The following is a 72,089-nucleotide window of genomic DNA, read 5'->3' on the forward strand; positions in this document are numbered from 1 at the left end:
GTTCAAAACAATTGGTTCTTCTACTTGAATGTTTGATTCCGTATTAGTAACTATGTTTTACAATCGTTGTAAAAGTGTGACTAATAAGAAGTAGAAGATATATGAGAGAAGAAAAGGTGCTTAACATTCGGAACGTGAATAAAAAATAGATCTCTGCGAAAGCAGATAGTACTTACTTCCTCATATGAACTACCAAAGAAATTGGAAAAACCAAAGATTGTCTTTACATTCCAATTTTAAGGAATTTAATTCCGTCACTATAGTAGAGATGGATGAATGTTTTGTTTGACAAAACATTGTTCTTTATTAATCAATGATTGGATCATGGTAATCTAATTGATTGTCTCTATAGTAGAGATAATATGGTGGTGTTAACTGTTTAGAATAAAATGATGCTTAAAACCCAAAAGGTTGCAAGGTTGTCACTAATCCCAACTAAAATTGTGATACCTCTAAATCATAAATTACGAGTTGGTCATAGATGGATGCTTTGGATCGTTAGATCCGGATCCAATACCTTCTTGTTAAAATTGTATGGAGGTGAAATGTTCGAATCTTTATTCTTTTGGAAAGAAGAAAGAATCACAAAGTTGTTGAGGTTAATTCACTTAGATGTTAGTGGCACTTGTCCACAACATAATACTACTCATGTTATATGACATTCACCGAATACATATGCAAACTATTAACACTTGAATACATATGCAAACTATTAACACTTTAAAGTAGGCATGCATTCAAAAACAATTCATAAAACCCATGACTTTCAAAGCCTAGTATATGGTGAACCAATAAACTCTTTAACAACATTAAAGAGAAGTAAAGATTTAGAGTTTCTTTACCCTTGAAGCTCATCCTTGTTTACACAAGGGATTCACCCAAGTGGAGGGCCTTCAAGTCACCTCCTAGCTCCTTGGATATTGCTTGTGATTTCCTTCTCCTTTTGTGCTCCTTTGGACTTTGTGGATGTAAGGAAAGGATCTCCAAAACACCAAAAGTTTGGTGTCTCTAAGTCTCCACACCAAGGGTTAAGTGTGAAGATGAAATGGATGACTTAGGGAAGAAGAGATTGCTAGATTAATCTCTCTAAGTGGCCGGCCTCTTTGTAGAGAGAAAGAGAGAAAATGTTTCACCTCTTTGCCTCAAAGAAAACCCTAATTAGAAAATAGCTATAAAGTTGCTTTTATAACACTTTTCTTTGGTGAGTGGCAAACTTGCAATTAAGCAAACTTTCACCATCTCCTCACCATGGCCGGCCTATATGTTGTGATTGGGCTTATTGCCCATTTGGTTTTAGTTGTCATACAACTTAAACATAATGGGCCTTATGGACCAAAACACTTTTGGGCCCCGAAACCCAAAACCAACTTAAAAGCCCAATACGAACCTTTCGTAGAATTAATTAACTAATTAATTAATCTTGACCATTCTTCAATTAAACCATTTAATTGCATATCCATTTCATTTAATTTCTTCACTATCGCCCTTACTCGGTGTACGATCCATTAGGTTCCAATTAGCGAGGTAGTGGGCGATTGTTACTCTTAACGATCGATTGTGAATTGAAACCACATTTCAATTCTCCCTTTATGATTAGTGTTTGCTAGTCATTAGGGCTTCCACAAACCATGAGTGACACCTAGCAGTATGTCATGGTTACCCAAGCTAAGTAGAATTGGTTGGAGAACCTATCCAGTTACAACTACAATGCAATAAAATCCTTCTCTAATACAATACTCTTAATCACATTGTTTGAGTGATAGTTTGTTTCATGTCTACTATCCAATGTGATACTTATCTATATGATTCCCTTGAATATAATTTGGAACAAACTTCCTAAGTCATATTCATATGCTTTGGCCAAAGACTTTAGAATCATATCTTAGAGTATACTCCTTCCACCATGGAAGGTTAGAGATCCCTTGTTGTGCATTCATATGCCTACACGACTAGATAGCTTGACCCCAACAATGCCGTGGACACTCCGATGGAATGCTGTTGACATGATCAAAGATCAAGGACCTAACCATTAGACATCTATGATGCCTCAGGTCAAAGGACTACTTTGCATATTGCAACTTTCGAGTTCTTACATGACATGTATGTTCGAACTCTCTTCTGATCGTTGTTCAGTGTACTCGATTACTCTTTCGAGCACCTATGTGTTTGTCTTAGTGTCCAACACCAAATGACTTGAGACTAGTCATACTCACACTTGAGTCAACATAACACATACTAACCTTAGCGGATTGTCAATACCCAATTGGCAATCCTATGGCTAGGAATGTTTTAGGAATGAACATAAGAGAATGGTCTCGATAATCTAACTCACTTAGATCACTTGTCTCTTAGATCAAATACATCCCTTGGATTCCCTTATTACTTAAACACATGATACAATAAATAGTGATTAACAATAAGCTTTGCCCTTCATTAAACATATAAAAGTTTAATACATTAAGTATTCCAAAAAGCTATTACATCAAATGAGTGGCTTTGTGGGCATACTTCCAACATTTGGCACCATAAATTGGTTTTGCTTCACACTGTCTTGATCAAGAGTGTGTGAAGCTTTTGAGAATTGTGGTTGAACTCCTTTGATGAAGCTTTTGTTGGCACCATAAATTGGTTTTGCTTCACACTGTCTTAATCAAGAGTGTGGGAAGCTTTTGAGAATTGTGGTTGCTCTCCATTGATGAAGCTCTTGTTCGCACCATAAATTGATTTTGCTTCACACTATCATGATCAAGAGTGTGTAAAGCTTTCGAGAATTGTGGTTGAACTCCTTTGATGAAGCTCTTGTTGGCACCATAAATTGGTTTTGCTTCACACTATCTTGATTAAGAGTGTGTGAAGCTTTTGAGAATTGTGGTTGCCCTCCATTGATGAAGCTCTTGTTGGTACCATAAATTGGTTTTGCTTCACACTGTCATGATCAAGAGTGTGTGAAGCTTTTGAGAATTGTGGTTGAACTCCTTTGATGAAGCTCTTGTTGGGACCATAAATTGGTTTTGCTTCACACTGTCTTGATCAAGAGTGTGTGAAGCTTTTGAGAATTATGGTTGCCCTTCATTGATGAAGCTCTTGTTGGCACCATAAATTGGTTTTGCTTCACACTGTCTTGATCAAGGGTGTGTGAATCTTTCTACGAGTTGTAGTGTTTGCATTGTTACAGAGGCGAAATGTTTGAAGCAGATGCAAGAGAGCTGAATAACTTGATCTTCATATGCCATGCACTGAAGTTGTTGTTGGATTGCAATAAGACTTTGTTGGTGACTATAACTCTTGTTGGGCATAAAAGCTCCCCTAGTTGAGTTGTCAAGCTTGAGGGTTTTTTATTATTTGTGAATGCTAGGAGTTCATATGTACAAGTTGTACCAATCATCTTCTGGTACATGGAATGAATGGTGAGTTGCTTTCATCACTTGGTTGGTGGTACGAAGGTGAGTTCCTTCATCACCTTTCATCACATTTCATCATCTGGTTGGTGGCACGAGGATGAGTTCCTTCTTCCCCTAGTTGGTTGCATGAATGGCAAGTTGCCAAATGATATTAGTGTAAGGGTTGTACATTTCCTCACCTGGTTGGTGGCATGAAGGAGAGTATGGGTTGTACATTTCATCACCTGGTTTGTGGCATGATATGAGTTCCTTCTTCACGTGGTTGGTGGCATGAGTGGCAAGTTGCTAAATGATATTAGAGTACGGGTTATACATTTCATCACCTGGTTGGTGGCATAAAGGAGAGTACGGGTTGTACATTTCATCACTTGGTTGGTGACATGAATGGCAAGTTGCCAAATGATATTGGAGTACGGGTTATACATTTCATCACCTGGTTGGTGGCATGAAGGAGAGTACGGGTTGTACGTTTCATCACCTGGTTGGTGGCATGAAGATGAGTTCCTTCTTCACCTGGTTGGTGGCATGAGTAGCAAGTTGCCAAATGATATTAGAGTACGAGTTGTACATTTCATCACCTGGTTGGTGGCATGAAGATGAGTTCCTTCTTCACATTTCATCACCTGGTTGGTGAGAAAAAGGGCAAGGTGTCTAGGCACATTGTAGCAAGTGTCGAATGACAAAGTATGTTGAACCCTTTCAAAGCATAGTTGGCTTATGTATGAATGTGTTGGAATGTATGATTGAACGAATATATTGTGAAGCTGTTCGTTTATTTGTATAGTCTTCTTGACATATACTTAGACTTTGTTTCATGTTGGAAGCATTCATTTTGAAGCTTTGAACCCGAGTGTTTCATTGTTAGGAATGTAAGAGGATTAGGACCGAGTTGTCTAAATCACCTCTTTATTCAATTCATGCCAAATAGTCTTCGTTACATAGGATGTCGAACGGCTGAAGCTTAATACTTGTACAATGTGAGTTTACTTGTAATAGTACTTCAAGTGATCAGTGTTCCATGGATGGCCAAGGGTCTTGCTATCGGAGCTTCTAAGCTTGTAGGAGCCAGGGCGACTGATGCCAACAACTTCAAATGGTCCATCCCAGTTTGGACTAAGTGTTCCTTCACTCGGGACTCTGTCGTAGAGTAATCTTTTCTTCAATACCCAGTCCCCCACATTGAAAGAACGAGGTTTGACCCTTGAGTCATAGTAGTTGGAGATGCGTTGCTTGTAGGCGACATTCTTCAAGTGAGCCTGGTTTCTGTGTTCCTCGACTAGATCTAAGTTGAGGGTAAGTTGTTTGTCATTTTCTCTTTGCACATAGTTCTGGACTCGAAACATTGCTTGATCAAGCTCAACTGGGACAACTACCTTTGTACCAAAGGTAAGTGAGAATGGGGTTTCTCCTGTTGATGTCTGATACGAAGTGCGGTATAACCAAAGAACTTGGGGTACAAATTTTGGCCAACAACTTTTAGCCTTGTCCAAGCTGGTTTTCAAAGTTCGCTTGATTATTTTGTTGATAGCTTCAACTTGTCCATTAGACTGCGGATGAGCTGGGGAGGCAAAACATAAGTTGATGTTGAACTTAGAGCAGAACATCCTAAACTTATTGTTGTCGAATTGTTGCCCGTTGTCAGTGACTATCACATTGGGAATGTTGAATCTGCAAAGGATGTTCTTCCATACGAAGTCTTCTATTTTTGCCTCAGTAATGGTTACCAAAGGTTGTACTTCGGCCCACTTTGTGAAGTAGTCAACTGCAACGATTGCATAGCGAACTTTGCCCTTCCCTGCAGGCATTGGGCCGATCAAATCAAGTCCCCATTGGGCGAAGGGCCAAGGGTTGATCATAGGAGTGAACGGCTTGGGAGGGGAGTGAGGAATAGTTGCGTAGCGTTGACACTTATCACATCAGCGGGATATTCTGATGGCATCTTGGTGGAGTGTTGGCCAGTAATATCCTTGGTGAAAAGCCTTGTGTGCTAGGGATTGAGATCCAGCATTATCTCCGCATACTTCTTCATGTATTTCTCAAATGACAGTTTCCACCTCTTCGGGCGTAAGGCATCTTAGGTATGGTAGGTTAAAACCCTGCTTGTAGAGTTGGTCATTAATGATCAAGTAACGGGTAGCCTTGTATCGAATTTGCTTAGCTTAGACTTTGTCATTTGGAAGGGTGCCATGAGTAAGGAATCTATAAATCGGGGTAATCCAACTATCCCCCTATTGTAAGTTGCACACTTTCACAGCCATGGTGCTTGGTGCTGCCAACAATTCGACCTGAATTTTTTTCCCAATCTTGTCTTCCACTGCTGAGGCGAGGCGAGCCAAAGCATCTGCATAACTATTTGCCGCTCGAGGAATTTGGGTGATCTGGTAGTGGAAGTGCTTGAGCAACAATTGTGTTTGTGCCAGATATGCTGCCATAGAGCTATCCTTAGCGTCAAAGTTGTTGGTGACCTGGTTAACCACCAATTAGGAGTCACTGAAGATATCAATTCATTTAACCCTAAGGTGTTTGGCCAAATGTAAGCCTGCTAGGAGGGCTTCATATTCAGCCTCATTGTTTGACGCCTTGAATTTGAAACGAAGAGCATACTCCATTGCCACTTAGTCAAGGGTTGTAAGGACTAATCCTGCTTCACAACCCTGTTGGTTGGACGAGCCATCAACATATAGGCTCCATGTTGGGGCTGTTGGTTCTGTTTTCTGAGCTTCCGAGGGTAATGAAACCACTTCTTTAGGAGTATAAACAATGTCAATAGGATATGTGAAGTCGGCGATGAAGTCTGCCACTGCTTGGCCTTTCTCAGCTGGCTTTGGTTGGTAGGAGATGTCAAACTCACCCAATGCTATCGCCCATTTGATCATTCGCCCAGAAGTGTCAGGACTTTGGAGTATTTGTCGAAGAGGATGATTGGTAAGCACGATGATAGAGTGTGCTTAGAAGTAAGGGCGAAGTTTTCGAGCAGCCATGACCAATTCTAGAGCCAATTTCTTAATGTTGGAGTATCGTGTCTCCCATCTTGTAAGGCATTGCTAGCGTAGTATACATGCTGTTCGACATTACCATCATTTCGAATGAGAACGGAACTTACTACTGAAGCCGATACCGACATATAGATAATAAGAGTGTCACCAACCTCAGGTTTGGAGAGTAGATAGGCTTTACTCATGTAGTCTTTGAGGTTCTTGAATGCCTCATCACATTCATCAGTCCATGTAATGTACTTCTTACTTCCCTTAAGTGCTTTGAAGAAAAGAGCACATCTGTCTATGGCCTTAGAGATGAACCTAGTTAAGGCTGCCACCTTGCCAATAAGGATTTGGATGTCTTTTGAAGTTACCGGTTCCTTCATATCGAGGATTGCTTTGATCTTCTCAAGATTAGCCTCAATGCCTCGTTGGCTTATCATGAAGCCTAAGAAATTGCCAGAGCCTATGCCGAAGGCACATTTGTTGGGGTTCAACCTCATTCGATATCTCTTCAAAATGGTGAAAGTTTCAGATAGGTTATTGATGTGTTGGTCAGCCTGTTTGCTCTTGACTAGCATATCATCAACGTAAACTTCCACGCTCTTCCCAATCTGTTCGGCGAACATTGAATTAACCAGTCTCTAATAAGTCACTCCTGCAATCTTTATGCCGAAGAGCATGACTTTATAGCAATATAGTCCCCTGTCAGTAGTGAAGGTTGTGTGTTCTTGGTCCGGAGGGTTCATGAGAATTTGATTGTATCCTGAGTAAGCATCAATGAAGCTCAAGAGTTCACACCCTGCTGTAGAGTCTATAAGTCTGTCTATGAGAGAAAGAGGAAAGCTATCCTTCAGGCATCCTTTGTTTAGGTCGGTGTAATCGACACACATTCTCCACAAGACCTTTTGGAGCAGGAGACTTGGTCGGATTCTTCTTAACAAGGACAACATTTGCTACCTACGATGGATAATTGACTTCGCGGACGAAGCCTATGCTTTTGAGTTTTTCAACTTCTACCTTCATTACCTCGTACCGTTCAACATCATAGGATCTTCACTTCTGTCTCATTGGCTTGGTCTTGGGGTCAATACTTAAGCGATGACAGATAATATCGGGAGAGATGCTTGGCATGTCCTCGTATGACCAGGCGAAGACCTCAGTGTTCTCTTGCAAAAACGAGATCAATACCAACTGAATGAGTGGTGACAAGGTGGTGCCAATCTTCACCCTGTGATCCAGATAATCTTTTGAAATAGAGACCTTCTCCAACTCTTTAGCGGGTTGTGCTTGTCGGGTGAAAGAGTCATCTCAAGGATCGTCGGGTTGACTGTTGCCACCGTGAAGATCAAAGCTGGCTTCGTCTAGGCTGGTCTTTATGACTTGGTCATGTATAGGAAGGGCTTCCTTGGGCACATGCAGGTGTTGTTGCTTGACCGAAGTGTTGTAACATAATCGTGCACTAAGTTGATCTCCTATGATGTAACCATTGCCATAAGGGGTCGGAATTTTCATCAACAACATATGTGTGGATACCATGGCTTTGAGATCATTGATGCTTGTGCATCCTAAGATGACATTGTACGCCATTGCGCAATCAACCACCAGGAAGTTAGTGGTAATGGTAGCTGTGTAAGGGCTTGTACCAATGGTGAAAGGTAAGTGTATGCTACCTAAAGGTTGCACGATATCACCGGAGAAGCTTATCAGAAGGGAAATCGAGCGATCGAGTAAGTGTTCAGCTACATTAAGTGCCCTGAAAGCTTCGGTAAACATGATATTGACCGAAGCCCCCGTGTCGACCAGAATTCGTCGTACTTCAAAGTTGGCTATGTGAGCTTCCACGATCAGTGGGTCGTTGTGAGGGTAGATGATACCTCTTTCTTCCTCAAGGTAGAAACATATTGGTGGATCCCAGTTAGGCTTTTGATGCTTGCCTCCCCTGATGTCTTCCACGTGAAACACTTGGTGGCCAGACCTTAAAGCTCGTTCACTATTTTTCATGGCCCTGTTGGAAGATTTAGATATGGGTGTGCCACCATTTATGGAATATATCACATTCACCTGGCGTTGGTTACGGTTACCCTTTAGAGGGTGAAGGAGGAATTGATCAATTTTTCCTTCACGTGCCAAAGCTTCAATATGATCACGAAAGGTGATACACTTCTCGCCGTCATGGCCGTTATACTCATGGTAGCAGCAAAACATGCCCGTGTTCTTCGTGGACTTGTAATCCGGGTGCCTCGGCTTTGGCTTCGGTATCAAGTGTGCTATGCTGGGGTAAATGGCCACGCATGTGGCATTCAAAGTGTTGGAAATGTGCCCTAAAACCAATCATATGATGATACTTTACGGACATTTCACATGTTAAACTAATATAGTTTAATATAAAGGGTAAACATTATTGTTTGAAGCCGTCTCATATAAATGTTATACGCTTAAACGATAAGTCCAAGGAATATGTAATTAGGAGAATGCGATCTAAAGAAGTTAGATTCATGAGACCATTCTCTTTCGTATACATATCCTAAACGTTCCTAATCATAGGATTGCCAATTGGGCATTGACAATCCGTTAAGATTAGTACGTGATATGTCTTTTCTTAGGGAGCGTGACTGGTCTTAAGTCATTGGTGTAACTGACACCAAGACAAGCATGTAGGTGCTCAATAGAGAATGAGTCCACTGAACACAATCAACAAGGAGTTCTCATACTCACGTCACATGAGAACTCATGGTTGGGATACTGCAAAGTTGTCCTTTGACTTGAAGCATCATAGTTGTCTTGTGGTTAGGTCCTTAATCTTTGACTTTGTCAAAGTCCCTCCGTCAGAGGGTGTCCACGGCATAGTTGGGGTTAAGCCACTTAGCCATAGAGGCAAGTGAATGCGTAACAAGGGATCTCTAACCTTTAAACCGTTTGAGGGAGAATACTTTATGATATGATTAAGAATCTCTGGCCAGAGTATGAATGAGATTTAGGAAATCGTTCCAAATCACATTCAAGGTAATCATATAAGTGAGAGAATCACATTGGATAGTAGACATGAATAAACTATCAAACCAAACAATGTGGTCAAGAGTATTGTATTAGAGAAAGACCGTATTGCATTGTAATCCTAAACTGAATAGGTTCTCCACCTCTTCTGATTAGCTTGGGTAACCATGACATACTGCTAGGTGTCACTCATGGTTTGTGGAAGCCCTAAACGTGTATAATCACTAAAGGGAGATTTGAAAGTAAGTTTCAATTCACAATCGATTTAAAAGAGTTTTAATCGCTCACTGCCTCGCTAAAAGGAACCTAATGGATCGTACACCGTGTAAGGTAGAGATTGAAGAAACAACAGAGATGAGTAAGGATAATTAAATGGTTTAATTATTATGGCAATGATTAATTAATATGTTAATTAATCAAACGAATAAAGTTCGTTAAAGACCTCAAGTTAGTTTTGGGCCTCAAGGCCCAATGGGCTTTGAACGTCAAGCCCATTGACTTAAGTTGTATGACAACTTGATGACTAATAATTCACAAAAGCCCAAACAGCCCAATAAAACCCTATGGCCGGCCATATTGATAAAGGAGTGGGTTTTGGACTTATTACAAGTTTGCCACTCCAATTAAGGTAGGTATAGATGTGACTTTATAGCCTTTTCTTCATTAGGGTTTCTTTTGGAGAAAAGATGAGAACACAAGCTCCCTTTTCTCTCTAAGAGGCCGGTCACCCTAGAGGATTTTAGCTAGCAATCTTACTTCCTCTAGGTCACTGATCTCTTCTTCAAGTCCTTCCTTGGTGTGGAGAGTTAGAGGTTCTCAACTTTGGGAACTTGGAGAATCCTTTCAACCATCTTCATCCAAGAAATCCATGGAGCTAAGAAGCAAGGAATGAAGGCCCTCTCCTTGGGTGATTAGCCTTTGCTTATGCAAAGAGGAATCAACAAAGGTATAAAATTTCTCAACTCACTTTATTCTTGAGTTGAGTCTTGGTTCACATAACTACTAGGCTTTGAATTTCATGGGTAATGTTTTGTTTTGAGTGCATTCAAGCATGATTTCGCCTTTAATTGTTAATTGCATGACACACCCCGTCCCGAAGGAGGGCGTGCTGGCCGTCACGTGAGAGTGACGTAACCATTTACATAGTTCAGAAGCTTTAAAAAAAAATTTCCAATTACTAAGATGACACACCCGAGGGTGAGTCCTACTTTTGTGAATTCTGTCAGAACACCGTTGGATTCCTCGTGGCCACCAAAGCTCTGCTAACTTGAACCTGGAGGGGCGCAAAACAAAATTGAGTGGGTCAGTAAAACAAAGTTTTTCGAAAACTTTTCATTTAAAATATTTCTAACCCCTCACCGTAAAACCTGTATACTTTCCCAGAAAATAGCATATATATAAACATATATATAAGCAAAAATCTCAAATCTCAAACCTTTAACACTTTTCAGAAAAATATATATATATAACCATATGAAATCTCAAAACTTGAATCCCAAATCTTTAACATTTTTCAAGAAAAACATGACATGCCATAAATCAAAATATAAATCAGGTGAAATAAGGAATCAATCGGAGACCCTGCAGTTGGTCCTATACGATTAATTCAATAGCTCAATATCTCACTAAGCCGGAGTCACCACAGTGACCTATACGGCCCTACTCTGCACATCACTCGGAACTACATAAGGTAGTCTGTACGATGACAGGTGTGTAAAAATACGCTCTAGTGCTTCTCTCATCATATCATCAGCGCGCATAACTAAGGTCACCCACTAGTCGGAATCACGCCTAGTGATCTGTACGATTAGCATGTCGGAACCCTCACATGGTCTGTACGACATCCACCTACTTGGATCCAAGGCGAGCGTGCGGTGTGGTGAAGTATAAATGTGCCAAGCTAGATTGCTATGGGGAATCAGTTAATTTTTGTCGACCTGGATGACCAGAGGTTACTTTTGGGGGTAAGTAAAGTGGAGTGAGTTATGCCATTATTCATGTTGAGAGAGCAAAGAAGATTGTTATCAAAAGGCTGCCAAGATATTTAGTTCATATGGTGCTAAATGATGTTGATCCTAATAGTATGGAAGATGTAAAGATGGTTAGACATTTTCCTGGTGTATTCCCAGATGACTTACCTAGATTGCCGCCAGGCAGAGATGTGGGTTCCATTATTGAATTGTTTTTAGGTACAAATCCTATGTTAGAAATTGGTTCAGGTTGAGTTAAAAGTTCCATTCAACTTATTATATCACATTGGAAAAGCTCCGGTTTATTTGTGAGGAAGAAAGTGGACATTAAGGCTAGGCATTGATATTAGGTAATTGAATCGGGTAACGATTGAGAGCTGTTATCCATTGTTGTGTATTGATGATTATTTGATCAGCTTTGAGGCGCCTGGGTACTTTCTGAGATTGACTTGAGGTCTGAATGATATTAGTTGAAGATTAACAGTGGGGATGTCCATAAGACTGAATCCAGGACTCGTTATGGTCATTTCAAGTTGGGATGCCATACGGAGTGACGAATGCACCTGCTACTTTTATGAGCTTACTGAAGGAAGTATTCCAGTGATATCTAGATCGGTTTGTTGTTGTTGCCATTGACGAGATTGATAAGATTAGAGCAGTGCATGCTAGATATTTAAAGTTGGTGTTGCAAAGATTGAAGGAACGTTGATGTATGTTAAGTTTAGCAAATGCTAATGTTGGATAAATTAATTATATCTACTTAAGGTATTCAAGTGGATTCTTAAAAGAGTAGCAACGATTGAGAATTTGGAACAATTGCGAACCGTGACTGAGGTTCAAAGTTTTCTCGGATTAGCAGGATATTGTCGATAGTTCGTCCAAGATTTTAATTATTGCTTCGCCCTTGGCGAGATTGATGAGAAAAGAGGTTAAGTTTGAGTGGGATGAAAAATTGTGAGTAAAGCTTCAGCAAGTAAAGTATTCCCTCACTCATGCATCTGTTTTCGCACTCCCAAACGATAGTGGTAATTACGTGGTCTATAGTAATACTTCTTTGAATGTTCTTGAATGCGCGTTGATGCAGCATGGTAGGATGATTGCCTATGCTTCATGGCCATTGGGATCTCATAAGATGAATTACCCTACGTGTGATTTGGAATTGGCGGCTATCATTCTTACTTTGAAGTTATGGAGACATTATATTATTGGTGAGAAATGCAAGATTTTAATGAATCATAAGAGTCTCCAATATATGTTTACGCGGAGAGATATTAATCTTAGGCAACAAAGGTGGATTGAGTTGCTTAGTGATTATGATTGTGCGACTAGGGTGGTCGAGCTAATATTGTGGCTGATGCATTTAGTAGGAAGACCCCAGTGAGAATTAATGCTTGGTACGCTTGCTATGTTCATCTTCTTGTGGATTTGAAATCTACTGGAGTAAAGTTGGGTATCGAAAAATCGAGAAGAAGCCTTATTTGCTAATTTCCAAGTTGGACCCATTTGGTAGATCGTACTCGAGACTCAAGCGTTTGACGAAGAAATTCAAGAATTTATTTAAAGCAAGGAATAACGGGAAAAAGAAAGACCTTAGAGTTAGAGAATCAGATGGCAAGCTTATGCAAGGGAACAAGGTGTTTATGCCTAATGGTGTGGAATTAAAGAAAGCAATTTTGACGATGTACATTATTCCACTTCTACAATGCATCCCGAAAGTACTAAGATTTATCATACCATTCGTTCATGTACTGTTGACGGGTATGAAAAGAGGAATGGCGAAGTATGTTAGTAGGCGTATCATCAGTCATCAGGTTAAAGCAGAAAGAAATAAGTCTTTTGGAATAATGTAGTCATTTCCCATTCCACGGCGGAAATAGGAGAATATTACTATGGATTTCATGGACAAGCTTCCTCGTATACCAAATAGTTAGGTTGGAGTTTGAATAATAATTGATTGACTTGTGACGTCAGCGCATGTTACTTCAGTATGAGAACATCAACCTTTCCAGATAAGCGCAACAGTTATTTATTTGTTTTATGGAAAAAGGAGATTGGGATCTGTTAAACTTCTTGGGTATGTTGGTTCCTTCAGTTTGTTCCCTAGAGTAACGCCATAAGGCCGTGGAAAGCTATGTCTTGTGTTTCAAAATTGTTAGAATTGGGGACGGATGATATTCAAGACTCTGAGTTTGGTGAAAATTTATGGAGGAATCTTTCAGTGGAAGAAACTACTTGAAAGTCAGATAATCGAATGAGAGAGTTGTGTTTCGGGCTGTTTTATGGATATTGCTGGATTGTAAAGATTGTGTAAATTTCGAGGACGAAATTTCTTTAAGGTGGGTAGATTGTGACAGCCCGTCCCTAATTTTTAAGAATTTTTAAAGTTTTAATAAAGGATTTTACAAAAATGCCCTTTGAGGCACGCACATCATTCGAGGTTAATCGTTGTGTCGTGCCATCTAAGATTTGTTTTCTTGACATATGCTCATAGTACTCGTCGTTACGGACGCGTGGGCGCAGACGGTTCGTGATTTGGAGTTATATCGAAGAAGTTATTAACGTTCGAAATTTGGGATTTTAAGGAATTATAATTTTAGTGAAGTATAGAAATTCTTTTATGAAAATGGACGGCCCGGATTTATTGATGAATGAAATGGATGGCTGGGATGAGGGAAAGGTTTTTGGTGTGTGTATGTGTATGAGAAGAAGAAACAGAAAACAGAAAAGAAGAAGAGACTGGGCAGAAATGCCCAATCGGAGAAGAAGAAGGTGAGAGCAAACCAGAAGAAGGGAGAGGAAGAAGCTGACCAATCAGGGGACGGAAAGGAGGGAAAGGAGGGAGAGTGGTGCGCGGGGGAACAGGAGGAATGGGTCACCCTTGACCCGCGCGACCCAAGCTTCCAAATCGGCGGGTTTTCGCCATTTCCGTCCAAATTTCCAACGAATTGAGTCAAGGTACCACTCCTAATCATCATCTAGGCCTTCCCTCTTTACGTTTCACCCCAAGAATCATTGAATTTCGTTGTGATTTCGCGAAGAACACCCCTACGGGTGCCGCGACCCTTTTGTTTAAATTCTCCAAATTTTGAAATGTTTTCTTTCAATTACTAACACCATTAGCATTCCTTTAGGACCTAAAGCAAAGCCCAAGAGGTAATTGAGGCGTTGGAACAAGTTTGAAGGTCGAATTGGAAACACCCAATTCTAGGGTTCTTCACGGTTTTGGTGAAATTGAAGCACTTCCAGGCCAAATTGGCCTTGGCCACAGGTATGAAAGTTGTTCTACTCATTGAGATCTTCAAATCTGCAAATTTTGGTAATTTTTTGAAATAGTTGAATTTTCCGGCGAGCCGGGGGCGGCCAACCGCCACCCGCGGCGGCCCACGCGGCGGCGCGTGGCCAATGGCCCGCCAATGTCATTATTAGCATGTGTTCGAGGTTCTAGGTTCAGTTTTGATAATTGATGGACGTAAATTGAATAATTGAACCTAAGTTGGTTACGATTCGTGGTTAAGTGAAAATGTGAATTGACGATCCGACCGTTGGATCGTCATCAAACTTTGATACGTTGTAATACGTAATATTTGAGGATTATAGGAACTTACGGATTGGGAATCCGATTTACGGATATTCCGGAATTGGAATTGTAAGTTCATAAAATAGAATGTTAACCGTCACTTAGTTTTGGAAATTGACGGAGATCCGACCGTTGGATGGTAATGAAATTTTAGGATGTTGTCCTAGAGGTATATTGTGGACCTCTGGAAGTTACGGATTTGAAATCTGAGTTGCAGATCATCCAGATCGAATTACGTAGTGACGTGTCTTATATAAGTTATGTATTCTATCGGCAGGATTTCTGAGGTTGGGTTTGATTATTGTTCTAGGCGCTAATCTTCATGACGCCTTGATGTGTGGTGCTAGGGAGTTGTTGAGCGAACTCCAGGTGAGTGGGCAGTTTTGTTTTCGTATTACCTATATACTACTGTTTTTCCCAGAAAATGTTTTATATGAAAATATGTTTTGAACATGCCATGCATAGAATTATTTGAAAATCATGGATTGGTTTATGAATTATATGATTGATATATGATGCATACATATTGCATGGTGCTGTGGAGGCAAAGGTAAGTCAGGTGAGTTCATTTATGCATTGAATTGGTTGATGTTGATATAATTTGAGCTCATAACCTGCACCCTAGGTGTTAGTGCTTATTTTATTCACCACACCGCACGCTCGCCTTGGATCCAAGTAGGTGGATGTCGTACAGACCATGTGAGGGTTCCGACATGCTAGTCGTATAGATCACTAGGCGTGATTCCGACTAGTGGGTGATCTTAGTTATGCGCGCTGATGATTGATGAGAGAAGCACTAGAGCGTATTTTTACACCTTTCATCGTACAGACTACCTTACGTAGTTCCGAGTGATGTGCAGAGTAGGGCCGTATAGGTCACTGTGGTGACTCCGGCTTAGTGAGATATTGAGCTATTGAATTAATCGTATAGGACCAACTGCAGGGTCTCCGATTGATTCCTTATTTCACCTGATTTATATTTTGATTTATGGCATGGCATGTTTTTCTTGAAAAATGTTAAAGATTTGGGATTCAAGTTTTGAGATTTCATATGGTTATATATATATATTTTTCTGAAAAGTGTTAAAGGTTTGAGATTTGAGATTTTTGCTTATATATATGTTTATATATATGCTATTTTCTGGGAAAGTATACAGGTTTTACGGTGAGGGGTTAGAAATGTTTTAAATGAAAAGTTTTCGAAAAACTTTGTTTTACTGACCCACTCAATTTTGTTTTGCGCCCCTCCAGGTTCAAGTTAGCAGAGCTTTGGTGGCCACGAGGAATCCAACGGTGTTCTGACAGAATTCACAAAAGTAGGACTCACCCTCGGGTGTGTCATCTTAGTAATTGGAAATTTTTTTTAAAGCTTCTGAACTATGTAAATGGTTACGTCACTCTCACGTGACGGCCAGCACGCCCTCCTTCGGGACGGGGTGTGTCATTGCATGTCATAGATGTTGCTCAAACGAACATGTTTTTCACAAAATTTCCTTCAAGTGGTATCAAGAGCCTAGGTCTAGTAATTGGTGAAGGGAAATAAAGAGATTTATGTGGGATTTCTAGTGACTAGCATGCATATACAATTCAAAATTTATATACATTAGCAACGGAAGCATGTTATCACATAATATCAAAGCTATAGTCATGCAAATCAACTTCAAGAAGCATAGGTCCATATTTGATGCATCTAAGAAATTAACGAAGAACAAAGTGAAGGTTGAAGGAAAAATTTTGTCCTAGCTAAGAACATGTGAGAATATTTGAATACATATGCAAACTATTAACACATTAAAGTAGGCATGCATTCAAAACAATTCATAAAACCCATGACTTTCAAAGCCTAGTGAATGGTGAACCAACAAACTCTTTAACAACATTAAAGAGAATAAAGGATTTAGAGATTCTTTACCCTTGAAGCTCATCCTTGATTACACAAGGGATTCACCCAAGTGCAGGGCCTTCAAGTCACCTCCTTGCTCCTTGGATCTTCCTTGTGATTTTCTTCCTTTTAGTGCTCCTTTGCTTCTTTGAGGATTTGAGGATATGTTCTCCAAAACACCAAAAGCTTGATGTCTCTAAGTCTCTTCACCAAGGATGTGATGTGAAGATGAAATGGATGACTTAGGGAAGAAGAGATTGCTAGCTATTCCTTCCCTAGGTGGCCGGCCTCTTTAGAGAAAATGAGAGAAAATTGTTTCACCTCATTTCACCAAGAAAAACCCTAAATGAAAATAAAGCTATAAAGTTGAATTTATACTTCATCACATGTGAGTGGCAAACTTGTAATTAATCCAAGTTTGACACTTCTCACCCTAATGGCCGGCCATATCAAATTGATTGGGCTAATTGCCCATTTTGTTTTAGTTGTCATACAACTTAAACATAATGGGCCTTGTGGACCAAAACGCTTTTGGGCCCCGAAACCCAAAACCAACATATAAGCCCAATACGAACATTTCGTATAATTAATTAACTAATTAATTAACCTTGACCATTCTTCAATTAAACCATTTAATTGCTTATCCATTTCATTTAATTTCTTCACCAACATCCTTACTCGATGTACGATCCATTAGGTTCCATTTAGCGAGGTAGTGGGCGATTGTTACTCTTAACGATCGATTGTGAATTGAAACCACATTTCAATTCTCCCTTAAAATTAGTGTTTGCTAATCTTTAGGGCTTCCACAAACCATGAGTGACACCTAGCAGCATATCATGGTTACCCAAGCTAAGTAGAAGTGGTTGGAGAACCTATCCAATTACAACTACAATGCAATACGGTCATTCTCTAATACAATACTCTTAATCACATTGTTTCAGGTGATAGTTTGTTTCATGTCTACTATCCAATGTGATACTTATCTATATGATTCAATTGAATATGATTTGGGACAAACTTCCTAAGTCATATTCATATGCTTTGGCCAAAGACTCTTGAATCATATCTTAGAGTATTCTCCTTCCACCATGGAAGGTTAGAGATTCCTTGTTGTGCATTCATATGCCTACATGACTAGGTAGCTTAACCACAACAATGTCGTGGACACTCCAATGGAATGCCTTTGACATGATCAAAGATCAAGGACCTAACCATTAGACATCTATGATGCCTCAGGTCAAATGACTACTTTGCATATTGCAACTTTCGAGTTCTTACATGACATGTATGTTCGAACTCTCTTTTGATCATTGTTCAGTGTACTCGATCACTCTTTCGAGCACCTATGTGTTTGCTTTAGTGTCCAACACTAAATGACATGAGACTAGTCATACTCACGCTTAAGTCGACATAACACATACTAACCTTAGCGGATTGTCAATGCCCAATTGGCAATCCTATGGCTAGGAACGTTTTAGGAATGAACATAAGAGAAAGGTCTCGATAATCTAACTTACTTAAATCACTTATCTCTTAGATCAAATACATTCCTTGGATTCCCTTATTGCTTAAACACATGATACAATAAATAGTGATTAACAATAAGCTTTGCCCTTCATTAAACATATAAAAGTTTAATACAATAAGTATTCCAAAAGCTATTACATCAAATGAGTGGCTTTGTAGGCATACTTCCAACAATCTCCCACTTGCACTTAAAGCCACCTTCCCATATATCTAATACCCATCTTTTCCATATGACGGTCAAGTTGGATTTGAGACATTGGCTTTGTCAGTGGATCTGCTACGTTATCTGCTGAGGCAACTTTAAGGATGTTGACTTTCCCCTCGGCAGCATATCTTCTAATGATATTAAAGCGCCTGTCAAAATGCTTGTTCTTTTGATGAGCCCTGGGTTCCTTGGCTTGAGCTATTGCCCCACTATTATCACAGTACAAAGTTACTGGTGATGTAATGGTTGGAACCACTCCAAGTTCAGTTATGAACTTCTTCATTCAGAACGCTTCTTTGCCGGCTTCAGCTGCAGCGACATATTCAGCCTCTGTCGTGGAATCAGCAATTACACTTTGTTTCTTGCTCTTCCAACTGACAGCCTCACCATTTACAGTGAATACATATCCGGAGTTGGAACTTCTATCATCGACGTCAGATTGGAAATCTACGTCTGTATAGGTTTCCACTCGCAACTCTGTCACTCCTCCATAAACGAGGAACATGTCCTTAGTTCTTCTTAAGTACTTAAGGACCGTCTTGACAGCTGCCCAGTGTTCTGATCCTGGGTTAGATTGATATCGACTAGTAATGCTCACAGCATATGCGATATCCGGCCTTGTGCATATCATGGCATACATGAGACTTCCTATGGCGGAAGCATAAGGAACAGTACTCATTTGCCGTATCTCTTCAGGAGTCTTAGGTTCCATGGACTTAGAAAGGTGAATTCCATGTCTCACAGGAAGAAAACCTTTCTTAGATTGTTCCATCTGGAACCTACTTAGCACCTTATCAATGTACATAGATTGGGATAATCCAATTAATTTTCTGGATCTATCACGATAGAGCTTTATCCCAAGTACATAAGATGCATCTCCTAAATCTTTCATGTGGAAGGTTTTGGACAACCACACTTTTACAGAAGAAAGTACTGCAGTGTCATTCCCGAATAGTAATATGTCATCTACATATAACACTAGGAATACCACTGCATCCCTAACGACTTTTTGATAAACACAATTGTCGTCTTCGTTTTGAGTAAAACCAAACATTTTGATTTCAGTATCGAAACGAATGTTCCAGCTCCTGGAGGCTTGCTTAAGTCCATAAATGGACCTCTGAAGCTTGCATACCTTAGTCTTTTCAGACTTGGACACGAAACCTTCGGGTTGAGTCATATAAAGCTCCTCCTCTAGGTAGCCATTCAGAAAGGTCGTCTTCACGTCCATTTGCCAGATCTCATAATCATGGTACGCAGCTATAGCAAGCAAAATCCGAATGGACTTAATCATAGCTACAGGATAAAAGGTTTCTTCATAGTCAATCCCTTCTATTTGCCTGTAACCCTTGGCTACTAGTCTAGCCTTATAAGTCTCCACGTTCCCATCAATGCCTATCTTCCTCTTGAAGACCCATTTGTTTCCAACAGGTACTATACCTTCTGGAGGGTCTACAAGAGTCTAGACCTGATTTTGATACATGGAATCCATCTCGGATTTCATGGCCTCTTGCCATCTCTTTGAATCAATGTCGGACATTGCTTCAGTGTAGTCTCTAGGATCTTCCTTTGTGTCGTTGTCACCTAGAAGGTGCAATTCCCCAAAGTCATTATCTAAGCCATACCTCTTAGGTGGCTTGCTAACCCTTTTAGATCTACATGGAGCTAGGGGTTCAGGAACAGGGTTGTCAACTTGTCGAGTGCTTGTTTGTGGTTCATCATTAATCTCATTAATTTCCTTCAATTATATCTTTCTTTTGCTAGTTCCATTAGGAACGAATTCATCCTCCATGAATATAGCAGTTCTGGCGACAAAGACTTTCTGGTCGTCAGGGTGATAGAATTCGTATCCATAGGTTTGAGGATACCCCACAAAATAGCATTTAACAGATCTTGCTTCAAGCTTTCCAGCATCTTGTTTCTTAACGTATGCTGGACAACCCCAAATCTTAACGTGTTTAAGACTTGGCTTCTTCACATACCATATCTCATATGGTGTTTGTGGAACAGATTTAGAAGGCACTGCATTCAGCAAATAAGCTGCTATGTGTAGTGCATATCCCCAGAATGATATTGGTAGATCAACGGAACTCATCATAGAACGAACCATGTTCATCAAGGTTCGGTTTCTCCTCTCAGAAACTCCGTTATGTTGAGGAGTTCCTAGTGGAGTCCACTGTGATACTATTCCACACTCTTTGCGATAATCTAGGAACTCGTTACTTAGATACTCTCCCCCTCGATCTGATCTTAGGATCTTTATCTGTTTCCCAGTTTGCTTCTCAACTTCATTCTTGAATTCTTTGAACCTTTCAAAGGATTCTGACTTGTACTTCATAAGATACACATAGCCAAACCGAGAGTGATCCTCGGTGAATGTGATATAGTAGGAAAAGCCTCCTCTCGACGTAGTAGATATAGGTCCACATACGTCAGTGTGGATTAACCCAAGAATTTCAGTGGCACGCTCTCCTTTCCCAGTGAATGGAGATTTGGTCATCTTCCCAAGTAGACAAGGTTCACAAGTGCCCATGAGGTCATTACCTAATGGACTAAGATATCCGTCTTTCGACATCTTGCGAATCTTATCTTGGTTTACATGTCCAAGTTTAAGATGCCAAAATCTAACTTGGTTAACTTCTTCTCTAGCCCTTTTGGGTTTTGAGGTATTCCCGCTTTCAATACAGTGCATTCCATTGTTTGTCTCTAGGTGAAAAAGTCCCTCTATCATATTACCATGAGAGATAATACGACCGTTCAAGTATAAAGTGCAACTCATTTTGTCAAACAATACTGAGTGCCCATCTCGTAAAAGCTTAGAGATAGAAATCAAATTCTTTATACATGAAGGAAAATATAAACAATTTTTAAGTTCCAAGACTTCCCCAGAGGGCAGTTTAAGCATGTAGGTGCCTATTGCTTTAGCAGAGATCTTAGTTCCGTTCCCAACTCGCAGAATCATCTCCCCATTGCGCAATGTCCTGCTCCCTGTTAGTTCCTGCAACGAATTGCAGATATGTTGACTAGCGCCTGAATCAAATATCCAAGAATTGGAGCTCATTGTAAAAGCACTCTCTATGACAGAAATAGTCCCTTCAAAAGTTCTTGTCATAAGGCTCGCAATGCGCACCCTGTATTTCTTCTTCCAACGTTCATCCTTTCCACAATGAAAGCATGTTCCTTTGGATTTTCTTGCCTTCTTCTTATGCAACCTTTTCCTTGTGATTGCATTCTCACTCCCACTGTCCTTTTTGAAACCTTGTTCAAACTTACAGCACATGTCAATCATCTCGGTAAAAGTATGATTGAATCTATTCACTTTATATTTTACAATAAAATTAGTGAAATCATCCGAGAGAGATGCAAGGAAAAAGTCTTGGGCCATTTTCCCATCGATGGAAGTTCCTAAAGTTTCAAGATCTTGAAAGATCCTTTCCATCTTTTGTCCATGTTTATGAACCTATGCCCCCTTTGCCATTTTGGCATTCAATAGACTACAAACATTTGAGAATCATACATTACTAGTCTCAATGTCATGCATCTTATGCAAACTTTCAACCATGGCACATGAAGTGTCCATGTGCTCATGTTGCTTCATAAGCTCCTTACTAAGTGAAGTGAGGATTAAGCATTTGGCTTGTAAGTCATCCTCATAGTGTCTATCATAATTTTGACACTCCTCCTTTGAAGCTAGTTTCGTAGAAGGTACATGAGGAGAGGATTGCTTAAGCACATACAATATGTCTATCACCTTTGAGACATTCTCAATATGGCGATACCAAGCAAGGAAACGTTGGCCCCTAAGGCCCCTTTTGTCAAGTATAATGGTGGGTGTAATTTTAGGCATGTCGTTAACTACATAACATAACAGAAATCGTATTAGATTGTTGATTTTAAAACTACTTGATTGGGTCTTAAATCAAATAGTACCACCCACTATTTTTGGCAAATTCCACATCCCTCAATGGAATTCGAGAGTTGTGATGAACTCTTAGCGGGGTATGGGAGGCTCATCATTACCAAGCCCACATCAGAATTATATCATTTTGGCTAGCAACAATAATGATGAGAGGATAACTCTTAGCCATTTACAACTTTTGTAATTACCCATTTGTTTTGGCCTCTAGAGAATGATTGCCTCAGAATTATATCATTTTGGCACCATTGCACTTAGTTAAGTCATTCCCACCATGCTAGTTGATGTAGGGGTTCAAGCACAACCTCAGAATTATATCATGTTGGTCATACTCGTTGTCTACACTCACTTCATCATATATGTTTATGGACTCCTCCTGGATGTAAGTACATACTTTGAACTTCCCCATTATAGGGTAAAGCCGGTGTATGAGTCACAAATGATTGGAGCCCACCACGGTGGAAGGCCTACGAAGAGATGTTCAAAACATCTCTCGCTTATCAACTTAATATTCGTTTTGTTGAGGGAGTGGTATTGGGCTACATCAAAATCATTTTAATCTTATTAAAAGAACTTGGGCCTATCACAACTATTGGTCCAAGTTAATATGAATTAGTAGCATATAATACTCCCACTGTTTCGTTGAAACAAGCGAGACTATATGGAACTACTAACGAACGCATTACATCCTCATATGGACTATATAGTCATATTAGGTTTTAGGATGATTATGAACCGTTTGATTTGATCCAACACGAGCCTTGTGTTGGACCTTGGGTTTAAGGTAGATAGTTGTTGATTTTAGTTACGCGTTTAATCTAATTAAACCGTTATTTCCTATTGGGCGTTGGACCCAACTATTCCAATTTGCATACATTTAAACAAAAAGGAATACTTGAAATAAAGAGAAGGGCTTATGCCCTTTTACAACACATTTGATGGACTTATGTCCATTTACAACAAATTGAACTAATCAAATTACATTCAAATCTAAACTACTAAACCCAAACATTCATAATGTAAAGCGGCCAATCACATAGCTCAATTATCGAGGCCTTTGGTTCATAATCACCCTTTTCTTAATCAATCATATTAACTAAGAAAGCAACTTAAACAATTGGTCTTCGGATTCATAGAATTGATTTACATGGAACTAATTGAAATGAAAATCCAATTCTCATTAAAGAGACAAAACCATTTTGTTCTCATCTTATTTGGGCCAAAAACAATGACCTCAACAATTGGGCCATTATTTAATAAACAAAAACTTTTGGGGTCACTTTGTAAAAACACAAGAGTCCACAACTTCATGTAATTACAACTAGAACCCAAAATTTTAATAATGTAAAAACATCATTAAAGGAGCAAAATAATTTGTCCTTTAGAGTTTTTGGGCCTTAACGTAAAAACGTAAACTTTTGGGCAAAAACACAAAAGTATCAAAACTTTATGTAATTGCACAAAAGGCCCAAAATCACCCCCACTTGGGGTTGGCCGGTTTTTAGAGTGAAAAGGAGTGTGAAAGGGATTTTGTGCAAGTGGTGCATGCATGTGCAATATGCAAGTTGAATAGGTGGGTGAGAATAAAGGTGAATGGGATGGGTTGTAAGAAAAATGTTTTGTGAAACATTAATAGCATTTATCATCCTCACTAATAATCCATCACCCATAAAAAATAAACCAAAACTTTATGAAAAACACCAAACACTTTGAATCAAAATTCCAAACATTTTTGTTCTTGGTAAGAAACTCAAGAACATTGAAGAACACACATGAAAACTCATAAGAGCTCCATGAATGTTTTCACTCATTAAAACTCAAATTTTCACAACAAAAAAGAGGGTTAATATCCTAGGGTACTTAGGGGTTCCAAAAGTCACTTTAAAACCATTTTAACAAGACAAACATGAACCCAAAAATCCACCATTTGGATTTGGCCGAATTTCCCAACATACATAGCACCAAATTTTAGTTCCAATATTCATGCTTAAATGAAATACATCTACAACATTTGAGATGCTAAATTTTCAAGCAAAATTTATATTCAAAAGAAAGAACAAAGCTTGTAACATTTACAACATTTAAATCACAAATTATGAAAATCACAAAACCCAAAAGGATTCACCATAAACTAGACCTAGGCTCTGATACCACTTGAAGGAAAAATTTTGTCCTAGCTAAGAACATGTGAGAATATTTGAATACATATGCAAACTATTAACACATTAAAGTAGGCATGCATTCAAAACAATTCATAAAACCCATGACTTTCAAAGCCTAGTGAATGGTGAACCAACAAACTCTTTAACAACATTAAAGAGAATAAAGGATTTATAGATTCTTTACCCTTGAAGCTCATCCTTGATTACACAAGGGATTCACCCAAGTGGAGGGCCTTCAAGTCACCTCCTTGCTCCTTGGATCTTCCTTGTGATTTTCTTCCTTTTAGTGCTCCTTTGCTTCTTCGAGGATTTGAGGATATGTTCTCCAAAACACCAAAAGCTTGATTCTCTAAGTCTCTTCACCAAGGATGTGATGTGAAGATGAAATGGATGACTTAGGGAAGAAGATATTGCTAGCTATTCCTTCCCTAGGTGGCCGGCCTCTTTAGAGAAAATGAGAGAAAATTGTTTCACCTCATTTCACCAAGAAAAACCCTAAATGAAAATAAAGCTATAAAGTTGAATTTATACTTCATCACATGTGAGTGACAAACTTGTAATTAATCCAAGTTTGACACTTCTCACCCTAATGGCCGGCCATATCAAATTGATTGGGCTAATTGCCCATTTTGTTTTAGTTGTCATACAACTTAAACATAATGGGCCTTGTGGACCAAAACGCTTTTGGGCCCCGAAACCCAAAACCAACATATAAGCCCAATACGAACATTTCGTATAATTAATTAACCTTGACCATTCTTCAATTAAACCATTTAATTGCTTATCCATTTCATTTAATTTCTTCACCAACATCCTTACTCGGTGTACGATCCATTAGGTTCCATTTAGCGAGGTAGTGGGTGATTGTTACTCTTAACGATCGATTGTGAATTGAAACCACATTTCAATTCTCCCTTAAAATTACTGGTTGCTAATCTTTAGGGCTTCCACAAACCATGAGTGACACCTAGCAGCATATCATGGTTACCCAAGCTAAGTAGAAGTGGTTGGAGAACCTATCCAGTTAGAACTACAATGCAATACGGTCCTTCTCTAATACAATACTCTTCATCACATTGTTTCAGGTGGTAGTTTGTTTCATGTCTACTATCCAATGTGATACTTATCTATATGATTCAATTGAATATGATTTGGGACAAACTTCCTAAGTCATATTCATATGCTTTGGCCAAAGACTCTTGAATCATATCTTAGAGTATTCTCCTTCCACCATGGTAGGTTAGAGATTCCTTGTTGTGCATTCATATGCCTACATGACTAGGTAGCTTGACCACAACAATGCCGTGGACACTCCAATGGAATGCCTCTCTCTCCAATTTTCTCCAAAAGAAACCCTTAATGAATTTTGGCTATAAAGTTCTTTATATAGTCACTTCTTTAAGTGACCTAAAGAACCAAAAACCCTAATTCATATCAAATAGCCAGCCACAAAAGGGATTTGGGCTTTTGGGCCCTTGTGAATCTTTATTCATTAAATTGTCATACAACTTAAGTCAATGGGCTTGACGTTCGAAGCCCATTGGGCCTTAAGGTCCAAAACTATCCCAAGGTCTTTAACGAACTTGTTCGTTTGATTAATTAACATATTAATTAATCCTTGCCATAAACAATTAAACCATTTAATTATTCTTACTCATCTCCATTGTTTCTTCAATCTCCACCTTACACGGTGTACATTCCATTAGGTTCCTTTTAGCGAGGCAGTGGGCGATTAAAACCATTTCAAATCGATTGTGAATTGAAACATACTTTCAATTCTCCCTTTAGTGATTATACACGTTTAGGGCTTCCACAAACCATGAGTGACACCTAGCAGCATATCATGGTTACCCAAGCTAATCAGAAGAGGTGGAGAACCTATTCAGTTTAGGATTACAAATGCAATACGGTCTTTCTCTAATACAATACTCTTGACCACATTGTTTGGTTTGATAGTTTATTCATGCCTACTATCCAATGTGATTCGTGTGCTTATATGATTACCTTGAATGTGATTTGGAACGACTTCCTAAATCTCATTCATACTCTGGTCAAAGATTTTTAATCATATCATAGAGTATTCTCCCCCAAACGGTTTGAAGGTTAGAGATCCTTTGTTGCGCATTCACTTGCCTCCATGGCTAAGTGGCTTAACCCCGACGATGCCGTGGACACCCTCCTGATGGAGTGATTTTGACATAATCAAAGATCAAGGACTTAACCACAAGACAACTATGATGCCTCAGGTCAAATGACTAATTTGCATTATCCCAACCATGAGTTCTCATGTGACATGAGTATGAGAACTCCTCGTTGATCGTGTTCAGTGGACTCATTCATTATTGAGCACCTACATGCTTGTCTTGATGTCACACACACCAATGACTCGAGACTAGTCACTCTCCCTGAGAGAAGACACAGCACGTACTGATCTTAACGGACTGTCAATGCCCAATTGGCAATCCTATGATCAGGAACGTTTAGGATGTGTCTACGAAAGAATGGTCTCATGAATCTAACTTCCTTAGATCGCATTCTCCCAATCACATATTCCTTGGACTTATCATTTAAGCGTATAACATTTATATGAGATGGCTCAAACAATAATCTTTGCCTTTGATATTAAACTAGATTAGTTTAACATGTGAAATGTCCGTAAAGTATCATCATATGATTGGTTTTAGGGCACATTTCCAACAATCTCCCACTTGCACTAGAGCCAATCAGCTTGGTCATCAGTGATGATACCTCTTCTGTAGTCATTTCATAAATGGCTGAGTAGTAGGCCTAGACAATGGATATCTATATGTTATCCATAGAAGCAACCTTGAGAATAATGACGTCACCATTATACATGATTCTTAATCATGTGGTTTAGTCTCTTATTTGAGTTCGGATCTTGATGAGACCTTGATTCCCTGGTTTGAGCTATCGCCCCATTAGTGTCGTAGTGTCGGTACACTAGAGACACTTTCTGGTTGGAACCGAATAGAGAGTTCATAAATGAACTTTCCCATCCAAACAACAATGTTGTAAGCTTCTATATGGCAATATATTTTGCATTCATAATGGAACATACTAAAGTCATTACTTTTAATGTTTCCATCCAAATATCTCTTTAGTCATAATCAAGAGATATCTGATTATCGCTTCATTCATAATGAAGAAACATCCAATGATGGATTAGATACTTAAGGATTCACTTAACAGTTGTCGTGGTTCTGATCCTGGGCTTGCACTGATATCGTCTTGTACCTATCTAGGTACAACTCATATCAATGTTTTCATACAATATGAAATACATAAATCACCTTTCTGCGTATGCATAAAGGATTCTATTTACGCATTATTTCTTTGGGAGTCAAAGGGTACGTTCCCTTTGAGAAGGGCAACTTGCTAGTCTCACTAGAGTCGTCCTTCTAATTGAAGTTTATCATCATATGAGAAACTTCCTAGCATCTCTTGTCTATTATTAGGGCTTGATATAATCCAATTATATCCTAAAATCTATCAATATAAATTTCCATCCCATGTATATAGATTATGTCTCCCATATACATTCTATCTTCATATAATGTTTTAAAGTCATAACTTTAACGAAGAAGTATTCTTTTCATTTCCAAAATCAATATATCATATATTTGTATATATATATATATTGAAATTTAGGAACATGATTAACTCCCACTAATCTTTTGTAAACCTAGTAAAGAAAAGATTCATTTACATCTTTATGAGAAATCAAACGTTTTGATCTTTCTCTCATAAGACGTTTACAGCTCCCACTAGCTTGCTAAGATCCATGATGGTTGGATCTCTACAACTTACATGTCTTGTGATTCATAGTTTTAGACATATATTATCAAGACTATCTTAATAATGGTTTCGGAAACCTATATTATGTCCAAACATTGAATCACCATTTGGTTGTAGCTAGCAATCTTCGAATTAATTGAAAACAAGACTACGTCAAAGATGGTTTCTTCGAAGTCAACCATTCTCTTTGATTGTAGTCACCTTAAGCTACCAATTAGCTATTTAAGGTTTCATTATTTCGGGTCAAATGGTACTTTACCATTTCCTTGAGTATATATCGTATATACACTCAATGTAGTCATTAGGATTTTCATTCTTATTTCTTTCGAATTTAGAGGTGTAACTCTATGACATAGTCATAAAGTTCAAACCATTCAACTGAGACGGTTTATAAATCCTTCTCGACTACCTTGGAGCTTGTGGTATAGGAACTAGGTTGTTATATTTGTTTATCACTAACTTGTTTCTTAAAGAACCATTCTTTGAGTTCTATCCCTCGTTCATTTGCTCTATCTTGGGCAAATCCTAGTGTAGGATTACAATGAACTACCCAACAAACAACATTTGTTAGTTGGTTTATAGAAGTGATATCCAAATGTTAATTTAAGGATACCCACAAGATAATTCTCAAACAAATATTGCTTATTAGCACACAACCCCAAATCTTAACATGATTAAGATTTGTTTTTCTTTCCAACTACATCTTATGGAGTCATGAAAATTTTGGAAGATCTTCTAATTGACAATCATATTGTCTTAGAAGCATATATCCTATATATGGGTAATTGATAACAATGAACGAACTAAATCTTATTCAAGTTCGTTCTTCTCCTAATGGAGAAATCCATTATCTTTTGATGCTTCTTTCCTTGATATTTTTCAAGGAAACTGTTCTAAAGTGTTATCTTTCCTTGGATCAAATCTAAGGAGGCAAATACTTTAGATGTCTTACTCATCAACTTACATTTCTTGAATTCTTTGAAACCTTTTGCAAAGTATTCGGACTTGTGTTTATTCAAAATAAACTATAGTCCAACCGAGAGTGATCTTCGGTGAATGTCATACAACATGAGTAGTATTATGTTGTGGACAAGTGCCACTAACATCTAAGTGAATTAACCTCAACAACTTTGTGATTCTTTCTTCTTTCCAAAAGAATAAAGATTCGAACATTTTGCCTCTATACAATTTTAATAAGAAGGTATTGGATCTGGATCTAACGATCCAAAGCATCCATCTATGACCAACTCGTATTTTATGTTTTTGAGGTATCACAACTCAGTTGGGATTAGTCACTACCTTGCAACCTTTTGGGTTTTAAGCATCGTTATATTCTAAACAGTTAACACTACCATATCATCTCTACTATAGAGACAATCAATTAGATTACTATAATCCAATCATTGACTAATAAAGAACAATGTTTTGTCAAACAAAACATTCATCCATCTCTACTATAGTGACAGAATTAAGTTCCTTAAAATTGGAATGTAAAGACAATCTTTGGTTTTTCCAATTTCTTTGGTAGTTCATATGAGGAAGTAAGTACTATCTGCTTTCACAGAGATCTTTATTTTATTCACGTTCCGAATGTGAAGCACCTTTTTCTTCTCTCATATATCTTCTACTTCTTCTTAGTTACACTTTTACAACAATTGTAAAACATAGTTACTAATACGGAATCAAGCATTCAAGTAGAAGAACCAACTGTTTTGAACTATTCAAGAACAATTTACAACACCTTCGAAAGGTGTGTTCCTGACACTTGCAAGACTTTTCTTGCAAATACCCCTTCCAATGTCCATCCTTTCATAAAGAAAGTTTGTTCTCTTGGAGTTATTTCGCTTTCTTCATTTGACTTCTCCTTTGACTACAATAGTCATGGTCCCTAAACTCCCACTATCTCTCTTGAAACTTATTTCAATTGTGTTATACACATCAAACATTTTGGAGAGTATGTGTTTATTGTTCACTACATAGTTTACACTAAACTTAGTGAACCATTAGGATAGGGACATAAAGGTGAAGGCTTAGCCTAGTTTCCGTCTCGTTAAGTGGTTTATCACTTCAACACTCAATGATTCAAAATCATCATAAGTCCATGTTGATGGACTATTTTTGTCAAACAACCATTATGTTCTAAACATAATAACAAACTTTCAAGAGTTGTTCAAGGAAACTCTCATTTCTTCATACAACAATTTGTAAGTGAAGAATCATGGCACATAAAGTGTCCAAGCCCTTGTGCTTACTTCTAAAGTTCCTTGTTCATGTAACAAAGAAACAAGCACTAATGTTTGCATTTAACTAAGAGTTGTTCAAAGCAACTCTTATTTCTTCATACAACAAATTGTAATTGACGAATTATGACATTAAAAGTGTTGTCCTCTTTATGATAGACTTTTTCTAACATATTCTTCTAATGATACATTATCAATAGGAAGATTGTGAGGATGAGACTACTTAGTTAAATTTACAAGCCATTAAAGACAATCTATGGTTTTGTAGTACTAAGTCCGGAAACTAAAGCTTTCGGCTTTTATTTATCAAGTGTTGGATAGCGTTTGCAAATATATTGGTAAATAAATACATAACGAATATAAATCGATTCATTTTAAGCCATTTGATCCGGGTCTTTAAATCAAATAGCACCACCCACTATTTTTGGCAAATTCCATATCCCTCATTGGAATTCAAGAGTTTTGGAGGAAACTCTTAGTAGGGTATGGGAGACTCACTACTACCAAGCCCACCTCACAATGATATGATATTGGCTAGCATTAATAATAATGAGAGAGTACGCTTACTCATTTGCATCTCTTGCAAGTACCCATCTTATTTGGCCTCTAGAGAATGTAACCTCACAATAATATGATATTGGCTCCATTGCACTTAGTTAAGTCATTCCCACCATGCAAGTTCGGGTAGGGGTTCAAGAACAACCTCACAATGATATGATATTGATCATTCTCGTTGCCTACCTTTCACAACATCAAGTATGCATATAGACTCCTCCTGAGTGTAAGCACGCACTTTGTACTCCCCCATGATAGGGTGAAGCCGGTGTACGAGTCACAAACGATTGGAGCCTATCACGGTGGAAGGCCACGAAAGAGTGTTCAAAGCACTTTCACGCTTCTCAACTTAATAATGGTTTGGTTGAGGGTTTTTAGGTCTCATCACATATAAATATTCATTTTAATCTTTATTAAAACAATTTTGATCCTATTACAACTATTGGCCCATTTGATTGAATTTAGTTGTATATAATACTCCCACTATGCTTATAAAACGGTTTTTAAAGCAAGAGTATATGATACTACTAACATAAACTTTGCATTCATTTGATGGACTATATAGTTGCCTTAGGGCCTTAGGATGACTATGAACCTTTGATTCGATCCAACACGAGCCTAGTGTTGAATCTCGGTCTAGGGATGGTGATTGATTTTAGTTACGCGTTTAATCACATTAAGGTGTGTTGTCTTAGGGGCGTTGGACCCTCTACTCCATTTTCATGCATATCAAATAATACAAGAAAGGAGTACTTCAAAGTAAAGATGAGCTTATGCTCTTTACAACATTTGAATAAAACAAATTACTTTAAAGTAAAGAAGAGCTTATGCTCTTTTACAACATTTGATCAAATCAAATTACAACCAAAATCTAATCTACACATTCCCATGGTTCAAACAAATTTGAAACGGCCTTTCACATAGCTCAATTATCGTAGGCTTAGGTTCATAATCACCCTTTAATTAATTAACACTTTAACTAATTAATTGAATGTAACATTTTCATTTGGTTTTTGTATCCATAAAATTTATTTAAATGGAGCTAAATGGAATGAAAATCCAATTCTCATTTAAAGAGACAAAACAATTTTGTTCTCAACTTAATTTGGGCCAAAATGCAATAACCTCAACTTTTGGGCTATATTGCAAAAACTTAAACTTTTGGGGTCACTTTGTAAAAACACAAAACTCCACTACTTCATGTAATCACAACTAGAACCCAAAAATTTCAACAAATTGAAAAACATCATTAAAGGAACAAAACAATTTGTCCTTTAGCGTTTTTGGACCTAAACGTAAAAACGTAAACTTTTGGGCCAAAGTGCAAATACACAAAAGTATCAAAACTTTATGTAATTGCATAAAAGCCCCAAAAGTACCCTATTTTAATAGGGTGGCCGGTTTTAGATAGAAGGGAGTGATGTGTGTGTTGATTTGTAGTTTTAGACATAAAGCATGCAAGTGGTGCATGACATAAATGTCATGCAAGTGGTGTGTGTGAAAGGGAATTAATCCTTACACACCCACCAATATTTCTTACACCTTTCTAAATAAATATCTAATACATTTAAACATATGAAAAACATAAAACATAAACTTTATGAAATAAATCAAAACTTTGAATCAAAACACCAAACTTTTTGTTATTGGCAAAAATGTCAAGAACAATGAAGAACACTCATGAAAAACTCAAAAAATTTCCATGAACATTTTTCACCCAAAAACATCCCAAAACCATTCAAACTTAAGGGAAATAACATATAACCAAACTAGGGTACATAGGGGTTCCAAAAGTCACTTGAAAACACTTTTAACAAGTCAAACAAGAACCCAAAAATCCACCCTTTGGATTTGGCCGAAAATTCCCAAAAAACATGGCACCAAATTTTAGCTCCAATATTCATGCTCATATGAACTACATCTACAACATTTGAAATGGCAAATTTTCTAACAAAATTTACATTCAAAGAAGCAAGAATAAAGCTTGTAACATATTACAACTTTTGAATCAAAGACTATGAACTACAAAATCCAAAAAGATTCACCAACTACTAGACCTAGGCTCTGATACCACTTGAAGGAAATTTTGTGAAAAACATGTTCATTTAAGCAACATCTATAGCATGCAATTAACAATTAAAAGGCGGAATCATGCTTGTATGCACTTAAAAACAAAACATTAATCATGAAATTCAAAGCCTAGTAGATTGGTGAACCTTGACTCAACTTAAAACAACATTTGTTAGTTGAGAAATTATACCTTTGTAGATTCCTCTTTGCATAAGCAAAGGCTAATCACCCAAAGAGAGGGCCTTCATTCCTTGCATCTTAGATCTATGGATTTGGATGGATGAAATGGTTCTCCAAGTTCCCAAAATTGAGAACCTCTAAGTCTCTTCACCAAGGTTAGATTGGAGAAGAAATGAGTGACCTTGGAGTAGTAGGATTGCTAGCTAAACCCTCCAAGGAGGCCGGCCACTTTAGAGAGAAAGGAGAGCTTATGTTCTCATCCTTTCCCCAAAAGAAAACCCTAAATGAATTTTGGCTATAAAGTCATATTTATACCTTAATTCATTGGAGTGGCAAACTTGTAAATAAGCCCAAAACTCACTCCATCTCTAAATGGCCGGCCTTAGGGTATTATTGGGCTAATTGGGCCTTTGTGAATCATTATTCATTAAGTTGTCATACTGTTGGAAATGTGCCCTAAAGCCAATCATATGATGATACTTTACGGACATTTCACATGTTAAACTAATCTAAGTTTAATATCAAGGGCAAAGATTATTGTTTGAGCCGTCTCATATAAATGTTATATGCTTAAACGATAAAGTCCAAGGAATATGTGATTGGGAGAATACGATCTAAAGAAGTTAGATTCATGAGACCATTCTTTCGTAGACACATCCTAAATGTTCCTGATCATAGGATTGCCAATTGGGCATTGACAGTCCGTTAAGATCAGTACGTACTGTGTCTTCTCTCAGGGAGAGTGACTAGTCTCGAGTCATTGGTGTGTGTGACATCAAGTCAAGTACGTAGGTGCTCAATAGAGAATGAGTTCACTGAACACGATCAACGAAGAGTTCTCATATTCATGTCACATGAGAACTCATGGTTGGGATAATGCAAAGTAGTCCTTTGACCTGAGGCATCACAGTTGTCTTGTGGTTAAGTACTTGATCTTTGATTATGTCAAAGTCACCCCATCGGGGTGTCCACGGCATCATTGGGGTTAAGCCACTTAGTCATGTAGACAAGTGAATGTGCAACAAGGGATCTCTAACTTTCAAACCGTTGGGGGAGAATACTCTATGATATGATTTAGAATCTCTGGCCAGAGTATGAATGAGATTTAGAAAAGTCGTTCTAAATCACATTCAAGGTAATCATATAAGCACACGAATCACATTGGATAGTAGACATGAATAAATAAACTATCAAACCAAACAATGTGGTCAAGAGTATTGTATTAGAGAAAGACCGTATTGCATTTGTAATCCCAAACTGAATAGGTTCTTCACCTCTTCTGATTAGCTTGGGTAACCATGATATGCTGCTAGGTGTCACTCATGGTTTGTGGAAGCCCTAAACGTGTGTAATCACTAAAGGGAGAATTGAAAGTAAGTTTCAATTCACAATCGATTTGAAAGAGTTCTAATCGCCCACTGCCTCGCTAAAAGGAACCTAATGGATCGTACACCATGTAATGTGGAGATTGAAGAAACAATGGAGATGAGTAAGAATGATTAAATTGTTTAATTATTTATTTATGGCAAGGATTAATTAATATGTTAATTAGTCAAACGAATAAAGTTCGTTAAAAGACCACGGGTTAGTTTTGGGCCTCAAGGCCCAATGGGCTTCGAACGTCAAGTCCATTGACTTAAGTTGTATGACAAATTAATTCACAAAGGCCCAAAAGCCCAAACAAAACCCCATGGCCGGCCATTTAGAGGAAGGGTAGTGAACTTGCTTTAATTACAAGTTTGCCACTCAAATGAATAAAGGTATAAATATGACTTTATAGCCAAAATTCATTTAGGGTTTTCTTTTGGAGAAAAATGGTGAGAACTTGTCTCTCCTTTTCTCTCTAAAGAGGCCGGCCCCTTGGAGGGTGTATCTAGCCATACTAACTACTCCAAGGTCACTCATTTCTTCTCCAATCTAACCTTAGTGAAGATACTTAGAGGTTCTCAATTTTGGGAACTTGGAGAAACCTTTTCATCCATCCAAATCCATAGATTTTAGATGCAAGGAATGAAGGCCCTCTCTTTGGGTGATTAGCCTTTGCTTATGCAAAGAGGAATCTACAAAGGTATGATTTCAACTCACTTTGTTTTGAGTTGAGTTTTGGTTCACCAATCTACTAGGCTTTGAATTTTATGGGTAATGTTTTGTTTTTGAGTGCATGCAAGCATGATTCCGCCTTTAATTGTTAATTGCATGCTATATGATGTTGCTCAAATGAACATGTTTTCACAAAATCTTCCTTCACATACAACTTAAGTCAATGGGCTTGACGTTCGAAGCCCATTGGGCCTTAAGGTCCAAAACTATCCCGAGGTCTTTAACGAACTTATTCGTTTGATTAATTAACATATTAATTAATCCTTGCCATAAATAATTAAACCATTTAATTATTCTTACTCATCTCCATTGTTTCTTCAATCTCCACCTTACACGGTGTACGATCCATTAGGTTCCTTTTAGCGAGGCAGTGGGCGATTAAAACCATTTCAAATCGATTGTGAATTGAAACTTACTTTCAATTCTCCCTTTAGTGATTATACACGTTTAGGGCTTCCACAAACCATGAGTGACACCTAGTAGCATATCATGGTTACCCAAGCTAATCAGAAAAGGTGGAGAACCTATTCAGTTTAGGATTACAAATGCAATACGGTCTTTCTCTAATACAATACTCTTGACCACATTGTTTGGTTTGATAGTTTATTCATGTCTACTATCCAATGTGATTCGTGTGCTTATATGATTACCTTGAATGTGATTTGGAACAACTTCCTAAATCTCATTCATACTCTAGCCAAAGATTCTTAATCATATCATAGAGTATTCTCCCCCAAACGGTTTGAAGGTTAGTTGCCTCCATGGCTAAGTGGCTTAACCCCGACGATGCCGTGGACACCCTCCTGATGGAGTGACTTTGACATAATCAAAGATCAAGGACTTAACCACAAGGCAACTATGATGCCTCAGGTCAAATGACTACTTTGCATTATCCCAACCATGAGTTCTCAAGTCACATGAGTATGAGAACTCCTCGTTGATCGTGTTCAGTGGACTCATTCATTATTGAGCACCTACATGCTTGTCTTGATGTCACACACACCAATGACTCGAGACTAGTCACTCTCCCTGAGAGAAGACACAGCACGTACTGATCTTAACGGACTGCCAATGCCCAATTGGCAATCCTATGATCAGGAACGTTTAGGATGTGTCTACGAAAGAATGGTCTCATGAATCTAACTTCTTTAGATCGCATTCTCCCAATCACATATTCCTTGGACTTATCGTTTAAGCGTATAACATTTATATGAGACGGCTCAAACAATAATCTTTGCCTTTGATATTAAACTAGATTAGTTTAACATGTGAAATGTCCGTAAAGTATCATCATATGATTGGTTTTAGGGCACATTTCCAACAAAAGAAGTATCTCACATCACCTCCCTTACTATCCAAGCCGGAAGCAATTTCAGAAGTAGCAGTGAGCTTTGCCCTTATACGAGATAAGCTAAGGGCCCAACTACCAGTATTCTACACTTCTAAAGCTCTTCTTGATGCAAAAACCAAATATCTAAAGATCAAGAAATTGAATTTGGCCCTAGTTGTGACGGCTCGGAAGCTCAGACCATATTTTCAAGCTCATATAGTCATTGTCATGACTCAGTATCCTCTATGATCAATCCTACACGGTCCAAACGCTTCTCAATGAGTAATGAAATAGACATTGGAACTTGGCCAATACGGCTTAGTTTATTGACCCTGCAAGGCGATAAAGGCCCAACCTTGGTTCAGAAGCAATCATCCCTTCCAATGTCATCATGCCAAGTATTAGCACTCTACTGCCAAGCATCGAGCAGAACAGATAAGAGATGGCCACAAACTTAGATCTGGTAAAGGAGGAACACAAGAAGGTCATCACCCGCATTACAGCCTACCAACAACAACTCATCTCCAACTACAATAAAAGAGCCAAGATCTTGCAGTTCCAACCTGAAGATCTAGTCCTAAGACAACCTTCATCACTGCTCGCAAAAAAGGCTCCAAAAAGATGGAACCCATCTGGGAAGGTCCATACAAGATCAATAGAGTAGGCGGCAAGGGTAGTTACACCCTCACCACCATGAACAACAAAGAGATTGAAAAGCAATGGGACGTCTACAATTTTAGGAATGCGTGACCTCCTGCTACATCAAAACCTGAAGACTTCAGCAGCTCAATGGGCACCACCTCACAAGTCGATGACTATCCAGTTGTTATGTAGTTCCTACCTTACAGCTAAGTTCTCATTCATTTCGCTCATTTTTTCAACGAGGAATTTAGAAGTTATTCATAACTTGGCTCGACTGCATGCTTACAACAACTGATCACTTCTGCACCCCCCTTTTTTAGGGACTTATCGCAGGAATTGCACCCATATAAGGACCAACTATGATAAGGTAAACTAATCCCTCGACACCTGCATGGGTCTGCTCTCCGATGAAAGAGGATCAACTATACACTCCAAATATCTAGATATGGATAAGTCGAGCTGCTTTGGTATAACTAGGTGAACAATGGCTTATGCCGAAATTCCTAGAAGTAGCCATAATGGTATTTTTCAAGGCTTTGCTAACTGAAGGATTTTAAGTCTCTTAGCCTAACCCGTGAGGAACCAGGTCTCAAAGACGAAGGCGACACATTATGCAATACGTTATATGGATGGTTGCCCTAGAACCCTAAAGCTACTATCGACTGCACTAAGGTAGCTTACAGTTTCCAGAAGCCAGCCTACGACTTGCCCTTCAAGCAGTAAGCGCTAAACTTATACAACTGCACACTTTTGTGAAAGGTTAAACAATTAGCGTGCTTATATGAAGCTCTATGCACTGCTGACATGTTATGTAATCGATAAGCTTCATCTCTGCCAAGCGCGGAATCATCGTTCAGATCAGTACTAATTCCAAAAATGTTGTGCTACTTGCTACGCAACCCACATAATTGATTACATAAAGAGCAAAGAGTTCGCTTGGACCTTTGCCTATGAAATTCCATAAAACCACGTACTTTTGATACAAAAGGTTAGCGAATTCCATACCCCATAAATCTTTAATATGTAGTGATGCAGGCCACATAGCTCAAAGGATTGAAGAAAGCCAAAGTTAACAGCCAAGTGGTCACGTAGACTTGTTTGCTTCTATAAGTAAAACGTCCAACTACCGACCCTCAACAGGTGAACCAGTCTCAGTAGCAAGAGGAATAGAACGTGGCGCCACTTTAGTAGCATAATTGCCTTATCACTCTTCATAGTAGCAAGTCTCTCCAAAGGTGAATCGAACATAGCTCCCAATAGACGTTGTTTGTACCATACTTAACCAATCCCGAAACTATTGAGCACCGGTCAACGTTATACCGTCAAGGACCTATAAGAGTTTCCCTCCAACCAGGAGGCCAATCACAGCGCGACACGTGTCGACATCAAAAGCCAATCATAGCCCAACACGTGTCAACATCAGAAGCTAATCATAACACGACACGTGTCAATGCAAAATGAAACTAGAAACTCTCTTCTATAAATAGAGATCATTCTCTCACAATATTTCCGAATGTCATTTGTACTAAATCATTCACTTGTACTCACTAAAGGAGAGCTTGAACCTATGTACTTGTGTAAACCCTTCACAATTAATGAGAACTCCTATACTCCATGGACGTAGCCAATTGGGTGAACCACGTACATCTTGTGTTTGCTTCCCTGTCTCTATCCATTTACATACTTATCCACACTAGTGACCGAAGCAATCTAGCGAAGGTCACAAACTTAACATTTTGTGTTGTACCAAAGTCCTCACTAATTTTGTGCATCAACAGACGTCTTGGCACAAACCTCAGCATTAGAGGCACAACAGAACCCCTACTCTAAGCAATCCTATCAGGAATCATACTAGTTATCTTCGGCATAGCAGGCATCACCGGCTCAGATCTAGCAGCCTCATCTTTCTTCCCCTTGGAATAAGTCAAGTCAATCACAAGCCTTTCAGCAGCAGACAGACCCTCACGAGCAATGGAGGAAGCATTCAAATTTTTCTCAACCAGCATCTTTTAAGCAGGCAGAGAAGATCTCTTCTTTCCATATTCATTCACAGCAAGCTCCACAACAACGATTGGATGATCCAATGCATCTGCCTTGATCTGCTTTATCTCCTCTCTCGAGGGTAGCCCACCTTTCTCCAGCGAAGATACCTAAGCAGCCAACGCCATTCACGATACTCAGTGGGGATACCTAAAGCAACATGCACTTTCTTCATATCTGGAGAAGTCTTGGGAGTTAAGCCAAATTCTGAATCTACATAGATAATGGAAGACAATTAATAAATTAAGACAAGAGCTTAACAAAAGCACAAAGCAGCCTAAAGACCAAGCAGTCTAGTTACCAGTGATGAAAATCATTGAAACACGTAGCTCAGGGGAAGAATCAGACTCCCACTCTCCACTTATCTCCAAAGTCTCCTTGGCCTAGTCATGATCTCCCTTGCTCAAATTATCAAAAAGCCTATGGCGGGATTGTAGCTGCCCAACTCCATCAATACGGCCTATGCCAAAAAAGTACCATAAATCATTGACAGTTAGATCCAAGTTAAAAAATTGGCTCAGATTGAGGAATCCCACCGTACCCGGACCACATTTAGAGAACACTGAACGGAGGCACACTTCATGGAGCAAAGCACTTCTTGGAAGAAACGTGGCATGGGAAAAGTAAATCCCAACATGAAATAGTAAGGGTGAAACTTGATAGCTCTCTAAGCCCTCACTACACGGCTCACGACTACTCCCCTCCTTGACATGCTTCACATGCACGCAAGACGAAATGACGTGCCTATATGCTTCAACTAAATCTCTGAACGTGTCATTGGAACTAATTTTGAAGTGGGCAACTTTGAAGTAGCCTACCTTACTCAAAGACCCACCTTGACAATACAACAACGGCACACCATCATCACCCTTGTGACTTGAAGAAGACATGCTCGAAGAAATTGTACAAAGACACAAGGAATTGTTAGACGACTGCACACACATAAAAAATTAAAAAAAAACAGCGCACCAAGCCCCATGACCCAAGGACCAATCAGCCACAAGCCCAAGAACACAGGAGCCTAGTAGCCACGCCAGGCCCCATGGCCTAGTACCTTTCTCTCTCAGCCCAAAGGCCTCTTGGCCCAATTCATCTAGAAAAGGGGTAGGCGCCCCCGCGCCTCACACGCTCTTTCTTTGCATATAGGCCTGAGCCCAGCAAACTAGGAAGCCCACGCCTCCTAGACACCACCTCAGCAGGTTAGGCCCAAAGCCCAACCCATTGCTCACACGCCTGACCCGTGTTAGGCCTAGCCCAGCGCTGCAATCAGCTCAGCCCAAGTCGAGCTGCAGTAAGCCATCCATAACAACAATGTTGTGGCCTCTCCAAACACATCCTCGACCCCCGTCGAGACAAATTTCAAGCCCCAAGGCTCCAAAAAATTAAGAAGACAAGAATTAATTTATTTCCCTTTCCTAGAAGGATCTAATTTCCAATTAAAGTGAGAATCTACATCAAAATAGGAAACAATCTTATGTTTCCTAAAGCAAGGGAAGATCTTTACACCTAATGCCCTTTCTTGCGAGCAGCCCAACAGGTGTGGGGGCATTTGTGGAGCCAAAAATAATCAAGAAAATTATGGAGATGACACATGGACTTTTGGGTTAAAAGGACAAAATTACACACGAGGCACACCGGGATTCCCACACACATGCAATGGACAATAACGAATCAAATAAGGAAGAGTCAAAGGTGATCAAAATGGTATTTATTCAAATCCCTCTCATCACTCCTCATCAAATCCTTATTCAAAAGGTAACTCCTAAATTTCCTATTTAATTTAGGATTAATTGCCATGTTAATTGTAAGATATTATTTCACATAATATCTTGCAATTATTCACCCAATTACACCACATTTGGTTGGCCACTATTCTCCAAATAGGGTAAGCCACTCCCCTATAAATAGCCCTATTATCCCACTAAAAAGCTAAGTCATTTGCTACCCACAAACTCCTAAATACATTCTTTTCATAATTCTAACTTTGGCATTGGAGATTCTTCAACCAAAGCCCCCCCCATTCATCATGGGCGCGTGAGGCTTTTGGCCTTAATCTTAGGTGTTATTATTTTGCTGAAATTTTTGTCAAAATGGAGTTGATGAAGGCAAAGGGGGGGGGGGGGGGAGGCTGAGACATCAACAGGGAAGGAGGTTATGGGAGGGATCAAGAGGGAAGAAGGTTATGGGAGGTGCCGACGAAAAGGGTTTGAACGAGCTTCTAGGGACTCTTGAGTGGGATAGTCCCGTAGTTGGATGCAAGGAGATGCTTGGATTGATTGGAGAATGTGTATTGGAGGAGTATGAAGAAGCCCAAAGTTCCGATGATGAGGTTGTTATTTACACACTTGAGAGTGAGCATGTGGGAACGAAGAGGAAGGGCTAGTATACGAGGGGGACATCAAATACTGTGGGAATGAAATGGGGGGCGAAGAAGAAGACGAAAGTCGTTTGCCATACGACGTTGATTTTTTACGTCCCAAGGTGTGAAAAACTCCAAGACAGTGAGCCAAAGGAGAATGTTTTGCAAAAAGAACTGGTATTTAAAGCAATGGATATAAACTGTGTGGTTGAGGCGATCGAGTGTTTCCATCAATTCAAGAATGTGAAGGAGAATCAGAACAAGTAAGCACGAATTGAGGTTTGGATTTTATGCATTGAATATTATATTGATTAAACAACTAGAATGATGAGCCTTTTTTTTTTTTTTTGGTTACGTTGTTAGTACAATTGTTAGAGGTGCCTCTTGACAAGGAAGGGTGGCTATAAATCTCCTAAACTCTACCTTTCCCAATATCATTTCCCTCACATGCGTACTGCCTTTTTTTTTCTAAGTGGCAAATCCGTAAATAAATCAAAATACCACAATTCTACAATGTGAAAATCCTCCTCAACTGGGTCTAGACTCTAGACTATGGTAATGGGGAGCAGCAGCCGCCAAAGCAGCGGCAGCAATAGCAGGCGGGTGAGGGCGTTCAAGCGATGGATGAAGCAGGAAGGGATTGAATGCAGCGACGCCCTAGACTTGCGGAACGACGGAGCTACCGCCGGAGGAGTGGGAATCAGTGTCAGAGCCGTCGGCGACCTCAAGGAAGGGGACGTGGTGGCCAGAATACCAAAGCTGGCGTGCCTCACCATCAGAACCGCCGCCGCTGCTGCCGAACCTGAGGCTGCCGAGGCTTTGGAAAATGAGGAGGAGTTGGTCGGGCTGGCGGTGGCTCTGATGTACGAGAGGAGCCTGGGGGAGCGCTCCCGGTGGGCCCCGTACCTGGAGCTGTTGAGCGAAGAAGAGGCGGCGGCGTTGCCGTTGGTTTGGAGTGCCCAAGAGGTGGAGCGTCTACTGCAAGGGACAGAGCTGGAGGCGGCGACGGTCAAGGCAGAGAGGTCTGATATGAGGAAGCAGTGGAAGGAGAGCGTTGAGCCCTTGCTGCTCATGCTTCTTAATTCCAATTCCTCCAATTCATTCCAATTCCAGGACTACTTAGTAGCAAGGACATTCATTTCTTCTCGGTCTTTTCGGATTGATGATTACCACGGAATCGGAATGGTTCCTTTGGCTGACCTGTATGTGAACTGTAATTTCATACATTTCGATTCGATTCAATTCTTATTTCAGTACAATTCAATTCCATTCCTTTCCATTCCATTCCATTCAGGTTTAATCACAAAACCGCAGCTGAGGATGTCCACTTGATGACCTCTCCTCAGAGTAGTCAATCTGACTCTGACACCCCCCAGCAAACCACAGAATCTGCTTCTGCTCCTTCTGATGCTTCCGGCGAGGAGGAGGAGGACGACGAGGACGAGGACGATGATGATTTGGAAATGACTATGGTGAAAGATGTCAAACTTGGAGCTGAGGTTTCCACTCTCTTACATTCATTGTTTCCTGTCTTTCTTGTAAACGCTCGATTCTAAGTTTCTGCTTTCATGTTTCCTAACTACACAACTCATTAAGTTATTTTCAGTGCTTAGCTTTCCCTTTTCTTTTCTTTTCTTCTCAGGTCTTCAATACATACGGGCCATTGGGTAACGCAGCCCTGCTTCACAGATACGGTTTTACAGAGCCTGATAATCCATATGACATTGTCAATATCGACTTGGAACTCATCCTCCGCTGGGGTTCCTCCTTCTCTGGCCAGCATCGTAGAGCAAGGGTATCCCTCTGGAGACGATTTCATTACTCTGGGTGTGTCACCCACGACTCTGAATATTTTGAGATTTCATTTCATGGACAACCCCAATTTGACATGTTGGTTTTATTGTACATAATGCTCTTAGCCGACGAAGAATACTATAAGTTGGATCTTGCTATTGCAACTGCTGGAGGAAGCTCCGATGAACCTATGCATGTCGACATCATTTTTCCAGACAAAAGCCAACAATTGCGCCACAATGCTGAAATGTTGACCGAGGAACTGTTGCTGACAAAATCTCTTTGTAATGCTCTTTCGTCCCTCGCAGATATGCGGGACAGCCTGTATGGTGCAAATTCATTAGAAGATGATATCAGAGCATTGGGTAGGTGTAGTTGCATAAGTGAGAAGAAGTTGTACCATTCTTTGGTGCTTCGTATCAGTGAGAGGAAGATCCTTCGGAAGCTTCAAATATATGCTGCTAATGCTAAAGAAGCCTCTTGGACGAACAAGTTGAAAAGAAAATGAATGTCTTGGCTTTCCTTTTCGCACTCCCTGTTTTCATGCACTGGCTACGAGTTCCTTGCCAAAGTGAAGGTATGGAAGTCACAATGCTGTCATGTTGCCATAAGAGTGATTATTTTTGCTGAAATGGAGACCATTATGAAGCAATTGGGGCAGTGCTTTCTCGTTTCCCCGCTAGAAAGCTCTAGCTGAATCCAGTTTTCTGGCATTTTTATAAACCATCGTTTTAAACTCTTGTCACGGAGAATAGGACTTGGCAGAGCATTGCTTCTTTTTCTTGTGTCCAAGTCCTCTCCGTTGATTGTGGGTCTGTACATGACTGTCGGAGTCATCTACAAATTTTGTAGTTACCACGGATTGCTTTCACTTCTTAATTAGAGCACTTATTTTCCTGTGCACTTTGAAAAGTCTCCAATATATATGTGTGTCTTTGGAGTTATTCATCTTTATAGTATTTGGATTCTTAGGTGTAGCATATTTTGTGATTGGAAAGGAAAGAAGTATGCATTATGACTGCTCGACGGAACTCTGAAATCCTGTAGCTTTAACGCCCTTCACCAGTCGTTTAACTGCAAGTACAGAGGCTATGCACTAAACTATAGATAAGAAAAACTGAATCTATAACATGATTCACAATTGACACATGCTAAGCTTGAAGATGGAGAAATTTCGAGCACGAGGTGTCGTCAAATTGAAATGTATCAGAAGTTTTACATTATCAAAGACATGAATGGTTCTGTAACAAGAAAAAGATATGAATGATTAAAACGAATGAGTTACTCTTTATTTAATGTAAATAATGTACAATGATGATATATAATAGAATTTGCTTTTAGATCTTCCAGGATGATACAGATCTTCGTGATTCATGAAAAAAAAAGACCTCACCAGATGAAACAAAAACCTGCCCGTCTCCATTTAACATGCTACCAAGTCTTGATTAAAAATCTCGCTTCCGACGATGACCAACGACTTAATCAAGCCGTTAACACACAGACGAACATAAACACATATCGCATCTGAATTGAGGTTCCGCCAGTCGGTCTGGTCTACTTATGACTTATGAGCCTTTATATGCGGGTAGAGTCCCAAAATGTGCTCCGGCATGAAGTCATGTCGCGTTAGAATTCCGACGATTGGAGGTCTCTGTCATCCCCATGCGCAAAGAAAAACATGACAAAGTTGTTTAGAGAAGCGTTTCAGGAATTCTTATGAATATTTTTGGAGCTGTTATTCAACTTCAGTTAGCGTTTGGACGAGGAACTTTCATGGTATCAGAGAATTTCAGACACAATTGTTAAAAATGCACTACAAGAACACTACCAATGAACCACACAAGCACTTCAAAACTACTACGAAAAAACTACAAATGAATCGCAATCTTAACACATTTATCCTAAGTTCCATGGAAATTTATGTCCCTCGTCCAAAAGCACAATCACAATCGCTTGTTTAACTTGAACAAGAGAGCAGAGAAAAAGAGACCATGGCAAAGGAGGAGAACAACTTACCCCTTGGCTCTTTGGTACCAAACATAGGTGTCTGAGACCGAGTTGCCGAAAGAGAATAGCAGCTTTGGCAAGTGACATTGTCTCAACAACTGTGTACGGAGATGCATTTGTAATAGGATGTAGATCAACATACATATCCATCTCCTCCTCTTCAATATCAAGATCCTCCACTTTGATTCCCTTTCCTGACCCTGCCTTTGCGAAATTAAATGCGGCAAATCTCCCTAGGATCTCTTCTTCACAAACAACCCTTTCCCTCGAAAAAACCTTACCCTTGAGCAAAATAAGCAAATGAGACCTTAAAACAAGACCGCACAACTCTGGAGCATCCGAAAAAGGCGGTTCATCAATCACCGGAAATCCATTGTGCCCCGTAGTCCTCAAAGCATCCAATATACGCCCTACCTTCTCAATCCCAGAAAAAGTAACCAATGGTCCAGTAGCAACATCAGCTGTGACCAATTGCCTCATGTAAGGTTCTGCATGAGCCTCCAAATAAGGCAGTCCCTTTATTTTGACTATCTGGTCGTAAATTCCCTTGTTGAAGTTATCAGCCACAGTTTTTGAAATAAGGAGAACCAACATCACAAGGGGAAGCAACAGTAAGTCATTCGTGAGTTCAAGCAGTATAATGCAGAGTGAGACTGTCATTCTCATAGTGCCACCCAGGAAGGAGGCAGCTCCTAGTAGAGCAAATAGACCTGTGTCTAGAGTAGAGATTGATTCAAACAACCTCCCAACAAGACGTCCATAGCAAGCTCCAGCTAATATGACAGGGATAAAGAGCCCAGAAGGAATAGCAATGCCATAAGTGATAATTCCGAGGCAGTAAATGGCGGCAAAGAAGATGAAAAGTGAGGAAATGTGAAATTCTTTTTTTGTACTGGTGCTGAATAGATTACGAATGGCATCATCATTGGTGTTTAGAAAGAGGGAGGCGAGGTCATTATAATAGCCCGAGGGGCAATTGAAACTTTTATAGTTACCAGATTTGCCAACAGTAGGACAACTCACACTCTCGTCAGTAGGGCATGGTTGGCACTCTGCAAACCATGGCAAGCCATAAGAAAGACATGATGTCAAGAGGGCAATGGTGATAACGAGTAAGATTTTGGGAGCAGCACCCTTTCTGCAACAAAAGGAAAACCAGATAAATTAGGAGAAAAACAAAAAAACCTGATTAAAGGCGACAAATCCATAGTGAGAGCAAGAACCGAATCAGAATTGTAATCATGTCACCAACAAATTCAGAGGTGGTTATTTTATAGGTAAAGTCACAAATCTTAGTAGTCACGATTGGGTAAGAGAACATACTCATGAATGATGCTATAAGTTCGGATGACCTTGTTCACGAAATAGTTATATATGCTTCCAAGAATACCTCCAACAGTTCCTAGGAATAACACTGCTAGTATATCGGGGCCACTATATGTTGCACCGGCTGCACTGACATCATACATGATCAGACCTCCTTCCCCAAATAACCCACAATTTCCTGTAGTACAATATTGTATAAAGCCTCTCAAAACTATTGCAACAACTGCTGTTGTGAAAAATGTCCTCCAAAGCAGAGCACTCCGCCACCTGAAGTTTTCCAGGTAAAGATAACAGATATTCTCAGGACCTATTATGTTACACGTTACAAGAGTTGCATTTTTTCTGTTTTCACAGTGACAGAAGAAAGAAAATGCAAGTTCATTTTTTAAGACCATTTTCATAATTTATAGCATAATACTTCAACCACTTATGTCGTAAATATATCATCTTGCAGCACAAGATGACCAACTAACTCAACAGTCTAAACTACAGGGCAGAGATCAATAATGACCGCTAATATACTATCATATTAAAGGAACAAGATATATGTTTACTATTGTTTCCTTGATTGTACATATAAATATAATTTTACCATAACTATCTCACATTGTTCCAGTTCTTTCTTAAGTTTCTCTGATCTTTTCTCTACTTCTCTTGTTCTCGATTTCTTTGATGCTCAAATGGCCAAACTCATTATTCTTATAAGAGAGGGAGAGTGAGTGAGTGAGAAAGATGTACCACGAAGCTGCTTCCTCAAGAGCAAACAGAACACCACCAACTGGGGCACGAAATGCAGCAGCCACACCAGCAGCAGCACCACATGTGATCAAGTCTCTTCGGTCGCAATCATTCTTGAAGTATCTTAGCCATGACCAAGTTAAATGATACTTGCGAGAGCCCCCCTGCCCAAGGAAAGAGGCTATGCAAGCACCCGTATGAACCATGGGCCCTTCTTTACCAACCACGAATCCGGCTGACACCCCAAGAATGGAACCAAAAATCTGCAAAATCCATAATGATAGGCATAAACTAAAGAAACCATGGTTCAATTTAAAACGCAAGTTCTAAACAAAGCAAGGGTACACAGACTCTGCAGTGGAGCGTAAAAATTTTACACCTTGACAAAGAGAGTGCTTGGAGCGAGTATTGAATGTGCATCGACACCATTTAGATAAGCTTTAACCTCAGGAATGCCGGAACCTGCTGCGGCAGGAGCAATAAAAGCACAAAGAGCTGCTGCAGCTGCTGCTAGAGCTACATTGATGGCAGCATATGCCGCAAAAGCCTTGTAATATCTGCACAGAAATCATATCTCAGTTTCATGTTCATATAACACTAGAACCAGGGCCCTTCCTGAATTTTTGGTGGCCCGGGGCGAAAAACTAAAATGGTGATTTTTCTATACGCCACTTTTGTTGGTTTTTTTTTGAGTAAAATAAATATATAAGAAGACATTCATTGACATGGGAAATGGGAAATGTGAACGTACTTTTTGTCAGACATGAGAGCTGTGGTCAGAAGAAGCTTGAATCCAGCTATATTCTCAACTGCAATATTATTGAAGAAGCCAACGAGGCCAGTAACGATCCCGATGAGAAGCGCAAAAGCCCACTTGAGCACAACATACTGAAATACTTGCACCTTCTTAGCTGACCTCCAGTCCTGCCTGAATATTTCATTCTCAAACATCCTGCAATTGTAAATGTTCAATTCATTCATTCATTGAAATCGAAATCGAGGAAATCGAAATGGAAAGAAGGCAGGGTTGGGTTGGGTTTGGTTTGGCTTGCTTACTCGTAGTCAAGGCTTTCGATGGAGCAGAGATTGGAACCGACAATGGCAATCTGAGAAGTAGTGTTCTTCCTCTTGCTAAGAAGTGGTTGGCTACATGTCCTCCTCCTTCCATCCAACAAATCCAAATTCTCAATGTCGCCACCATCGTCACTCACCAAGCTGCTGCTACTGCTGCTGCTGCTTCCATTTTCTTCATTCATCATCTTATGAAATATTACACGGAGTGATTCCTTTGCTGCTGCCTGCGATTCCAGCCCAGAACAAACTAGTTGCTTCAGTTGTTGTCTCAGGTAAGGACTAAGGTCAACGACTCAATCAGATCGATCCGAGACAGAGGAAGAGCAGAGAGAGAGAGAGAAATACTTTTTTATTTCTGTTTGTTTGTGGTCTGCCACGTACTTGTTTCCACTTGTCAATGTCATATAATGGCAAGAAAAGGAAAACATGTTAAAGTGATCCAAAGCAAAGGAAGACATCATAAATGGTTCTTGAAATTAACCAAACTTATCAAGATGGTTTTTAAATTAAAAATTCATCAATATGGTCTCTAAAATTGGGTATCACATATCAATGTGGTCCATCCGTGGCAGGCACATGATTGAGTTCCACAAGTCTAATTAATATTGTCATGTGGATTAAAAATACTTAAAATAATAAAAAAACAATTTTAATCTTTGAACAATTAAAAAACTTAAAAAAAAAAAGAAAAAAAAAAAGAGCTTCTTCTCCTAGCCAAGGAAGCTACACCCTTCCGCTTCCGCTCCGAATCGAGAAACACCTACCTAATATCCATAAGCCCCAAAGCACCCAATATCGTCTCCACCCACACTATGAAGCAACACAACCCCAAAATTCAAAAATTAAATCGAAAATATAATAAAACAAATTAGAAAGTGTGACATTACAGAAGAAAAAGCAGATTAATGGAGAAATTACCGTTGGAATGCGCAGCCCAACCTCTGTCCTGAGCTATGTCTATGTCGCTGATGATCAGAGGATACTTGGGCTCCAGCTTATGCAAGTCGAACTCGTGCCCGACCTGAAAAGGCAAGAGATAGGACGGAGTGGCGGGAGTTGGAGCTTGGTCGACCTCGAATGTTGTGCTCGCAGAGGCGCAAGCCACGGGTTTGCTCGGATGATTACTCGGATGGGAGGGAAGAAGATGATGAACAATCATTTTTTTTTCTTTCGTTTTTTTAAAGTTTTTAATTATATAAATTAATTTTTTATTATTAAAATATTTTATAATCCACGTGGAAATATTAACTAAACTTGTAGGACCCAGTCATGTGCCACATCAGCATATAACAGATTTTTTTGACGGAATTGTGATGGAAGGACCGCATTGATTTGCGATACCTAATTTTATGGACTACATTGATGGATTTTTAATTTCAGGGACCAGCTTGATGAGTTGGGTCAATTTCAGGGACCATTTGTGATAAAAACCCATGGAAGAATAATGATACGTTTAAGGAATTGCTTAGATGAATCACTTTCAAGGATAGGATAGTACAATTACTATAGGCTAAAAATATATTATATTTCTTCCTAGGGAACTTTAACGAAAAACACCCGGTACTGTTCACTTTAACGAAAAACCACATTTTTACACTAAAAAGTCAATCCTGGTACTATTCACTTTACCCTATATTTTGTCCTTATTATTAAAACTCAAAGTTTTCAAACCCTTTTCATTAGTTTTCCTTTCTTTCTAAGGTACGAAATTACTACACAGTAAAAACATGTTTTATGTATATGTGCTTTTGTTTAGTGACTGTCACATCCCGGCTCGGATCCCCATCATCCTGGGCTCGACTCCACCGTAGCACGATATTGTCCGCTTTGGGCCCCGGCTACGCCCTCACAGTTTTGTTTTTGGGAACTCACACAAAAACTTCCTAGTGAGCCATCCATTCTGGGAACGCTCTCGCGTGAACTCGCTTAACTTCAGAGTTACGATGGAACCCGAAGCCAGTGAGTTCCCAAAATGCCTCGTGCTAGGTAGAGATGAGAATATACATATAAGACTTACAGTATCTGCTCCACTGGGCAATGTGTGATGTTATAATCCATCCCCCCTTAAGGGCTTGACGTCCTCATCGGCACACATGCGACCAGGGATTGACTCTGATACCAAATTGTCACATCCCGGCCCGGGCCCCCACCACATCCCAAGCTCGACTCCACCGTAGCAAAATATTGTCCGGTTTGGGCCCCAGCCACGCCATCACGGTTTTGTTTTTGGGAACTCACACGAGAACTTCCCAGTGGGTCACCCATCCTGGGAATGCTCTCGCACGAACTCGCTTAACTTTAAAGTTCCGATGGAACCCGAAGCTAATGAGCTCCCAAAAGGCCTCGTGCTAGATAGAGATGAGAATATACATATAAGGCTTATATGATCCACTCCCCTAGGCAATGTGGGATGTTACAGTGACAGAGTCAGAAATCAGTTTCATAATAGGCCTTTTTAACATATAAAATAAATTAAACCAAATAGCAATCTAATTAGTTAGAGAAATATTTAAGGTTTCTTTTTTTATTGGCATGGATTCATCAAACAAGAGTGATGGGGCGTTAAACTTTTTATGGAAAATTTAGTATTGAGATGAATATATCATAAGAACATAACTTGTTTATGAGCTTTAATAAAAAAGAAAGATTCGAACAAAAAATTGATATTCCTTTCAACATAATTGAATCTTCTTCTAAATTGAATAAACCTTGTTTTATATCAATTGAACAAAAAAGAATTAGTTTTATATGATAAAACTGAAGGCTAATTGCAAAGGGGTTTAATTTGGCAAAAAAAAAAAGCAAAAAAAAGAGAGGGGGTTTAGTGGGTTTCGTTTGAAAACAAGAAAACAAAGAAACAAAAAAAAAAAAAAAACAAAAAAAAAAAAAAAAACAAAAACAAAAACAAAAAAACGAATTCGAACTCGTGGCCTCATTGACATGTCAAACTCTAGTTGCAAATGCGCTACAAGCTATTTATTATTAACATTTGCAAGCAAACCTTATATATTCATGAACTTTGAGGATGGGCCTAATAGCCTCCATTTGGCCCTACCACTATTTTTGTTGTTCTTACTTAAGGATTTGGATCCTTGCCATATCCCCTCCCTGAGGATCCTAGGGATCAACGAACACAGACCGTTGATTAAAAATTGTGTGGTCCCAATTAAATTCTTTTTATATTTTTAAAAGTAAAACAACATCGTTTTGCGTGAAAAATATAAAAAAGATAAAAATTGTGGCCGCACAATTTTTTATCAACGGTCCGTGTTCGTTGATCCTTAGGATCCCCAGGGAGGGGATCTAGCGAGGATCCAAATCCATTACTTAAAAGCAACAAAAATAAGTACCGTGATACATATGAATTATATATCAAAGAAAACCCACATAGGCTGAAAGTTTAACTAAAGACCAAGACAACGATATAGTTAGTAATGTGCTAGAAGATTCTAATAGAAATTATTAAATCTGTTGATGCACAAAATCAGCGAGGATTTTGGTACAACAGAAAATGTTGAGTTTGTGACCTTCGCTAGATTGCTCCGGTCACTAGTGTAGATAAGTAAGTAAATGGATAGGGACAGGGAAGCAAACACAAGATGTACATGGTTCACCCAGATTGGCTACGTCCCCAGAGTAGAGGAGTTCTCATTAATTGTGAAGGGTTACACAAGTACATAGGTTCAAGCTCTCATTTAGTGAGTACTAGTGAATGATGCAGTACAAATGACATTAGGAAATATTGTGAGAGAATGTTCTCTATTTATAGAAGAGAGTTTCTAGTTTCATTCTGACATTGACACATGTCGTGTTGTGATTGGCTTCTGATGTTGACACGTGTCGCGCTATGATTGGCTTCTGATGTCGACACGTGTCACGCTGTGATTGGCCTCCTGGTTGTAGGGAAACTCTTCTGGTTCCTTGATGGTATAACGATGACCGGTGCTCAGTAGTTTCGGGATTGGTCAAGTATGGTACAAACAGTGCTCCCCTAAGTTCCCGAGTAAGGGAAGCTCCTCGGTTGGGGACTTGCAAGATCCAAGCCATTGAGTAATCACGAAACTTCTAAGTACCGAAGTGTGGTATCATTTTCACTTGCCTTATTTGTCTCATACGTAGATGTGGCATCTTCTCTAGAAATACTTTTCCTCTATCCAGGGGTGGTATCTTTAACCGATGAAGATGCACAAGGTAATGTATCAATTTTACTTGAAGCTTACTTGTAGTTTTGGGCTTGGTCAAGTGCGATACAAAACCCTATAGTAGGAGTCCCCCAAGTTGCCGAGCTAGGAGATTTACCGAAAGATGTGACAGACAAGGTAAGCAATCAGACTTCCAAGCAAGCAACCTGGATTGGAGGTTCGACTTCGGCTTCCGGTTGATTGTTCTCCTTCTCCTTGTGTCGTAAACAGCAACAAGGATAAGGAGAAGCAAATGGAGAAGAGATGATATGAGATACTTTTGCTTTTGAAGAAGTAACTTTCTACAGGCTTATTATTGAACTGGGCTGAAGGGTTTTCTGGTTTCCTCTAGAGTATAAGGCCGACTCAATAATTTGAGGGTCAAAACAAGTCCATCAAATCAAGAGTGCGTTCAACCTTGATGATATGGGATACTTTTGTTGTTGATAAAGTAATAGATGAATCGGCATGTGTTCTGTTGCGCTTGTCTCCACATGCTTCCTTGTATCCTTCTCACTTGCCCTATCTGTTCCTCAGGCAAATGTGGTATCTTTTCTGAAAGCATAAGATGTTGAAGATGAGTACTCGAGAGCAATGCCAGGTAAGTAAGTGGGCAAGGGGTTCCAGGCAGTTAGTTCCTGACTGAAAGCTTAATTCCAAGTGTTGACTAATTGCTTTCTTTCTCCTTGTCTTGCAGGTAAGAACAAGGGCAAATGGAAAGACAAGGAAAAAGCATAATATGGGATACTCTTGCTTTTGACCCTGATGATATGAGATACTCTTGCTCTGGTGTGGCTGGTTTGCATAGTTATTATTGGGGGGAAGAAAGCTGAGTATTTCGAGAGGCTTCGTTGGGAGTGTCTTCTCAGATATGAGGAAAGGTTGAGCATTTTTGCAAGTCTGCCTGTCCGTGGAGGATAGAGGTCAACATATATAGGAGTCTCCCTAACAACAAGTAGTAATGCTATTCTTTTACCCTTCTTGGTCGTAGCAATGTAGTGGGAGCTGCAAGCTTTACGTGTTTTAACTTTGTCAGAGCACTTTGAAAAAGTGGTATGTGGTATCTGGAAAGCTGATGTTGCGTGCGAAGATTGCAGACAAGCTTTATCCAAGGAAATCTGGCTCTCGAAGTTCGGAGAGCGGTGCCTCTTCTGTTTTTTAACAAGCAATCCTGTCGGGGATCTGGCTCTCGAGATTCAGAGAACAGTGCCTCTTCGATTTTTGAGAAAGCAATCCTGTTGGAGTTTGACTCTTGAGATTCGGAGAGCAGTGTCTCTTCGATTTTTGAGAAAATAATCATGTTGGGAGTCTGGCTCTTGAGATTCGGAGGGCGGTGCCTCTTCGATTTTTGAGCAAGTAATAATGCTATTCCTTTACCCTTCTTGGTCATAGCGATGTAGTGGGAGCTACAAGCTTCACATGTTTTAACTTTGTCAGAGTGCTTTGAAAAAGTAGTATGTAGTATGTGGTATCTGGAAAGCTGATGTTGTCTGTGAAGATTGCAAATAAGCTTTATCGAAGGAAATCTGGCTCTCGAAGTTCAGAGAGCGGTGCCTCTTCGGTTTTCAAACAAGCAATCCTGTTGGGGATCTGGCTCTCGAAATTCATAGAACGGTGCCTCTTCGATTTTTGAGAAAGCAATCTTGTTGAGAGTCTGACTCTTGAGATTCGGATAGCAGCGTCTCTTCGATTTTTGAGAAAGTAAACCTGTTGGGAGTCTGGCTCTCGAGATTCGAAGAGTGGTGCCTCTTCGATTTTTGAGCAAGCAATCTTGTTAGGAGTGTTTTCTCGAATGTGAGTAAAGGTTAGACATTTTTGCCAGTCTGCCTTGCCACGGAGCACGGAGGTTGACACACATTGAGACTTTCTAGTTATCATGTAGTGGTGCTGTTCCTTTATCCTTGTGGGTAATAGTAGGGTAGCTGGATCTTCAAAATTTATGTGTCTAAACTTTGTCAGAGATCTTTGGCAAAGTTATCTATGGTACCCGAGGAGCTGATGTTGCGTGTTGAAAGTAGTGTTGGAGATATGCCCTGAAAGTCAATCTTTGGAAGAAACCTTTCAGGACAATGAATGTGTGTATAGATGATTCTTATATATCAAAAAGGCAAAGATACTAATTAGGACTATCTCAATAATTGATATATGTCCTAAATAGTGAATCCATGGACAATGGATAGATGGAAGAAGTAATCTAATGATGTTAGACTACAGAGACCTTCTTCACATAACCATCATGTCCAAAAAGGTTCCTGGTCATAGGATTGTCAGAGGGATACTGACAATGCATAGACCAGTACATACTATGTACCCTTCAATTGGAAAGATGGAAAGTCTCATCCCATTCGTGCAGTGACACTTAAATAGGTATGGAGGTGCTCATTAAGGGAATGAGTTCACTGAACACAATCGAACGAGAGTACTTGCATGGAGGTCTACTCACATGTCAAGCAAGTAACTCTAATGGTTGGAATAATGTAAGTAATCCTTTGACCTGAGACATTATAGTTGTCTTGGGGATACGTTGCTGATCATTTTGATAATGAGACGTGACCACACCTCATATTGGGTGTGTTCTATGCATTGTTGGGGTCAGTGATTTATTCTCAGAGGCATGTGAATGATCAACAAGGGATCTCTAATACTCGTTATGAGAGGATGAATACTCTAAGATATGATTTGGGAATCTTCGGCCGAAGTATCGAGCGTAATAAAGGAAAGCATTCCTGTACGACTTAATTGAATCATATAACATGGAATAATCATACTAGGGGTTTGACATTAAATATCCATACCCTAGTAATATGATTGTGAGTATTGTTTTAGAGAAGGATCGGATTACATTGTAATTCCAACTGAATAGGTTCTCCGAACAAATTCTACATTAGCTTGGGTAGCCATGATATATGGTTAGATGTCACTCATGGCTTGTGAGTTCTTCTAGATGATTAAATAAGTAGTCCTCAAAGAAGAAGGAGAATTAAAAGTAAGTTTTAATTCACTAAGTGATTGGATTAAATATAGTCAATTGGATTGGTGCCAATCACCTCACTGCCTTGCTAATTAGAACCTAAAATGATTGTACACCGATACACTCTTTTAGTGAGACTACTAATGGATGATGGAAATAATTAATTGGATTAATTAAGTGTTGTGATTAATTAGAAAGTCTAAAGAAATCATAAAAGCGATAAAAGATCATTTTGGGCTTAAAGAAAAGTTCGGGTTCATTTGGGCCCATTGGGCCCAAACCCATTGGGTCCTTTTATTCAAGCATAGGATGACTTGAAATAATAAAAGCCCAAAAGCCCAAACAACACAAAGGGGCCGGCCAAATAAAGGGAAAGGGAGAGAGAGGGAGTCAAGTGGTTGGCTAACTTTCTTTGAGATATAAAAGGAACTTTTAGTGAAAAGTTTCATTAGGGTTTTTGTGTGTTCTTTTCACATAAGAAGAAAATATCTCTCTCTCTAAATTCCCACACAAAGGCCGGCCACCATAAGGGAGATTTTAGCTAATCATCTTCTCTCCCTTTTGGTCATTCCTCCATCCATCTCACTACACTAGTGGGTGTGGATCTTTAGAGGTCTTCAACCTTGGAGACTAAAGGAGAACCAAGGAGCACTCATTCTAGCAAGGTGGAGGAAGCAAGGAGGGAGGCTAGGCTCAAGGAGTTCCAAGAACAAAGAGCTTGGAGGTGGTCCATCCTTGGTCTCAAGTCTAGATCAAGAGGTATAAAACTATACCTTCACTTTGTTCTTCAATAAAATGTTTAGATGCATCATATATGAACCTATGCTTCTTGAAGGGGATTTGCATGACTATAGCTTTGATATTATGTGATAACATGCTTCCGTTGCTAATGTATATAAATTTTGAATTGTATATACATGCTAGTCACTAGAAGTCCCACATAAATCTCATTATTTCCCTTCAAGTAGTGCCTCTTCGAAATCAGGAGAGTGGTGCCTCTTCGATTTTTGAACCAATGGCCCTGTTGCCCTTTCTTTTATAAGGGCACCAATTGTGTGCAAGAAGTACATTCAGAGAGTTATTGCTTGTAGGAAATTTCCCCTTACTTCAGAGATTTATTGCACCTCATTTCTCCTTCATCATTTCTGAGAATGTCTGGCCCATCCGACCGTCGTTTTGACTTGAACTTTGGTGAAGAGGCAGCAATGCCTTCTCAAGACAACATATGGCGTCCATCCTTCTTATCTTCTACTGGTCATCTTACCATTGGGGACTCTGTGATGAAGAATGATATGACCGCTGCGATGGTGGCCAGGAACCTTCTCACTCCCAAAGATAACAGACTACTTTCCAAACGGTCTGATGAGTTGGCTGTTAAGGATTCTCTGGCTCTCAGTGTTCAGTGTGCAGGTTCTGTGTCTAATATGGCCCAACGCCTATTTGCTCGAACCCGCCAAGTTGAATCATTGGCGGCTGAAGTGATAAGTCTCAAACAGGAGATCAGTGGTCTTAAGCATAAGAATAAACAGTTGCACATGCTCGCACATGACTATGCTACAAACATGAAGAGGAAGCTCGACCAGCTGCAGGAATCTGATGGTCAGATTTTACTTGATCATCATAGGTTTGTGGGTTTGTTCCAAAGGCATTTATTGCCTTTGTCTTCTGGGGCTGTACTGCGTAATGAAGTTCCAAATGATTAACCTTCGGTGCCTCCTCCTTCTGGTGTTTTGCCTAGTACTGAGGCTCCGAATAATCACTCTATGGTGCCTCCTCTTTCTAGGGCTCTGCCGACTGCTGATACTTCTCCTAAGCAACCTTTGTGAAGGCTCCCTCTTGTTTGTTTATTTTGATTCATGTATATGTACATATTTGTAACTTATCGGAGATATCAATAAACAAGCTTTGCTTCATTTCAACGTATTGTGTTAAATACATCAATAGACAAGTTCTTTGAATTTTTCCTTTTTTTAAAGCTTGTATGTTGAAGCTTTGTGAGTGAAGCATGTAGGTTGAGGTAGTGCTCCCTTAATTTCCCGAGTAAGGAAAACTTCTCGTTTGGAGACTTCAAAAATCCAAGTCACTGAGTAGTCGTGAGACTTCCAAGTATCAAGGAGCAGTAGCATATGGTAGGAGTCCCCCAAGTCTCTGTCGGAGATATGCCCTGAAAGTCAATCTTTGGAAGAAACCTTTCAGGACAATGAATGAGTGTATAGATGACTCTTATACATCAAAAGGCAAAGATACTAATTATGACTATCTCAGTAAACGATATATATCCTAAATAGTGAATCCATGGACAATGGATCGATGGAAGAAGTAATCTAATGATGTTAGACTACAGAGACCTTCTTCTCATAACCATCATGTCCAAAAGGTTCCTGGTCATAAGGATTGTCAGAGGGATACTGACAATGCATAGACCAGTACATACTATGTCCCTTCAATTGAAAGGATGGAAAGTCTCATCCCATTCGTGTAGTGACACTAAGACAGGTATGTAGGTGCTCATTAAGGGAATGAGTTCACTAAACACAATCAAACGAGAGTACTTGCATGGAGGTCTACTCACATGTCAAGCAAGTAACTCTAATGGTTGGAATAATGTAAGTAATCATTTGACCTGAGACATCATAGTTGTCTTGGGGATACGTTGCTGATCATTTTGATAATGAGACGTGACCACACCTCATCTTGGGTGTGTTCTATGCATTGTTGGGGTCAGTGGCTTAGTCTCAGAGGCATATGAATGATCAACAAGGGATCTCTAATCCTCGTTACGAGAGGATGAATACTCTAAGATATGATTCGGGAATCTTCAGCCGAAGTATCGAGCATAATAAAGGAAAGCGTTCCTATACGACTCAATTGAATCATATAACATGGAATAATCACATTAGGGGTTTGACATAATATATCCATACCCTAATAATGTGATTGAGAGTATTGTTTTAGAGAATGATCAAATTACATTGTAATTCCAACTGAATAGGTTCTCCGAACAAATTCTACATTAGCTTGGGTAGCCATGATATATGGTTAGATGTCACTCATGGGTTGTGAGTTCTTCTAGATGATTAAAATAAGTAGTCGTCAAAGAAGAAGGAGAATTAAAAGTAAGTTTTAATTCACTAAGTGATTGGATTAAATATAATCAATTGGATTGGTGCCAATCACCTCACTGCCTTGCTAATTAGAACCTAAAATGATTGTACACCGATACACTCTTGTAGTGAGACAACTATTGGATGATGGAAATAATTAATTGGATTAATTAAGTGTTGTGATTAATTAGAAAGTCTAAAGAAATCATAAAAGCGATAAAAGATCGTTTTGGACTTAAAGAAAAGTTCGGGTTAATATGGGCCCATTAAGCCCAAACCCATTGGGCTTTTATTTAAGCATAGGATGACTTGAAATGATAAAAGCCCAAAGCCCAAACAACACTAAAGGGGCCGGCCAAATAAAGGGAAAGAGAGAGAGAGGGAGTCAAGTTGTTGGCTAACTATCTTTGAGATATAAAAGGAACTTTTAGTGAAAAGTTTCATTAGGGTTTTGTGTGTTCAATTTTACAAAAGAAGAAAACATCTCTCTCTCTCAAAGACACACACAAGGCCGGCCACCATAAGGGAGAAGTAGCTAATCATCTTCTCTCCCTTTTTGGTTATTCCTCCATCCATCTCACTACACTAGTGGGTGTGGATCTTTAGAGGTCTTCAACCTTGGAGACTAAAGGAGAACCAAGGAGCACTCATTTTAGCAAGGTGGAGGAAGCAAGGAGGGAGGCTAGGCTCAAGGAGTTCCAAGAACAAAGAGCTTGGAGGTGGTCCATCCTTGGTCTCAAGTCTAGATCAAGAGGTATAAAACTATACCTTCACTTTGTTCTTCATTAATTTCTTAGATGCATCAAATATGGACCTATGCTTCTTTAAGGGGATTTGCATGACTATAGCTTTGATATTATGTGATAACATGCTTCCGTTGCTAATGTATATAAATTTTGAATTGTATATGCATGCTAGTCACTAGAAATCCCATATAAATCTCATTATTTCCCTTCAAGTGGTATCAGAGCCAAATGTTTATATTTGATGTGTCCTTTTGGATTTTATGCATATGGGTTTTAATTTTATGTTTGACATATTATTTCTTCATTCAAAATATGTTTATCTTTAGTTTTTCAAATGTTGAAAAATGTGTTTCAAGAGTTGAAAAAGATATGTATGCAAAAAGTGTTTTGGATGCATGAATGTAGAGTGAGTTTTGGAACAAAATTTGGGGCTAAAGTACCATAGGGTTTGCACGGTTTTGGGGGATTTTTTGGCATGTGTTTGTGTTTTATTGTAAGTCACTCACACATCCTTTTAAAGCTAGAAAATCTAGATCTTGTCACTTTTGTTTTTGAGTTTGAAAAATCACCAAGAAAGTACAAATCTTGAAATTGTTTTCATGGTTTTGTTCTTGGTGTTCATGGTTTTGTTTTGGTGTAAATGGTTTTGTTTTGTGATCATAAATTGTTTTATGGTTTTGGATGATAAACTTACCATCCATAGCCTTCCCAAAATTTATTCAATCCTAGACTTGACTAGGAGAATTTCCATCACCTTTACACCAAAGTCCTTAAAGCTTGTCAAGTGGCAAGAAATATCTTGGGTTCTTTCTACTTTAATTTGAATTAATGCAAGATATTTGAAACCTCCCATCCCCCTTAACATGGCTGGCCACCCTAGTGGATTATCCACTTGTGGGGCTATTTTGTAATTTTTTAAAAAGTTGATAATACTTTCTAGTATTTGCGGTTTGACCCTTAACTTTTCATATTTGCATATAAGGCCCCATCTATCTGACAAGTTAAAATATTTTGATTTTAATTTTGTTAGTTGTTTAAACTCATCATACAATTATGCCCATATGCACTAAATCTAATTGTAAATGTTGCATTCCAATTAATTATTTAATGTGATTAAGTAGTTAGAAAATGGTTGACTATGGACTTATGCCTTTAACGATAATTGAGCTATGAGAAATGGGCGCTAAACTCAAATTGTTTGAACCTTGGGAAAGTGTTTTAATTACTATTTCAATTGGACCTTGTCATGATAGACATTAATCTTTCTCTCCCTCTTAGTATATGTAATTTGCAGGAATTTGTACAAATCGGTTTGTAATTCATATTACTTCTTAATCTCTTTCAATTAGTTGATTCCCTCTAGTACTAGACTAGAGTTTCTTTAACTATTGGTAAGGAGACATGATTAAAAAAGGGTTTTGACCTGAGATTAAAGATTAATTGGGTCCAACGCCCTAATTAGCAATGAATGATTGTCTTTCATTTCTAATGGCTCAATGAAAAATGTTTTAATTGGATTGAAAGCACGTAATTAAAACGACACAACCTTCCCTAGATCTTATTCAACAATGTTGGCTCATTGATTGAATTAACCCAATAAGTCCATGGTCATCCAAAGAGCCTAAGATAACTATAAATTCCAATTTCGAAGGAATGCAAAAACCATAGTAGTAGTAGTTACTTCCAATATTTGAAAAAATTGTTTTTTGATATTGATTTGTTTTTCTCAAAACAAATAGTGGGAGTATCATACGCTACTAAACTATAATGAACACAATTAGTAGTTATATATATCTCCAATATTTTGAAAAATATTTTGATATTGATTTGTTTTATGAAAACGAATAGTGGGGATATCATATGCTCTACTAATTTCATTAACTTTGGACTAGTAGTTATAATAGGACACAATTTATTTTAATATGATTAAATAAATAAAATGATGAGACCTTAAAATTCCTCAACCAACATACAATATTAAGTTGAAAGCGGAGAGGTGCTTTGAACACTTCTTCGTGGCCTTCCACCATGGTAGGCTCCAATCGTTTATGACTCGTACACCGCCTTCACCCTATCATGGGGGAGTGCAAAGTGCGTGCTTATACTCAGGAGGAGTCTATTTCAACATTTGATGTGGTGAAGGTAGGCAACGAGTGTGGCCAACATCGTATCATCGTGAGGTCATACTTGAACCCTTATCTAAACCGGCATGGTCGGTCAAAACTTAACTAAGAGAAATGGTGCCAACATCATATCATTGTGAGGCATTGTTCTCTAGAGGCCAATAAGATGGGTAATCACAAGAGGTTGTTGTGAATGGGTAGTAATACCCTCTCATTATTATTTTTGCTAGCCAACATCGTATCATCGTGAGGTGGGCTTGGTAATAGTGAGCCTCCCATAACCCGCTAGGAGCTTTCTTTGAAATCTCCCGGATTCCATCTTGAGGGATATGGAATTTGCCAAAAATGGTGGGTGGTGCCATTCGGTTTAAAGACCCGAATCATTTGACTTAATCAACAATCAAACTAATTTATTTTATTGTTTATGTATTTAGATATGGTTGGAAGCACACTCGCGAAAATACTCGACAAACATTGCCTAGAGGGGCACAATTTCCCATCGTGGTATCGTAATGTCAAGATTCTCCTAACCTTGGAGAAGATTGTTTACGTACTAGACAAGGCTCCACCTCACATACCTTTTGGCCCTGAGGCCACTGAGGATGAACGTGCTAAGTATGACAAGCAAGTTGAGGATGATACACAAGCCAAGTGCTATCTGTTGGCTTCCATGAATGAGGAGTTGCAGAGACAACACGAGGGAATGGACAGTGCATCTTCCATCATACTCCATCTTACGGAGTTATATGGTGAAGAGACGCGCAACCATCGCTTGAGCACTGTCAGTGAACTTGTGAAGACCAAGATGGTCAAGGGAGCTCCAGTGCATCAACATGTACTGAAGATGATTGGACTCATTGAACAATTGGAGAACCTAGGGACTCCACTTGACGGGGAATTGGCCCAGGACTTGATCTTGGCTTCTCTTTCTGACTCGTTCCCGCAGTTCATTATGAACTACAATATGAACAAGATGGATAGCACTCTCTCTGAGTTACTAAACATGTTAGTAACCGCTGAGAAGACTATGAAGAAAGAGAACGTTGTGGGGACTGCTGCAGTAGCCTACAACAAGCCATCCTCTTCCAAGGCCAAGCCGAAAGGCAAAGGCAAAGGGAAGGAGAAGAAGTCACCCACTCCTAAGCCGCAAGGAGGAGTGAGGAAAAAGAAGGCAAAGGAGCCCAAGGGGACTTGCCACCACTGTGGAAAGGAAGGGCATTGGAAGAGGAATTGCAGGTTATACCTTGCAACTCTTAAGGACAAGCCACAAGGTATGGTTTATGTTCTTATCTTCAATTCTAATTGTTAGATCTTCTAATCTTTATATTTGATATAAAATGCTAATCACTTATGCAATTGTATGTAGGTGATGGAGCCAAGTAGAAGATGAACAAGCAAGGAAAAGGATGGAGAAGGGTTCGGCCACCAATTTTTTGCTAACTACTTAGGAAGTTTGTTAGGCACTTAAAGATAGTCTTTAAACTTTCTTATTTTGTTAAGAACTTATTATGTGGCTTCATATGATGGAAGACCACTATTGGTGCCTATATGAAGGTATATAATTAGTCTCTAAATGTATAGAGCTAATTCCTTTTGTATTAAACATTATGAATGTTTGAATTATCATATCAATGTAATATGATGAATGCCTTGTACATATTATTTCCTCAAAGCAGTGTTATGAATTGAATATTGTCTTGTTGTATCCTAGTTGAGATACAAGATTTATATCACTTAGGTAATGCGATATCCAAACTTTGGACTTATCAATTATGGATAGATCTCACATGTTGGCTATAAATGGATACAATGAATCTTTAGATTTGGTTCCAATTACCTACATATGAGTTCTATATGAATTGAAAAGGGTCTAGAGATTCCTTTCTTGAAGAAAAAGGAAGATCACATTATAAAGATATAAGTAATAAAGAAAAACGTTTCATATATGGTTATCACTTACTTAAACACAATAATCAAGATCACTTTTGATACAATTAGTAGTTTTGAACAACTAATTGGGCATTCTTAAAATTGTTTTTAAATGTCAAGTGTGTTAGTGATTAAACCAAGAAATAAGTGTCTAAATCTATGAAATGTTTAAAGACCTTAGTCACTTAATAACAAGACATCAACTTAGTGGAGATTGAAACATATAAGCTTGAAAGGTTTTGAAGCTACTCCACATTATCCTATACCTGTATACTCCACGTTTATACATTTTGAATGTATAATGTAATTTCTGTTGGAAATGTGCCCTAAAGCCAATCATGTGATGATACTTTACGGACATTTCACATGTTAAACTAATCTAGTTTTACATATAAAGGGCATACATTATTGTTTGAGCCGTCTCATATAAATGTTATATGCTTAAACAATAAAGTCCAAGGAATTTGTGATTGGGAGAATGTAATCTAATGAAGTTAGATTCTTGAGACCATTCTTTCGTAGACACATCCTAAACGTTCCTGATCATAGGATTGCCAATTGGGCATTGACAGTCCGTCAAGATCGGTACGTACTATGTCTTCTCTCAGGGAGAGTGATTAGTCTCGAATCATTGGTGTGTGTGACATCAAGACAAGTGCGGTAGGTGCTCAATAGAGAATGAGTTCACTGAACGCGATCAACGAAGAGTTCTCATATTCCATGTCACATGAGAACTCATGGTTGGGATAATGCAAAGTAGTCCTTTGACCTGAGGCATCATAGTTGTCTTGTGGTTAAGACCTTGATCTTTGATTATGTCAAAGTCATCCCACCAGGAGGGTGTCCACGGCATCGTTGGGGTCAAGCCGCTTAGCTATGGAGACAAGTGAATGCGCAACAAGGGATCTCTAACCTTCAAACTGTTTGAGGGAGAATACTCTCTGATATGATTTGAATCTCTGGCCAGAGTATGAATGAGATTTGGGAATGTGTTCCTAATCACATTCAAGGTAATCATATAAGCACAAGACACACATTGGATAGTAGACATGAGAAAATAAACTATCAAACCAAACAATGTGGTCAAGAGTATTAGATTAGAGAAAGACCGTATTGCATTTGTAATCCCAGACTGAATAGGTTCTCCACCTCTTCTGATTAGCTTGGGTAACCATGACATACGGCTAGGTGTCACTCATGGTTTGTGGAAGCCCTAAACGTGTGTAATCACTAAAGGGAGAATTGAAAATAGTTTCAATTCACAATCGATGTAAAATGGTTTTAATCGCCCACTACCTCGCTAAAAGGAACCTAATGGATCGTACACCGTGTAAGGTAGAGATGGACGAAATAAATGAAATGAGTAAGATTAATTGAATGGTTTAATTATTTATGGCAAGGATTAATTAATATGTTAATTAATCAAAACGAATAAGTTCGTTAAAGACCTCGGGATAGTTTTGGACCTTAAGGCCCAATGGGCTTCGAACGTCAAGCCCATTAACTTAAGTTGTATGACAATTTAATGACTAAAGATTCATTAAAGCCCAAAAGCCCAAATCCCATAAGGTGGCCGGCCATATTAGATGAATTAGGGTTGTTTGGTTATTTAGGTCACTTAAAGAAGTGACTATATAAATGACTTTATAACTAAATATTCATTAAGTGAAATAAGGGTTTATTTTTTGGGAAAATGGGTGAGAATTGTCTCTCCATTTTCTCTCTAAAGAGGCCAACACCTTGGAGGTGATTAGCTAGTCATCTAATCCTCCAAGGTCACTCATTCATCATCCAATCTCTCCTTGGTGTAGAGACTTAGAGGTTCTCAATTTTGTGAACTTGGAGAACCTATTCTTCCATCCAAATCCATGGATCTAAGAAGCAAGGAATGAAGGCCCTATCTCTTTGGGTGATTAGCCTTTGCTTATGCAAAGAGGAATCTACAAAGGTATTAATTTCAACTCACTTATTTTTGAGTTGATTATTGGTTCACCAATCTACTAGGCTTTGAATTTCATGGTCATGTTTTGTTTTTGAGTACATACAAGCATGATTCCGCCTTTAATTGTTAATTGCATGCTATATGATGTTGCTCAAATGAACATGTTTTACAAAATAATTCCTTCAATTTCTCATTAAAGTCATGAGAAACAGTGGAAGGTGAGAAAAGGATATAAACTTGAATATGATTGGTTTATAGTTGTCTAAAATTAATAGTACTTTACTACTATTAATGAGTTTGTAATTTTAATTGTTAAAAGTCTCAAGCTCTTCAAAACGTTGAAATTCTATGTTGTGTAACATTCTAAAGAATAGTCTATGAATGTTGGTTTCGTCAACCTAGCATAAAATGGTTATATGTTGGGAGTTGTCCATCATTCTCTTTTATGAGAACATGCTAAGTACAAAGCAAATGGACAAGTTGATGAAACAAAAGCGAATAGTTTCAAAATGAGTCACAACATATGGTTTAACAACAAGACAATCCAAATTCGGCACCTAATGTAACTATAACGCTCTATGTAGTTTTGATAAAGAATTATATCAACCACCTAGAAGGTATGGTTGAGTTTCTATATCCTTAGTAGGAGCCATGCTTCCACTAATGACTTGGATAATTCTTATATGACTACATTAAAGGTCTTAGTATGACTAAAACTTGAAGTATGGTGTATGATAGCATATAATTTAAATGAATGGACTTGATATAGCAAGTCACACATTTCAAATGGAATTACTTGAGAATGAATTCTTTTGTGTATGTTCGTTTAAATAACTTGTGTTAGCTAGAGTTGTTGATACTCCCAAAATTGTTGAGACATCTGAAGGGAAATTGTGAGATTTCATGTGGGATTTCTAGTGACTAGCATGCATATACAATTCAAAATTTATATACAAAAGCAACGGAAGCATGTTATCAAATAATATCAAAGCTATAGTTATGCAAATCCCCTTCAAGATGCATAGGTTTATGTAAGATGCATCAAAACAATTTATAGAAGAACAAAGTGTAGGAGTAGTTTTATACCTCTTGATCTAGACTTTAGACCAAGGATGGACCACCTCCAAGCCCTTTGTTGTTGGAACTCCTTGAGCCTAGCCTCCCTCCTTGCCTCCTCCACTTTGTTAGAATGAGTGCTCCTTGGTTCTCCTTAAGTCTCCAAAGTTGAAGACCTCTAAAGATCCTCACCCACTAGTGTAGTGAGAAGGATGAAGGAATAACCAAAAGGGTGAGAAGATGATTAGCTAAACCCCCTTTTGGTGGCCGACCCTTTGAGTGTTGAGAGAGATATTTTCTTTTTCTCTTTTGTTGTTTTAACACTTCAAAAAACCCTAATAAAACTTTGCGCTATAAAGTTCCTTTTATAACCAAAAAGAAACAAGTCAACATTTGACTCTCTCTCTCCCTCCTTTGGCCGGCCCCTTTAGTGTTGTTTGGGCTTTGGGCTTTTATTATTTCAAGTCATCCTATGCTTGAATAAAAGCCCAATGGGTTTAGGCCCAATGGGCCCAATCAAACCCGAACTTTTCTTTAAGCCCAAAACGATCTTTTATCGCTTTTATGATTTCTTTAGACATTCTAATTAATCACAACACTTAATTAATCCAATTAATTATTTCCATCATCCATTAGTTACTCACTACAAGAGTGTATTGGTGAACAATCATTTTAGGTTCTAATTAGCAAGGCAGTGAGGTGATTGGCACCAATCCAATTGATTATTTTTAATCCAATCACTTAGTGAATTAAAACTTACTTTTAATTTACCTTCTTCTTTGACGACTACATTTAATCATCTAGAAGAACTCACAAGCCATGAGTGACATCTAACCATATATCATGGCTACCCAAGCTAATGAAGAATTTGTTCGGAGAACCTATTCAATTGGAATTACAATGTAATTCGATCCTTCTCTAAAACAATACTCTCAATCACATTACTAGGGTATGGATATTTTATGTCAAACCCCTAATGTGATTATTCCTTCTTATATGATTCATTTGAGTCCTATAGGAACGCTTTCCTTTATTACGCTCGATACTTCGGCTGAAGATTCCCGAATCATATCTTAGAGTATTCATCCTCTCTTAATGAGGATTAGAGATCCCTTGTTGTGCATTCACTTGCCTCCATGACTAAGTGGCTTAACCCCGACTATGCCGTGGACACTCGCGGATGGAGTGACTTTGACATAATCAAAGATCAAGTACCTAACCACAAGACAACTATGATGCCTCAGGTCAAAGGACTACTTACATTATTCCAACCATTAGAGTTACTTGCTTGACATGTGAGTAGACCTCCATGCAAGTACTCTCATTCAATTGTGTTCAGTGAACTCATTCCCTTAATGAGCACCTACATACCTGTCTTAGTGTCACTACACAAATGGGACGAGACTTTCCATCTTTCAAATTGAAGGGGACATAGTATGTACTGGTCTTTGCATTGTCAGTATCCCTCTGACAATCATATGACCAGGAACCTTTTTGGACATGATGCTTATGTGAAGAAGGTCTCTGTAGTCTAACATCATTAGATTACTTCTTCCATCGATCCATTGTCCATGGATTCACTATTTAGGACATATATCGTTTATTGAGATAGTCCTAATTAGTATCTTTGCGTTTTGATCTATAAGAGTCATCTATACACCCATTCATTGTCCTAAAAGGTTTCTTCCAAAGATTGACTTTCAGGGCATATTTCCAACAACATCATCAATAAGCTAATGGATCTCAATGATTGTCAATGGATCCAAGACAAGTTAGTGGGAGCAATAGGCATTCAAATCAAGAAAATATAAGTGTTAAGTTTTTGAATGAATGCTAAGTTACAACAAGGCTAGTGGGAGTGATGTCATAATTTGAGCAACCAGATATGAATAAAGTCTATTTGATAGACTTGATAAAACATAGATGTTACTCAAAAATGACAAAACGTGACACGGTCAATTTTGAAGTATAGACTTGAAATTGGACTTATTGATATAGCAAGGCTATCTCAAGGTTGTTATATGGGAAAATTAAATCTCAAATGTTGAAGGTTTGAGAAAGTATTTTCCTATATGATAGAAAATCACTTTCGTGACCCTTATAATGAATGTGTCGCAAAATCACAAAAGGGACACATGTATGGACTTGTGAGATGATATCCAAAGGTCAAAAACCATTGGGGTTGTCACTTTAAGATATTACTATAGCCCAGGATCAGAACCGTAGCAACTGAAAGAGTATTATTGCCTTTAAGAAAGGAACATCAGAGTCGGACTCTGGAAGCGTGCATTCACTTAGGTTATAAACCAAAGTGAAAATAACCCATTTTGACAAATGGAACTTCATAATGAATGAAGTACTAATCATATGAATGTATTGTTAGTATTGTACTACAATGGTCTCAAGGTTGGAGCAAAGTATGTATAAAGTATACAAACGAAATATATGTCGATATATAGTTTTAGAAACTGCTTCAACAGGTGTTTTGAATAGAAGGGCTTCTTATAGAATCAATGATTGAATCCAAACCATAAGGTCATTAGTAGGACACTACGACGTAATGGGGCGATAGCTCAAGCCATGGAATCAAGGTCTCATCAAAGTATTTGAACACAAGAAAGAGACATCATCAAATGTTTTAGAAACGTTTGATAAGTAAATCACTTTTATAAATTAAAAGGATTAATACATAACCAAGTTTACCTATGAGCATAAGTTCACTCGACTAGTATGTATAAGATACACTAGTGATTGACTTTAGTGCAAGTGGGAGATTGTTGGAGATATGCCCTCAAAGTCAATCTTTGGAAGAAACCTTTCAGGACAATGAATGAGTGTATAGATGACTCTTATACATCAAAAGGCAAAGATACTAATTAGGACTATCTCAGTAAACGATATATATCCTAAATAGTGAATCCATGGACAATGGATCGATGGAAGAAGTAATCTAATGATGTTAGACTACAGAGACCTTCTTCTCATAACCATCATGTCCAAAAGGTTCCTAGTCATAAGAATTGTCAGAGGGATACTGACAATGCATAGACCAGTACATACTATGTCCCCTTCAATTGGAAGGATATAAAGTATCATCCCATTTGTGTAGTGACACTAAGACATGTATGTAGGTGCTCATTAAGGGAATGAGTTCACTGAACACAATAGAACGAGAGTACTTGCATGGAGGTCTACTCACATGTCAAGCAAGTAACTCTAATGGTTGGAATAATGTAAGTAATCATTTGACCTGAGACATCATAGTTGTCTTGGGGATACGTTGCTGATCATTTTGATAATGAGACTTGACCACACCTCATCTTGGGTGTATTCTATGCATTGTTGGGGTCAGTGGCTTATTCTCAGAGGCATATGAATGATCAACAAGGGATCTCTAATCCTCGTCATGAGAGGATGAATACTCTAAGATATGATTCGGGAATCTTTGGCCGAAGTATCGAGCGTGATAAAGGAAAGCGTTCCTATACGACTCAATTGAATTATATAACATGGAATAATCACATTAGGGGTTTGACATAATATATCCATACCCTAATAATGTGATTGAGAGTATTGTTTTAGAGAAGGATCGAATTACATTGTAATTCCAACTGAATAGGTTCTCCGAACAAATTCTACATTAGCTTGGGTAGCCATGACATATGGTTCGATGTCACTCATGGCTTGTGAGTTCTTCTAGATGATTAAAATAAGTAGTCGTCAAAGAAGAAGGAGAATTAAAAGTAAGTTTTAATTCACTAAGTGATTGGATTAAATATAATCAATTGGATTGGTGCCAATCACCTCACTGCCTTGCTAATTAGAACCTAAAATGATTGTACACCGATACACTCTTGTAGTGAGACAACTATTGGATGATGGAAATAATTAATTGGATTAATTAAGTGTTGTGATTAATTAGAAAGTCTAAAGAAATCATAAAAACGATAAGAGATCGTTTTGGACTTAAAAGAAAAGTTCGGGTTAATATGGGCCTATTAAGCCCAAACCCATTGGGCTTTTATTTAAGCATAGGATGACTTGAAATGATAAAAGCCCAAAGCCCAAACAACACTAAAGGGGCCAGCCAAATAAAGGGAAAGAGAGAGAGAGGGAGACAAGTTGTTGGCTAACTTTCTTTGAGATAGAAAAGGAACTTTTAGTGAAAAGTTTCATTAGGGTTTTGTGTGTTCAATTTTACAAAAGGAGAAAACATCTCTCTCTCTCAAAGACACACACAAGGCCGGTCACCATAAGGGAGAAGTAGCTAATCATCTTCTCTCCCCTTTTTGGTTATTCCTCCATCCATCTCACTACACTAGTGGGTGTGGATCTTTAGAGGTCTTCAACCTTGGAGACTAAAGGAGAACCAAGGAGCACTCATTTTAGTAAGGTGGAGGAAGCAAGGAGGGAGGCTAGGCTCAAGGAGTTCCAAGAACAAAGAGCTTGGAGGTGGTCCATCCTTGGTCTCAAGTCTAGATCAAGAGGTATAAAACTATACCTTCACTTTGTTCTTCATTAATTTCTTAGATGCATCAAATATGGACCTATACTTCGTGAAGGGAATTTGCATGACTATAGCTTTGATATTATGTGATAACATGCTTCCGTTGCTAATGTATATAAATTTTGAATTGTATATGCATGCTAGTCACTAGAAATCCCACATAAATCTCATTATTTCCCTTCAGTCTCCGGTCGAGGGAGTTGAAGAATGAGGCATTTCCTTTCTAAGTGGTAGCCCAAAACTCCTTCATATATATTTGTTATGAAAGTTGTTAGGCCCAAAGAAGAGGAGGCCTAGGCAATGTTTTTTTTTTTTGATTTTTTTTTTTCAAATTTCCAAATTTTTTAATTTTCGAATTTTCGAAAAAAAAAATTAAATATATATATATATATATATATATATATATATATTTTAAAGCTTTGTAGGTGAAGCTTTGGTGTTGAAGCTTTGTAGGTGAAGCTTTGAGGTTGAATCTTTGTTGGGCACCATGAATTGATTTTGCTTCACACTATCTTGATCTAGATAGTGTGAAGCTTTTGTATGTGAAGCTTGAAGAAATTTTTGTGAAAAACATGTTCATTTGAGCAACATCTATGGCATGCAATTAACAATTAAAGGCGGAATCATGCTTGTATGCACCC

At 38.8% G+C, this 72,089-nt stretch overlaps 2 protein-coding genes and 1 long non-coding RNA gene across 4 annotated transcripts; 2 read left to right on the forward strand and 1 right to left on the reverse strand.

Moving 5' to 3' along the window:
* Positions 1-14,475: 14,475 nt before the first annotated feature.
* LOC114823232 (uncharacterized) lies at positions 14,476-16,369 on the forward strand. The gene is made up of 3 exons (XR_003771327.2): positions 14,476-14,614; positions 15,201-15,292; positions 16,175-16,369. It is a non-coding gene; the product is annotated as an uncharacterized lncRNA (long non-coding RNA).
* A 26,007-nt stretch (positions 16,370-42,376) lies between these two features.
* LOC103431763 (uncharacterized) lies at positions 42,377-44,647 on the forward strand. Of its 2 annotated transcripts, none has more exons than XM_070822170.1 (3): positions 42,377-43,152; positions 43,245-43,488; positions 43,593-44,647. In XM_070822170.1, the coding sequence occupies exons 1-3, from the start codon at positions 42,503-42,505 to the stop codon at positions 44,250-44,252; spliced, it is 1,554 nt and encodes a 517-aa protein (XP_070678271.1). In that variant the 5' UTR covers positions 42,377-42,502; the 3' UTR covers positions 44,253-44,647. The 2 variants fall into 2 exon arrangements, with proteins under 2 accessions (XP_070678271.1, XP_008368157.1); XM_008369935.4 differs by having other exon boundaries at positions 42,378-43,152; positions 43,245-43,449.
* Positions 44,648-45,008: 361 nt separating this feature from the next.
* Positions 45,009-49,288, reverse strand: LOC103425332 (chloride channel protein CLC-c). The gene is made up of 7 exons (XM_008363412.4): positions 48,872-49,288; positions 48,567-48,767; positions 48,195-48,372; positions 47,816-48,078; positions 47,075-47,344; positions 45,761-46,889; positions 45,009-45,395 (listed from the first exon to the last, which is right to left on the reverse strand). The coding sequence occupies exons 1-7, from the start codon at positions 49,072-49,074 to the stop codon at positions 45,303-45,305; spliced, it is 2,337 nt and encodes a 778-aa protein (XP_008361634.2). The 5' UTR covers positions 49,075-49,288; the 3' UTR covers positions 45,009-45,302.
* Between the last annotated feature and the right edge of the window lie 22,801 nt (positions 49,289-72,089).

The sequence above is a fragment of the Malus domestica genome, chromosome 01, assembly GCF_042453785.1.
Source record: "Malus domestica chromosome 01, GDT2T_hap1".
Taxonomy (NCBI): domain Eukaryota; kingdom Viridiplantae; phylum Streptophyta; class Magnoliopsida; order Rosales; family Rosaceae; genus Malus; species Malus domestica.

Coding starts and splice junctions, on each gene's coding strand:
- LOC103431763 (XM_070822170.1), top strand. CDS start 42,503: ATGGTAATGGGGAGCAGCAGCCGCCAAAGCAGCGGCAGCAATAGCAGG. Junction 43,153..43,244: donor ATGGTTCCTTTGGCTGACCT/GTATGTGAACTG, acceptor CATTCCATTCAG/GTTTAATCACAAAACCGCAG. Junction 43,489..43,592: donor CATTGTTTCCTGTCTTTCTT/GTAAACGCTCGA, acceptor TTTTCTTCTCAG/GTCTTCAATACATACGGGCC.
- LOC103425332 (XM_008363412.4), bottom strand. CDS start 49,074: ATGATGAATGAAGAAAATGGAAGCAGCAGCAGCAGTAGCAGCAGCTTG. Junction 48,768..48,871: donor ATCGAAAGCCTTGACTACGA/GTAAGCAAGCCA, acceptor TTACAATTGCAG/GATGTTTGAGAATGAAATAT. Junction 47,345..47,815: donor CTTGAGGAAGCAGCTTCGTG/GTACATCTTTCT, acceptor GGAAAACTTCAG/GTGGCGGAGTGCTCTGCTTT.